Source organism: Merops nubicus, unplaced genomic scaffold (assembly GCF_000691845.1).
Source record: "Merops nubicus isolate BGI_N331 unplaced genomic scaffold, ASM69184v1 scaffold27896, whole genome shotgun sequence".
In the NCBI taxonomy this organism is placed as follows: domain Eukaryota; kingdom Metazoa; phylum Chordata; class Aves; order Coraciiformes; family Meropidae; genus Merops; species Merops nubicus.
The window spans coordinates 1-51,991 of NW_008617373.1; the positions used below are offsets into that span (position 1 = coordinate 1).

The 51,991-nt window shown below is 44.8% G+C and overlaps 2 protein-coding genes across 2 annotated transcripts; one reads left to right on the plus strand and one right to left on the minus strand.

The window, feature by feature from the left end:
* Nucleotides 1–196: 196 nt before the first annotated feature.
* LOC103775661 (chromosome unknown open reading frame, human C17orf75) lies at nucleotides 197–4,907 on the plus strand (the record flags this gene model as incomplete). The annotated part of the gene is made up of 9 exons (XM_008943132.1): nucleotides 197–311; nucleotides 890–1,015; nucleotides 1,415–1,552; nucleotides 1,748–1,805; nucleotides 2,490–2,609; nucleotides 3,144–3,208; nucleotides 3,321–3,457; nucleotides 4,006–4,109; nucleotides 4,698–4,907. Coding segments are annotated over 9 exons (1,073 nt in total), but the record flags the coding sequence as incomplete, so codon positions are not given.
* Nucleotides 4,908–14,166: 9,259 nt separating this feature from the next.
* Nucleotides 14,167–40,555, minus strand: RHBDL3 (rhomboid, veinlet-like 3 (Drosophila); the record flags this gene model as incomplete). The annotated part of the gene is made up of 7 exons (XM_008943133.1): nucleotides 14,167–14,438; nucleotides 15,150–15,210; nucleotides 18,253–18,353; nucleotides 21,050–21,162; nucleotides 25,557–25,705; nucleotides 26,402–26,626; nucleotides 40,376–40,555. Coding segments are annotated over 7 exons (1,101 nt in total), but the record flags the coding sequence as incomplete, so codon positions are not given.
* Nucleotides 40,556–51,991: the final 11,436 nt, after the last annotated feature.

Consider the following 51,991-nt stretch of genomic DNA (forward strand, 5'->3'; position numbering starts at 1 on the left):
GCGCGCTGCGGCCGCCCGCGGGCAGCCGCTCTCTGGGCCTGGTCAGGTCCCGTGCTTTATTTCACATCTCCCTACCCCCACTCCCCTCGAATAGACTTTCCTCTCATAACGTTCTGATGTCCTGCTCGTGCTTTGAAACAACCTCTGTCCGTACCGTTCCCCGCTGCGGCCCCTTTTCCCTGTGCTTTGTGTTAAGATCAACCCCAAGAACGGCTGGGCTTGACTTTCAGATCCTCGCAGCAGGGAGCGGGCAGCGGGGATGGCAGTCCCGGCGGTGCCGCGGCAGAGACACCCTCCAGCGAAGACTTCAGGTAAAGCCAGTCTGCACAACAGAGCATCGCCTCTAACAGCCCGTGTTTAAATCTTTGCCGTGGTGCTGTTTGGTGAATAGTAAGCAAGGACATGGAAGTCCTAAAGCAGACCTCTGTGAAAGGTTACTGAAATTCCCCGGGTGCTTTTTCTGGAATACCTAGAGCATGGACACAACTACAGAGCTCAATGTATTAAACAGTCATCATCTCTAAGTTTGAACTCTGTTTTTTTCTGCTACTAATACCTAATATTTCTGTATCAACTTAGGTCTTTATGGTGATAATAGATACTTAAAATGTATTAATTTTAAATGTCCGTTTTATCTTTCCACAAGCTCTGTAATGGGTTTGTTGCTCTGGGAAACGTAGGAACAAGGACAGGCAGTGACTTTTTCATAGCTGCTGAGGAGTTCAGCATCAGCTGACACCACACTTCTGGTCTAGTGGGCAAATCACAGAGCAAGTTAGCAGCTGGAGAGAGATCACAGTGGTCTAGAGGCACACAGTTCTGCACTTGTTCAGAGTAACAAAACAGCAATATTAGCTTTCTTCTAATGATTTCTTCTTGTTTCTTCAAGCCTCTCCTTGCTGGACACTAACTTACCAGCTGAAGCGGAGACTGAGCTGCGCGGTTTTATCGCTAAGCGTCTCTCTAAAGGAGCCCTGTTTGAAGGAATGGGCAATGTAGCATCAGTGGGGCTGAGGTAAATTTTAGGAATTATTTCTGAGAAACTGTAAGAAACATTGGCAGCATTGTACATCTTCCCATCTGCTGCTGCATTTAAGTTTAGTCCTGGTTCCATGTTCTCAGTCTATTGCTGCTGTTAATAACAGCTTTTTGCAATGGCACTTTTCTCTTTCTAGGTAGCTTTGAAAGTAATACTGTAGTAAATAATTTACTGAGTACCTAAAAACTGTGTGTTTATGACTATTTCCTTTTAAACTTTTCTGATCACATCACAGGGAAAAGAGACGATCTAAGAGCTCTAGATATGAACATAGGAGCCACCCATCCTAGCGGGTGAAAATTCTTTACAGAAGTCATGCATATCTGCTTTTTGATGTATGTGTAACAAAATAATTCTTTTTTTTTTTCTGTGTAGCATACCAGAGTATAAGGTTGGCTGTTATTACTGTCGTTTCCAACAAGAGAATCTAGAAATGGCAGCGCTGGAATCAGACATCAATGTTCCAGAATATGTGGTTTGTTTCTTGGGTGGCTCAGAGAAAGGTCTGGAACTATATCCTTACCTTTAACCTTTATCTGTGTGAAGAGGGAGGTGATATAAAAAACACGTTCTCATCTTGTCTCTTTCCTGCTTGAAATCAGCTCATTTGTGCACACTTCCCAGTAACTGAAAATGTCTGTAACAACCATACTGGAAGGGAGGAATGCAGGTCTTAACTGATGCATCTTATTTTCCTTAAGAAAATACTTTCAGACTTGAGCTGGACAAATACATTCAAACTCTGAAGATAAAGCTTGATTTGGAGGTAAGGCCTAAGTTACTGGTGGGTTTTTTCCAGTGGTGAAAAGTACTATTTATGCAGATAAACTACTAGGAAAATCTGGAAGATTTAGTCTATAGAGACAAAAAAAAGCTGAAGTACCAGTATGAAACCCCGTGAGAGAGATTTGATTCACTGTGGTGACAGTGAATGTCTAAAATGCTATCAACTGCAAACCAAAAAGGGAAAAAAAATAAAAGGGGAGACTTTGTGCTAGTCGTAAATCTCTTAAAGGTTACCTGCAGTTAGATCAGAGAGAAGAATGACTAATAAAAGGTAATGCTCTGCAGAAAAGCTATCCACATCCACCTGGGTTTATATCACTTCTGAATGTTAAGGAAGGATTTTTAATGTTTTTCTTGTCACAGTTTTTCCAATGGAAACTGCATTTTGAGACTGTCTCATCCTGTCTGCGGTTGCATGGTCTTTGCTCAGTAAATCCCATAATATTACAGTTCTGTCTGTTTCTTACAATGCAAAGCTCTTCATTGCTGGTGTTTCACGGAAGTGTAGCTTTAAATGTCAAACTCATTATTTTAGTTTACTGTGGCTTGAAATTAAGAAAGCTCTGACATCCAAATATCTTAAATTGAATAGATTATTAATAGGTTTCTATTTGTGTAGAAATCTAATTTGTAGTTAAAGTTTTAATACTTCAACTTGTTACAGCAAAAAACCTTGGAGACCTGTGTGAACCCCTACTTGAGGAGCTGGTTTGAGGATGCCATATGCCCTATTGAGAGAGTAGTTCAGCTCTTCCAGGAGAAACTTGCCTCTCTGTTACATGCTGTAAGTGTATTTCAAACTGGATAACTAAAAACACGTTCAGAAGGAATCTCAGTGACTACCACATGTTTAAAATGTTTCTTCCATTTGCTTTCCTAACCAGGACTAAGTAAGGAAAAACTTTTTTGTTCTTTTTTTTTTTTTCTTTTAAATTCAGGGCAAGTACTTTTTCACTGCTTTATTGCTAAGGAAGTACATAGCAATTTCTTTTAGCATTTTTTTTTTTTTATGGTTCACTAATTTTGAATTACGTAGTGGTGACCAAGCTGAAATAAAAATGAGAAGTTTAGAAACAGCATGTGAAAGCTGTCCCTGCTATAAATGCTCTGAGCCAAAAGGGATGTTGTAGTGCATGTTTCTCATGTAATTCACTGGAAACAGAAAAGAAATTAAGTCCGGTAGCTTCTACTCGTTCCCTGAAAAGAACATTTTTAAAAGTACCTTGTTATATATTTATTGCTAGTAACTACAATACAGCAACAGAAGTCATACGAAAGTTCTATCTAGCTGTCTGGGTTTTTTTTTTGTTCATTTAAGGCTTTGAGTTATACTCCTGTGGAAGTGAAAAATGCAGATGAAAGAACACAAAAAGACATTAGCAGGTAAAGATACTGTGAGACCAAGGAACCTTTGAGTAACTTGTGTATGACAGCGTCCTGTTTGTGGTGTTCAGGAGTTATAAAGAAACAAGTTCACAAGAGCTTTTTATGCCAGGTTCCTCGCAGCTGCTAGCCTCCAAGGACTTGTTCAGGAAGGCACAATGACTTCCTTGTGTATTGCCATGACTGAGGAACAGCACAAGTCCATGATTATAGACTGCAGTGGACCTCAGCCTCAGCTGCATAATGCAGGTGAGATCACTGCTGTGAATACTTGGGAATGTTACTCACTTGTATCCCTCAGCTGCTGCGAGTTGTGGATATTAGAGGTAGCTGAGGATATTCAGAAGCTCACAGGTTCATGCCTGGGAAGCTCATATTCTGGCTGGAAACAGAACACCTCCTTTTCTAGGAGGCAGTAGAGTAGTGTGCTGTACCAGACACACTGGAACTCTAGTTTGAAAACGGCTGATAAAAAAGTTCACAGTACATTTAGTTTGCAGACCATGACACTATGACTTGTACACTTCAGGGAAAGTGCAAAACTTTTAACAGACATGATGAAAAGAGATTCAACAATCAGAACAGAATTTCATGTAATCAGTGTAGCTGTTTGCTTTTCTTTTCCACATGTATTGTTTTTCTTAAGATTTATTTCCTGGCCCAGGCATACTACTGTCAGTTATGTGAGAGTGATTAAATGAGGTGGATGCAGCTAGATATCGAGGCTGATAGATAGATGCAGATAGATAGTGATTACTCTTACTCATCTCTTTTCTGTGTTCCTGGACATGTAACAGGAAGCAACAGGTTCTGTGAGGACTGGATGCAGGCTTTTGTGAATGGTGCTGAAGGGGGAAATCCATTTCTCTTCCGGCAGATTTTGGAAAACTTCAAATTGAAGGTACAGGTTCATGTATATTAAAGACCCAGAGAAGATACCAGGGCTATTGAGGGAGCAAATACTCCTTTTGCAGCAAAGGTTTTAAGTTATTTTGAAGTCTGTACGTCATTAACTGATTAACTTCGAAGTTTAAGTTGAGGACTGGTTTACTGTAGTTGACACAAGACCAGAATGTAAAGAAGTGGGAAAATTACTTCAGTGAGTACTCCAAAGGCATTTTTTCATATTTAAAATAAGCCCCATTTTTTTTTCTCTTAAAATACTGTTAATTTGAGCTGTGCGCACACAATATTATGTAGTTGGGTAACAAGGATTCAGTAATTAACACTTCATAGGTGATCTGTCATAACAGAAGAAGAGAACTCTTGCTACAATTTTGGACAGATCAGTTGTGGTGTCCACATGTTTTGCAGTTACAGTAACAACGTCAAAGACAGTACTCAATCCTTACATTACTATTGAGGAGTAATAGAAAATTCCTATTGGAAATGCTTTTCCTTCTGCTGTTCTTCCTTCACTTTTCCAGCTGATTTTATGTTTGCTTTCCATGTAGCAGGATGAGAAAATGCTCTGTTACTCTTTTCCTAGGCTATCCAAGACATTAACAACCTGAAGAGGTTTATCCGCCAGGCTGAAATGAACCACTATGCCCTGTTCAAGTGTTACATGTTTCTGAAGAACTGTGGCAGTGGAGACATCCTTCTGAAGATTGTTAAAGTAGAACATGCAGAAATGCCAGAAGCCAGAAATGTAGTGACTGTCCTTGAGGAATTCACAAAAGAAACAGCAGTGGCTTAAAATTATCTTAATTCTGTATTTATTTGAGGGTATTGTATGAATCATTCATTTCTTCTGTGCAGCTTATTTTCACTATGGCAGGATTTTTAAATGATATTTAAAATTATATTTAAAAGTATTACCCAAGTCAAACCTAAGTTGCAGTTTCATCTGTCTTTTTTTTTTTTTGTTTTTTTTATTTTTTTAGAAAAAGTCATAGGAGATTTTTTAAAAGGTAGACATTAGACCATACAAACTCATGCATAGTTTTCAGTGCTTACTAAATTCTCCAAATGACTTGCTCCTTTTCTGAGGAAATCATGGACGTTTGGGTTTTACTGTCTTTGCATGAAAAAAAAAAAAAACCAGCCCCAAATACCTTACCTGGCAAGCATTTCAGTGTTTTAAATATTTTAAATATCTTTAAAATAATTATGTCCAATCATTAACATCTAGTTACTTTTAATATGTAAAGAAACACAAATGTGGATAAATAGTAAATATAGTAAATAAACTAGTCATTTGTGTATGTAAGAGAACATAGGTAAAAAGCCTGTAGCCAGTATCCACATTGCATTTTGAATGGGCAGTTTGTTCTGCTGTTCCTTGGTGAACAACATGTTAGTTGGCAGGAGACAGAACTGCCTGAAGACTGAACTGAGCTTAGGAATCAGATTGTATGTGCTTGGACAGACATGTTTAATTCCCAGGCTGTGTGTTGAATCCCGTCCTTCACTAGTTTGCGTTGTGATCAGGACATTTGTATGCTCTTACTAGCTACTTTGCACAACTGTAAATTATTTTTCACCTGTGGAGAATTAAACCTGAAAATTTTAGAGATTAAATTTTAAGTTAATAGAAACTGCTTCAGAAATTGAAGTAAACCAAGCTCCCAAGTTAATTCTTCAGACGTTGAAGCATTTAGTTGTATTTCAGCAATGAATTCTTACCCACATCGTAGGACTTTTAGACAGTAGAATACTTGAAGAAAATCTTTGGCTACAGCTGGAATCGGAACTGACGAGGCCTCGTGAGTGACCGTGTGAACAAGGACCAGTTCTGCAACTGCATAAAGGCAAAACTCTGTTCCTGTCCTTTGCAGCAGAGGCTGTTTGCAGGTGAACAACTCTCCTGGAAGCAGTAACAGTCTGACTGAGGCAGGGAAGTGTGATCTGCCAGTGCTGTATCCTCTGGTGACGGAAGCAGAGCGCTTCCCTCTGACACCGCTCTGTTGAACCTACAATAAGCTTTACAATAAAACATTAAAAATCCTTAATAGTTTGCCTAGATTCAATTCCATGTGAGTGTTGTCTTTGGTGTCTCCTCCTTAAAACCCTTCAGTGCAGAGGAGCTGCTAGAGTAATGTGCAGGACTCTGCAAGTGTCACATTGGCAGATGAGGTGACACAAAAGTAGTTTGAAAGAAAACAAACCCCCTTATTCTCTCATTTGCAGGAGCTCTGAGAAGTAACAATGTTTTTCTTCAGAATATTTTATTCATGAGGAAGTAAATCAGTGCCACTCAATAAAACATGTCAAATTTTGTTGCTCTTTAACATTTTTAACAAGATAAGAGTGCTGATGGTGTCCACTCCCCACCCCTCAAAAAAAAACCCCAAACCTAAACCATAAGCAGCTGTGAGTGAAGAACAGGCAGCTGTGATTGGGTAGGAGTGTTAAGAAATCCTTGCATTAGTCCAGTCCTGTCCCTCGTACCTGCAGCTGGGTGGAGTTGGTCTGCAGCCTCCTGGGAACAGGAGTCCTATGTGCTGCCCTTAGTAGTTACAAAGAGTAGGTCAGTCCCAGGCACAGCAGCACTGGTGCTGACAAAGTTTTCCTGAGATGTAACCTAACCACAACTGCTTTGCCCAGTCTTTGTCCCTGGAAGCCTTCAAGGATGAACTGCCTGAAGTGCTGAACAGCCTGTGCTACCTCTTAGCAGACCCCGTCTTGTGCAGAAGGTTGGACTAGAGACCTTCCGAGGTCCCTTATAACCTGAATTATCCCATTATCTTGTGATTTGTATCACACTCATTTAAATAAGATTTTTTTCTTGCCAGGTAAATGACTATAAATCACTCTTCAAAATCCAGGTATTTTTAATCTAACTGTAAAGCTTTGCTCAGTCTTGTTGGGGCCTCTCCACGGTTGTTCACTATCGGTCCCGCTGAACTTGTACTGTTGCTTTGGACACCTTCAGTCGCAGCTTTTTATGTTACAAGTTCCTTTTCCTTTTTTCAGGTGGCTGGCAGTACAAAACCCCACAATTTCGTGCTTTCTGCAGCCTTTAACATCATCTGGCCTCTGCCAGCTTTGCAGGGACTTTGCCATCCAGCTACCCAACTGCTACACTCAAGACGCTCACAAGTACACAAGTGCACACATTGAAAGACACCCTGGTAGCTCATGAATTTACAGGTTTTACTGGCATCTCCCCCTTAAAAATTCTATTTTAAGAAACAAAACTAAAGGAAATAAAACAAAAGTACAATAAATAATGCAGAAGCAGCTGGTTTAGCTGCCGGAATGCCTGCAGAGTATTACACACAGCTTCCTCCCGCAATCAGCTATTTAGAGCTCAGGATGAAGCACAGAAAGGTCAGAAGATGCTGAGATGTGCACTTAATTTGTAAACCTGAAAGATTTTTACTGTAGTTTTAAGGGTCTGATTTAAAACTCTTTGGAAAAAAACAAACAAACAAATAAACAAGCAAACAAAGAAACAAAACCCACACCATAAACCAAACCAGCTTATAAATGAACCAAAAACACGCCACGCCACCCACCCACCCCCCTGACAAACACCCAAACCCCAGATCTCTGAGGCCAATGCCAGGAATGCAAGTGTAGATTTAACTGCTACAGACCTCTTGCAATTCGAAGGACCAGAGACTGGTTTAGTTTCTTGGGTTTCCCCCCTCTTTACTCCCAAGAGAAGTAGCATATAAACCAATTAGTATTTCTCTTTCCAACACTAATGAGCAACACTTTCTACACAGAATGTGATTGAAGCTATGGGAATAAAATGATAATGAGTTTTGTGAGTTTTTGTAATCAAGGCTGTCAGCTTTTGGCTCCTTCTCTGCAACAGATATGCTGGAATTGGCAGTGTTTCTGTTCTGCAGTTTTCTTTTCTAAGATTATTTTAGCCAGAAAAAAAAAAAAAAGCATGATGCTAGCAGACAGTAATGTATTAACTGAGACCAAAGCCACTTTACCTGCTTGCTGAAAGTCCTCAGCTAATGAATAGAGACATTTAAGTGTCTCGGAAAGCTCAGTTAAGTGCAAAAACCAAACAGCAAGAGTTGAGTCCCACAGACAGTCGCAAGAATCTGCCTCCCCATGGGAGTAACAAATATGACAGGAACTGCTGATAGTTACATATTCATTTCTTCAAGTTACACTTTAACCCAATGTTTCCAACAAAAACACAAAACACTTCTCAAAATAAGCCTCCCTCTTCCACACTGGTGGAATGATTTTGATCTTAGTTATCTCAAAATAACTAATTTAGTTGGAAGTTTGTGGCAGAACTTTCTGGGCATGTTGTCCCTGCTATGGATTCAAGAGACTACAATGTGTTTGCTCTGAGATTTTTAAGACATTCAGCACAGACTGATGCTAAAAGATTTTTTTTACTCCAATTACTCCAAGAAAAAAATTTAAACAGTCTAATGTACTTTGTCATCAGCTTCCCCACAATTCTGAGGTCAATACTGCACTGAAGTAGCACAGTAGTCAAATGGTGGGACAAGACCTGAATTCCAGAACAAGTCCCAAGCTGGTTCTGCATCATTATTGTATTTCATGGAGAAATACAGCAGCAGTTCACTCTCCCCATTATCTTTCAGACAGACACTTTTAGAGAGACATAAAAATGAGTTATCAGTGTCATTATTAAAAGATCATACTGCAGAGCTCAAAACCCATTGCTCTTTTGTTAAATAGTGTTGAAACTTTCTTTGAAAACTTTCTTTTGTTTTTTTTTTTTTTTTGCCTGGGGGGTTGAAAAGCTTGTTTTTATTAAAAAGAAAAAAAAAAAGGAACAGAAAACAAAACAAAACAAAAAAAACAAAAAAAAATTTAATGGATTCTGTGCTCAAATAATATTGTTACAACAAAAATATACAGAATGTACACAATACAAAAATACTTGGAAATGTACCACAGGCTCTTACCTTGCAAATATAATTTTGTTTCACTAGCCCTTAAGGGGAAAGTATCTTTTGTTCAGTATTTTAAGGCAGAAAATTACATTGTTTAGTGCTTTGCGTTTAACACTTGGATGTGTTGTTAGCATTTAGTAGCATAACCAAAAGAAAAGCTGTGTAAATCTAGCTTTATTTGCAAACTGAACAGACACTGGGGGGGTGTCAGGAGACAGGCAGTGACTACTGTGTCTTTTAAGCTCACTGGAACTTAAAGTACTTTTGCTACTTAAATCAGGTCTAGGGAATGTTCTGTGCTCAGTGCTGTATAGTACCCTGAAACAATCTTCTGTACTATTGCTGGCCTTACAGAAATACCTCATTAGAAAGCTTTTTCCGATTAAGAGCCACTGATTAATGATGACATTAAAAATATTTACCTTTAAACAAGCTTGGTTGCTTTCTTATGTGTGATTCTTTCTTTACAGAGCTGCAAAATGCAGTTTTCCTCTATAACCAGCTCTCAGCATTGGTGATTGCAGGAGGAATTTTTGAGCCGCCTCACGCAGCACCGTAGAGCGGCCACTACTGTAAAAGAAACAGAAGAGCAGCAATATTCAGAGGCCAAACCCCCAGAGGTGCTGGCCTTTGCTCTCTCTAGATCCCAGTTTGCCTCCAGAGGTTGCTAGTGTTGAACTGCATCCATATTCTCCATTCCACTTCAGGTAAAGCCAGTGGCTGGGGTTTCCACAGCAACTGAGCTGAGCTTGGCTCTATATAAACAGACTTTGAGCTCTTTACTCACTGAAGTATGTGTGAAAGTTCTACCCACTATCCTGTGAGAGTAAATATTGGCACAAAACAGTCAATCTCTTGTGAGGTCAAGAGATAGTTGTTATTTTAGTACCAGCTCTAAATGTGTCAGATTCCATCCTTCGTACCCCAGTTCAAATTGAAACTATCTAATCTGGGCTTTAATCATGGGCAGTACAATCCAACAGAAGGAGCAAGGTCTTAAGATACAGGATCCCTGAGCTTTATTTCTAGTCCAGCAACCTCAGGCAATGATAACTTCTCTGGCCTCCTCCCTTTCCACTGATAAAATACTTCCTACTGATAAAGGGGCAAGTAGTGAAGAATCACAATATACCACAGAAGTCCTAAGATTCCTCATCGACTGATGGGGGAAAAGTGACACAAGGTGTTGTCTTAAGAACACGCCAAAAGTAAATTTCTCAGCATTTTACCTCCTCTCCCACTGGTCCATTAAACCCCTCCCCCTCCTCCTTTCTGCATTATTACTGATGTGTGCAAAATTAATCTCTACCTACCTGCAAGCATTTAGGAACAGAAGGTGCAATTTGAAGCCCCGTGGACTTTGATCTACTTGATTCCCCTTCTCCTCCTTCTTCCCCGTGGCTAAGCCACCTCTCCTGCCTATCCTCTGGGAGGAGGGATCAGCCAGAGGCTGGGAGCTGGACCCATGGGTGCTGTCACTGTGCTGTGCTGCCAGCAGATGTCCCCGAAGGAGCTCTACAGCCAGCACCCCGGGCTCTCCCAGCCTGCACCACTACTCCCCACACCCACCCTCGCTGGACCAGGGCTGCAGTATACTCACAAAAAGGCAAGTCCAGCACAGAACAGCTTGCTTTTTTATTTTTTTTTCCCTCCCAGGTGTTGTGTTCTGACTGAAGGACACAAGTATAAAAAACCTTCCTCTGACATGCACTGTTCAGCTCTGTATGGTGGTAAGAGTCCTTGCCTTTTGCTCTAGCACTGCAGATCATAAGGTTCCACAGATTCACATTTTATCTGACTGATGTAAAATCCTGACAGCAGCTGAAATAAAACCAAAACAATCACCCAGACCAGTTCCTCAGTGGACAGCTCCTTCAGGAGCATGTTGCTGACTGTGACAAGTTGGAATCACAGGATGGAGAATATTATGTCTCTGACATAAGCCTGCTGCTTCAAGGACGTCTGGAGGTAAAAGGAAAGCCTGGCTGCTGTTAGCTCTGTGGTGCTGCAGCACTGTGGTACTCCTGGGTGCATCAGAAAATAACGAGATTTCATGATACTCTGTAAAAACATAAGTTTTCACAGTGTAACTTTAGTGATTGAAAAAAAAAAAAACTTAAATAATGAAAAAAAAAAAAAAGCTTAAGAACTTTGTACTGTTCCTGACTCCACGAGGTGATAGATACTTAGCAGACAAGAGGCTTTGTGTGCAGCCATCTCTAGGTATGGGGAAAGACTTCAGTGCTGAGGAGCAGGAAAATTCATTTTCTCACTCATAGTAACTCTAGTATTGCTTTAAAGTCTGGCCTTTCTGATCCTCAGAGTTGCTTGTAGGCTTGCTTAGACAGAGTATGGGGACACAGAATGGAAGTCAGAAAGATGAACAAGTCTAAACAAACAAGTCATAACCTCAGCCACAGAGCTGCTTGCAACCAGCTCACGTAAACTGTGTTAATCTGTGGATAAAGAGCAAAGAAGGGTGTCTGGATTACTCTGCTTGGCTCCCTTCTGCTCCCGAGCAGAGGCAAAGATACATTGGCCAGAGTCAGGCTGACGAAGAAACTGGTGGCCTTTGAACTTGTAGCTTGCTGCTTCACCCCAGAGCATGTCATTGGCAGGCACAGAAACCGTTCCTGGGGAGAAGCTCATGAGCATGAACTAGCTTTCAGTTGAGAAACCAAAAATAAGTCAATTGTTGCGTACCGTACCCTAGCAAATTATTGGCAAAATAACCTGGGGTCTGTTGCAACTGAAATTTTCTACCAAAATTTTCAGTTTTCCTAAAACTTCCAGAGGAAGTCCCATTTCTGGTCACCTCTGTTTCAAAGGCATCTGTCATCAGAAAGGCTTAGCAATAGGCAAGGAGAGGAATGTCCTGCTCCTGCATTAACCATGGCTCTGTCAGTAATCTCCTAGCTCCCCGCTCTCCTGCTTGCCTGCTGCTCCCCAAGGAGATGGTCACCACCACTACCAAACTGCCTGGGCCAGCACCTGAAACAATGCATGTAAACTCTCGTGACTGCTTTCATCTGGACCCAAAGCTCAGAGGTGAAATGGCATGGGGAACCAAACCCCTCCAAAATGAACACAGCTCTGACGCTTATCCTTTCCTCTTGTTCCTTAATTTGAGAGCCCATGAGCAATCCACTAGCCATGCAGAACAACAAAAGTTCATTTGCTCTCAGGGATCCCACTCCTGTGCACAGAGGTGACAAAACCTGTTTCTTTTGCAGGTAAGGCTTATTCCAGGCTGTAGAAACACTTATTTTCTCCCTCTTCCCTTCCCCTGAGGCAACTGGAGTTTTACTAGTGCATACTGTGGGAGCAGAACTTCACCCTTCCAGACCAAAGAGATTTTCCCCCATAAGAGGCAAAGAAGGGGGCAGCTGATAAGCACTTGTGAATGTCCCCTCTAGAAAGACAGACCCCTACTAGTTTGCAGTATCATCTGGCAGTGCCAGATACACAGCTGAGAGAATAAAGTCTGTGATAGAGACATGTCTGCCACAGAGCAAACCCAGCTGCCCCAGTGCCCATGAGATGTGCTGTGGAAGGCTCTGGTGGCTGGTGCCTGGGCACCAGTATGAAAACAGAAACAAAAGCAAGAAAGGAGCTAATGTAGAAAGACTCCTATGGCTGCTTTATGCAGGTCATCAAACCAAGTGGGTAAAGGGGACAAAAAAGGAGGGCATCCACATTCCTGGATTGTAGTTTGGCAGCTCTCTGAAGTGAGATGCAAAACATCATAAGCACCTTACAGAGAAGAGTACCTACAAGCACTGCTTGTGCTATAGATGTTCCAGTCTGCTCTCCAGGTCCATGCAGGCAACTGGATGGACTGTGCTACAGACCAGTTACAGATTCCTAAAACCTGGGCTTGAACAACATTAAAGAAAAAGGCATCATTGCAACTAACGGTTGCTTGGAGCCCCTCAACATCCATTGCCTCGGGAAGAGGCATCCTCAAAAGCTAGCAGTCACTTTAAAACCAGTTTTATCAGTTCCACAATGATCACTGGAACACAGTAACACCCTTCCAACTGCAGTGCAACAGCAGTGCTACACACAACCTGATTTAACTCCACTGACTTCAGTGGACAGATTTGGCCCCAAATGGACTGTATGGCTACAAAGGCTCCACAGTTCCCACCCTGTGCTGCTATAGGGGATCCTGGTCCCACTTTCCTACTAAGAACTTGCTGGAAGAGTTGAGGTCCTTGCTAGGAGCTCTCTGCAGGCCAGGTGTTAGATCAGCGTGGCCAGAAATAGAAAACAGCACCTGATTGTCAGCTGATAAAGACACAATTGAACACCTGCCCTCCTTTTCTCCATCCCTCAAAAAAAGAAATCCCAGTCACACCCTCTAGCCACAGCAGGCTGGGGGGTGGAGGGAATAATTAATTAAAATCAAGTGAAACATGCACAGTAAAAGTCATCTCTGGCTGGGTGCCCACAATACTCAGAGTTCCCAAGGTTTATAGTGCAATTTTGTTTGGCCTGTAGTTGAAGACCAGTCTCCATCACTTTGGGCAACCAAGTTCTGCTGATTCCTCTGAAAGGTGCGTAAGACAGGTTTCACCATAGGCTAAAATATCTTAGGAACCGTTCAAGTAATTAGACAGTGACACTGATATGGCTGAACAGTCAGACGTGTTCAGAGAAACCAAACCCAAGCTGCCTTGTGAGTACCACATGAGCCTCTACTTAGTAAATGTCTGCTCTTTTTCCCTTTTAGTGTTTGGTAACATTGAGGAGATTCATTCAACAACTGGCCACAATTCCAGCACTGAACTGGAAAATACAAATATCTCATACAAAATACTGATGTGTGCTAACAAACCAAGTGATAAGTGCCCAAGTACAAGCTGCCCAATGGAAGCCCTGGCAGTGGGGACACTGCAGGGTCCAGGCCAGCCAGTATTACAGTACCTGCTAGATTTCTGAACAAACCGAACAGCCCAGTCTTTCATGAGATCTTTAAGCATCTCCTCCAGCACACGCTTGTGTTCAAAAGAATCAGCCTCCCCTAAGTTAAATATAAAAATAGATCCTCCATCTTCATTCATCTAACACAGCTGACATGACTTCCACTCTCCAGTTTTCTGTCCCATGTGTTCAAGGAGGGGGAGGTAGCTTTAGATCCAACAGGCTGTAGGCAAAAATGTTCCAGAAGATCGCAAACAAGACAAAAATGACATAAATAGAAAGGAAGATCCACCATAAAGTCTGATCTTGGAGTCTCTGCTCATAGTTCCTCAGGACGATGACACCAAGGGTGATTCCCACCATCACCCCTCCCAGGTGAGCCATGAAGCTGGGGTGTGGGCAGGGCGGGTAAGCAGAGGGGTGGAATCGCAGCCACACGGCTCTTCCAAATTCAAAGCTCACTGGAACAATGGAGGAAAAACAAATTAATTATCTAGGTCTATCCCTTCTTAAGTCCATCTTGCAGGCAGTGCTGCATCCCTGAGGAGATGGAGAGGGAGAAGCTGCCCTGTACAGTGAGCACAGGGAAACTGGAAAGCCATGGCTAGGGAGGGGTCGCATCACACAGACGTGAAGTCTCTCCAGTGGTTAGTAAGTGGTCTGGGTTCATTGGAGTGTAGATAGGTGAGGGAATGTTCACCTTCCAAAAGTTATAACAAAACCAGAAGAAAAAGAACTAGACTTTAAAGACAATTGTCTGTGAGGAATATATGGCCTAGTTTCCCTTCTCGTGCCACCCTAGGGATATAGCTGGAAGACAATTCATTAATGTGTTGCCATTCCAAATAGGATGTGCTCTAGGAAACCAAAGTACTGTCATTATGAAAGCATGGCTTGTTTATGAATTCAAAGAAGAGACGTTTAAGTCCCAGATCTTTACAAATGCCACAACCTACAGTTGCTGGCTAACAACAAATCCTCATTTAGAAATGTTTGTGTTGAAAGCCAAAATCTGCATTTGAGAGAGATGTGGTTTCTTCAGCCAGAAGGTCCAGCTGCAAGTTCCTACCAAAACTGCTGTGAAGTCAAAACTCTCTGAATCAGCATCACCTCTTATGACAAGGACAAACAAAAGAGGCTTGCGTGTGTGCCAAGCCTTGCAGGATACTCACTACAGATCAGGGCCACAGCCATGCGCAGCAGTTTGAATTGGCACTTCATTCCTGACCAGTTCTGGAAAAGAAACAAGGAGAACAAAGTCATGCTGCATGCAGACCTGGAGGGATTTTACATTCAGAACTACACTGGAAGAGCACAAAGGATGACAACCCAACAAAACCCTTCTGTTGCCCTTGCCACCTGGCTGTGAACCTTCCACTGGCCACATCAAACACAGATCTGTCAATCCTGGGGGACATTACCGTGAGGGATATCTCATAGACATGTCCAACTTATGGATGGTCTATAACTTCTTTGCCTGGCAGTTTTATTGACTTTCCTTGCCTGAGATCCAGCTGGTGTGGCATGGTCCTTAGCTGGCCTTGCCATTCTCTGTTCTTCAAACAGGCTGATTTTTAACCTTTTAGCATGATGTTTCACCTTAAATTCTGGCTTCTGAAAATATTTTGATTTATCTTCCCTGCAAAACTCTGTTGTATTAGACCATATCAAATAAAATAATGTTAAGAAGTACCCAGTATTCAACACAAGCATCATTCTGGTTAACAACACACAACTCATCATGATTCACTTGAAGCCAAAGCACTGTGACTTGTCAAGGCCACTTCTCAGTGCACTCAAGCTCTACTGTGCTTTTCCAGTGCTACAGCCTATAGCTCAGGCTCCCTGAAATTCTGCAACTCAGATCTTCAGCAGAGCACACACAAATAATAAAGACCCAAACAAAAGCATAACAAGGAAACAGTGCTGCAAGAAAGCCTGGACCTGGTTTCCTCTGCCTTCAGGCTTGGTCATTAATCAATAGAGTGGAATAAGAATCTCTGAATGACAGAAATCCTGGGAGAAATGTTTAAAACCCTCCTTTTCCACTTGCACAAAATTTCCAAGTGGAAAAAGAGATTGTGTTCTGGAGAACTCGCATGTATGACAACACTATTATTGAGTGACTAAATGGCATCTTGCTTATTGAAAGCAGTATGAGATACCAAGCTAGCCAGGTTTCTTGTGAAAAAAAAAAAACTCCTGTTCATCACACTGAAGGCATAAAAAAAAAAAGCTTGTAAAATCTTTAGCCTAATTTTAATGACACCCAATGAGTTTTCAGTCTGCTGAAGAAATATTCTGCAATATATATTACATATATTCAGGCTCTATGTGGCATCTGTCTGTAAATCACTTCTGTGACTGCAAAAATGCAATCTCTACAAAATAAGTAACTCATTTTCTTCTTCCACAGGGACACCTAACGCAGTCAGAAGACTCTGAACTCATGCTGATTAATACTGTGTGGCTTCCTTCGGTTTTCATTTCCATGTAGCTGTTTTGAATTCCCCCCATCACTCTATTCCTTAGGGTGACATACTTTATTGCTTCCCCCTGTTGGTTATTTTATGTATCTAGTTCGTAGAATATTTATTTTTACAAAGAGGAATGTTTTAATTTCCTTTGGTTGCCAGGAGGCAGAAGGGAACAGAAGATTCAAGAGTCCCTCCCTGCACCAGTCCCTCCTCCTCTCAGCGTGCTCGAAGCCCCTGTGCAGGACTGTGGCCAGCACATCTTTCAGCATATGGGAGCCAAAAGGAGCAGGGAGAGAGAAGAGAGGGAAAGAAAAGCAAAAGAAAAACCCACCAGAATGGGAAAGGCAGTAAAAGTCATTTCAGACAAGAAAAGAGGCAGTGGATAATGGAGAAATATAGATGCTAAGGTAGCAATTGTTAAATAGATTTGGAGGAAGCCAATGAATTGTGGAATGACAGGCCACTCTGCAATGTTTTTAGGAATCTGGGAAGGTAACTGGTGAAGAATCTCCACCTACCTCTGGCAGAGCCTCTTTTAAAGCAACCCAAAATTTCCTCCAATACCTCCCTCTGACCTTGTGAATCTTGGTGTGAAGAAACCCTGTGCCTGCATTACCACCCTGTGAGACAGAGGAAACTCCTTCCTGCTCCTCTTGGCCCAGAGAACACAGATCATACTGGAAATAACTGTCTGTAAGGAGGCATTTCTCCAGTAGAAACCCTGTGATATAGGGGCAGCCCCACTCCTCCGCTCCCCGTCCCTCTGCCAGCCACTCAACTGTACTGATTTGGGCAACAGTCCCTAGCTCATTCATGCTCCAAAAAGCCTGAAGAGAGCAAAGGAGACCTGTTCTGCCCAGGAAAGCACTCATTGCCCCCACTGCCAGCTGCTACAAAGGCTGCCTGGAGCAGCACCACTGTGGGCTGCAGCCGGTGCCTGCCGACTCCGCTACGTGCAAACACCACACACCAACCAGCCTTTCTTTTAGGCTTGGCACCAGCCCCACCACACGCACGCGTTGTCCAGCACACATACAACAGACCTTCTGTCTCTGCTGCAGCTGACCTGCATTATCTTCCCACTCAGACCCAGGGGAGGACACATTACCATCATTTTTATGGTTACTCTGCTCTGACATGGCTGGCACAGGCCAGGCACGCAGCCCTGTCCCACCACACGAGTCCTCAGTCAGCTGAGGAGCCACGTGGGCAGATACGCTGGGCTTTGCCACCACCTAGCCAAGGACCTTGGATGAACTTCTATTTCCAGGTCTTAGAGGAATGATGATGCTGGGGTTTAGTGACCTTTGTAAATTATTTAATTAGGTGAAAAGGCAAAAAGTTGCATCACTAGAACACCCAGAATTCAGCTTCAGTCTGGGCTTTACAAACGGAGATATGGGACATTCTGCGCACCAAGCCACCAAACACTCCATTTCCTTAGGCACCCACTAACATCTCATGGCACCCACAGACAGACCCAGGTCTGCAACTTCTGCAGAGCCAGTCAGCTCCTCATTTTCCAAACAGTTGTCAGCCCTTGCAAGGAGAACTGATAGCCCAGAGTACACTGATAATTCTTGGATTACCAGCCAGATCTTTGGTTTCTCCTGGCAAGCTGCCAGTCATCAGGGTAACCAAGGCACCAGCTGCAGTTTAACATTTCCATTGCAGGACCACAACACTGAGACAAGAGTCTTCACTGGGGCAAGCTCTGAATGACCAACAGTTGGGTCAGGCCCTGTTTCAAATCCCTGTCTCACTTCTGAAGAGGTTAGACAATCATTCTGGTACTCACCATGACGATATTGGCCAAGTGAGCTGAGACGAGAGCGTACACGCCTCCCGAGGAGCCCACCACGGGCGCAGTCATATCAGCTACTGACACTGCCAAGGACCCTGGGAGAAAGAAAATGGGTTTGTGACAACTGCCAGCCACATAGACACGCTCTCTCTTACCCTACATTCCCACTACTGCCTGTTTTGTGCTAATTGCTTCAGGTCAGTAATGTACAGATAGAGAGAAGGGGGGGCGTGGAGAATCAATCAACTTGTGAAGCCAACTCAGTCCTGTAGTGCTGCCAAGACAGTGACTGATCGATTCTTCTGCACCTACTTTAAAAGCAGCCAAGCAAAGCAGTAACCTATCTTCAGACCTATGCTGCAAAAAGGCACTCACACCCCGATTAAAATAACAAGGAAGCAGGCGACAGAAAAACATCTGTATCTTGTTCCTCACCTGAAGATAAAAGAGAAGCAGCTCCCATGCTGGCAAGACAAATACTTGCACAGTGAGAAGGAACTGTGCAAAGCACAAAGTTACTTACAAAACTTCAGAGTAAAGTAGCTAAAAATAACCTGGATGGAGGCAGTAAACACAAGATAGTGGAATCACAGGTCAGTCAAATAAAGGCACCACTAATAACAATACATCCAAACATAGACACTGCTTCACCTTATCCTAATTGGAGGCTCAGATCTGCCCAAAGCTCCTTTAATTGCAAACTTTAAGAGTTATTTAAGAGAGAGAGAGAGAGAGAGACAAAGGCATGCTTTGTGTCACAAGGCAGAGATAATGAAGATCTTTGTGATGAGCAGGAATGAGAAAAAGACAATAGCAAATCTTGAGAGAGTTCTTGGCAGTACAGAATCTAACAAACTTCTTTGCTAATTGCTCAGCTGATTCTGGGTCAAGAAAATGCTGAGGTGCTACCAGCTGGCTCTGCTGATAGCTCCCCTCCTTCATTGTACAGCCCTGAGACTCCTCAGCTCTTAAACACTGCCACTAAGGGAAAAGTCAATGTGAAGTTAGGACAGTAATAATGAGAACTTGCAATTAAGTCCTTGGACACTGCACTCAGCATATACCTTCAGTCTCTTGATCTCAGGCTCATCATATCTTCTTAGTAAAGTCAGACAAATGAGGAAAAAACCATGGAAGTAAGGAGTGTCTATTATGGCCTCTGCCTACATTTTACTGTTTATTTCTGATTGTTCATGAGCTGTGTTACCATTATATTGCCAGATCCTCAGCATAAGTATGCCTCTTTCTCTCTCTCCTGGCACGTATCAAAGAACAAAGCATGTTTAATAATTGGCTAACAACTCAAACAGGTAAGGCCATCATGGGATGCTTCTCTGTGTGGTACCATCTAGCCACATTTGTAGTTCATCCTGCACTAAGAAGGGAAGTTTTCCCTTTCCATTTAGCAGTTTCTTTTTTATAGGTCATAAGGTGTGAAAGGCAAGTCTATGAGGATGTGGCAGCTCATCTGAGGGAAAAAAAAAAGGCATCATTTGTGTTGCAGAAACGAATCAATGATGCCAGGTGGGCTAGTGAGCCTCACTCCGGCACCGGCTATAGAAGCCTCCAGAGCTCTGGGATTCAGCCCAGCCCAACGCCCAGTAAAACCTGCCTCTGGCCCTGTGGACTGTGCCAGCAAGTCCATGGCCACAGGAATCCCAGAGGCAGCCAGCAGCTCACAGTGTTTGCAGCAGATTCAATGCTCAGTTGCTTCCCTTACCTGGCACAGATGTGCGATGTGTATTTACACATATACAGATGATGCCCCAGGGTTTAGTAGATGGATCTTTGGAGAAAAGCTTGTCTGGAAAGTTGCAGATTGGGGACCACTTTAGTGCTTATTAAAATAACAGGCAAGGGACAGTGGAGCTGGTCTGCTAACTCCTTTCACTGCATTAAATAGTGTGGTGTTTGTACCATGCCTAGTCCTGTGTCCTGGTCCAATTATTCTTTCCACAGTCTCTCTACTGGAATGCAGGATTTATAGTACCCAATGCAACCCATCTTACAAAGGCTTTATCTGCTCATTACAGAAAAAAAGTAATAATTATGTAGCTGGAAAAAAAAAAATCACCATAAATCTTGCACTAAGGCAGGCAGTCATTGTCCGAGTTCCACTGTGAAGCCCCTGGTTGTTCTCACACTCTCCCCATGTTTTAATTAGATGGTGATCTATTGTCAGCTAAATTTCATCACCTCTAAACTGCTGGATATGTCAAACATAAATAAAAGCAATATAGCACAAACGAAAAAAAATCAATCAACCCCATGGCTTCATGATTAAACACATTTCCAGATTACTGTGTACTGCTCAGAACCTACAGCCAAATACCTCTTGCTTACTCAGGCTGTAGAAAGCACACAGCACAGGACAAATGGAGGAAGAGCTGGACCAGGATCTGGAAAAAAAAATAAAATAAAAGATTCTTCATGCAGGGATGCCTGTGATGTCACTTTCCTTCTAGGCCTCTATGGGACACAAGAGGACAGGAGCAGCATGACCTCTCCACATCCAGGAAGTCCATCTAAAGCAAGGCTATTTTCAAGTAGCAGGTTGTTGATGCTTTTTTTTTCAGCAGATCTCCTAAAAACAGTGCCTACAGCTAGTTAGAAACAGATGTGAAGTTGTAGTGTATTTCCCACTACCAGCCTCCAAAAGAATTTCAACGCACAGAAGATCAGTGACCACTCTTCTACACCCAAATGTCACAAAATATTTATCCTACACAAAAGACAGCAGAGACCATTTTCAGATGCTTCTTCATCCGAGGCATCCAGAGGCGTCACCTACCTGCCACAACTCCAGCAACATACACAAAACTGATCCTCACTGCTCCATGCACCATTTCCAGGGGAACTCCAACCAAGAGCTGAAGGACAACATTGAGTCCAAGGTGTTCTATCCTGCAGCAAGGAAAAACAACAGTTGTCCTCTTTTCTAACACTTTGTCTCCCTTCTCTACCTTTGAGTCAGAGATGTCATGGAAAAGGAATCAAACAGCTGCTGCTTCACGAAAGTAGATTGTAACACTGGGAAAAACAATGGCTCCTAAAAACGCATCAGATTGAGAGCTGCAATATTTCTTCCCTCCTTGCTAATCATTTTCTTCTCCATATCCATCCGGCTCTTTTAGCAAAGACCTCATGGCGTGTTTGGTTCTTAGAGACCTTTATTGTTTGTTTGTTTGAAGAAGTTTAACGACTTGTCCAAAAAAGCAGCAAGATGGCAGCAGAGCCTGGAAGAGAAGCTTGAAACTTGACCTGCTCCTTTCTTGTCCCTTCCTAATGATGCAGCATTTTCCTGCAAGTTACACTGCCCTGATGGGGAGCAGGCATCAAGTCAAGAGCAAGGTCAGCCTGGCCATCCCAAGACAGTTGCTGTTTCCTTGTGACACACAACAATGCTTTACTGTTTGTGGTATCTGACCCTCGTCCTTTCCTACCTCAATGGGATCATGGTCAGAAAGGGAAGCAGGAGGCATTTTTATCTCTGGGTAAGTGCCCAGTGAGACATGGGTGAATTCACTGAAGCTCTCTGTTCACCTACCCTTGTTCCCATTACAGTCAGTAGCAAAACTCCTGATGAACACAATGGGAAAAGCTGGGTTGAGACTCGTCTTTAGAAAACCCCACTGTGCACATCCTACGGGACCTCTTGCAGCCTAGAGGCAGAGATGCACAGCCAAGGTGTGTGTATTTGGTAAAGACATCAGTGCAGCAGTTTTCTCCTGTGCTGAATCAGTAGTTTCAAAGCGAATTCTTTCTGGGTCTAATCAATAGTACTTAAAAAAACCTGTCTGGCTGCTTTTCAAAGCTCTGTACAAATATTTACCCATGCCTTTGCCATCTGCAGGATCTTCCAGTGAGGTAACAACACCAGGCCCCTGAACAGGGTCCTTCTGAACACTGTGCTAGTGTCTGAGATTCACCCCGGGCTCTCAGGGCTGTGACCCTGCTTACTGGCCACATCTCACTGGACCAAGGGGCATAGTTTCTGTATGAAAAGTGCCTGAGTCTGCTCACAAAGCAGGTGGACCTAAGTGACACAGTGGTACCCTTAATACAGGAGGCAGCATCTTTTGGGGGAAAGAGGGCAAAGTACCTACTGCATTGAAAAATCTACATCCTATTTTATACAGGAAAAGGATTTCTCACAGACAGCCACTAGCAATCTTTGGTTTAAGTTATACACATTTTCACTGGTTTGGTCTTTCTTCATGTTACCATAGCAATCTCCCATATACATCAGAAAAAATGCTTATGGTGAGATGCAGCAATGACAGAACAGTCTCATAAACGAGAATTCAGAGTTGGACTGGAAAAAAATGCCAGAAATGATATGCAGGAAACAGCCCTTTCCAGATATCTTAACAGGTTCATTTCCAGAATTACTCTCCCAGGATAAATTTCTCTCCTGCACTAGACACTCAGCACTACAATTTGTCATCATGGGAAACTGCTGCATGTAACTTGATTTTTTTTTTTACTACCTTGCTTTAGACTTTTGAAGCCACTGGGCACGGGCATGTTTTGGCATTCATTCTGATCCTGCATGTTCACAGAACTTAGGAACTAAATTGGGAACAACCAGCAAAGGTCAAACTGCAATCACAGGAAAGAGTCAAGCATCCAAGTGCCCTTTCACAGAGGGGAGGGAAGAAGCTTTGGCTGGCACAGCCAACGTCATGAGGCGGCACCTGACATTTCCAACAAAGCACTGGGTCTTATCTTTCAAAGGAAGCTTTTGTAAGAGCTCGGCAAAGTTTATCCTAGACTCTAAAGTGGCTGCTCTGATTCACAGCTGTTCTCTAAAAGACTTTCCAGGGCAATCCCATTCACTTGTCCTCCCCATCATGCTAAGAGCTTTGAAGGCTCCACAGTCAGTAAGCACCCATAAAATATAATTAGCCTTTGCCAGTGCTGAATGCGTCATTCTTGAAATGACAATTTCATTGATTTATTAAAGACCTTCTCCTTCCCTGGGACCAAACAAATGGGACTGAGCATCAATGCAAGTCATTAGTTATGGCAGTGGTACAAATGCGTGGGCCCCAGATAATCAACGTCTGCTTTCCATGAAAGCAGAAGGGCAGAATTTACAACTCTGCCTGCCTTTTCAGCCCTTGACAAAGCTCCCTCCATCAGGACCAACACACAGGCCATACATTTTTGGAATCTTTCTAGAGGCACAGCCAGCCAGGCTGTAGCAACTGCTGTCTTCTTGGATACCTTCTGGCTGTCACTTGCTCTTCAAAAAAACAGACCAAGTGCACTAAATGAAGGAGCAGCTCACATTTCTTTTTTAAAGTCTCAGCTTGAAGCAGGATAACAATAGATTCCATGGCATTGTGTTAGTTTCTCATTTGAAAATGAGAGGAGAATGATGGGCTTCTACTCACAAACCTTATTACCTTTCCAAGATTTATGTGTTCTCCTGATATGAAAGGAGCTTACCAGACAGAAGTTAGCAATAAATGAACATTTAGCTTAACTCCAGATACTGCAGATAAATCAGGGGTTTATTGTTCCAGTGAGACTCTTCATTGTTTAGAAGGCTATGTAGCTAAAGAACTTGGAATCCATCACAAAACCAATGAGTGTCCTGCACAGCACCTTCCCCACTGCTCGTCTCTGAGCCAGCCACAGATGTGAAGAACCTCAGGCATTTTTGAGCCAGTAGGTGTGAAGAAAGGCAGAGTACTGCCTGCTGCAGGAGCGGCTGGCCTCGCACAGGCTAGGAGAGCATGCCACATTTCAGTGCTGCAAAAGCTGTCCTCCTGCAGGTGCTTCTCCTCCAATGTATCCCAAAGCAATCTGTGGTTACCTGAGTGATATAGTAGAATACCACCACCACCAGAAAAAGAACCCAAATACAAATTAACTAACATCAGCTAAAAATGAAGTATTTCTTCCTTTCACAAGCCCAGTTTTCCCCACATCCTCTGTGGTGAAAATTTCCAGTTCTCATCTTACACAACCAGCCTCACATCTCAGCTAATAGTCTCCACTTGCAGATTGAAGCCTACATACAATGGACTTTTTAGAGTGATTTAGTATGCTGAGTACAGATGTTGCCATGTTCCAAAGTTTCATGTATACATTTTTTTCTACTCTCCCTTTGGGTGGAGTCTGTTCCATCCTATGATTTTTATCCAGAGATCTGGGGAACATCTTGTGCTCAAGGGCAATTGCACACCGAAGCAATTATTCCATGGCAGAGAAGAGACATCAGCATGTCTCCCATCAGAGATATGGAAGAAGGAAAAGAGCAGCTTGATCTTTCTGGCCTTTCATAGGCTGATGGGAATATAGGCTTTCTTCCTAAGAACAAAGGGTCTTTATCTGGTTTCAAACTATAGACTACTGCTGAAAAGCTTGTTGCTGTGATTTTTCAATGAGAGTATTAGAGAAAATTGCAATTATCTGCCAGGAATGTGTAGAGATAATGATCTGAGAAACTACTCGGAGGGGGTAGAGTGTTTTGTACAGGAATGAACTTTCCTGTGACACTCACTCATCACCATGGCATCACAAAAATCACACAACCAAGGCTCTTTGAGTCTTGGGAGGACTAGCACAGTTGAGAAGCACAGAGTTAGAATCTCCATGCCTTGCATTCCCTTCCCAAGTCTGCTAAATACCTCCCATGGGATGAAGGAGGGTTCATTTTACTGTGCACCTTCATTTAGCACTGTGCATCAGATGGAACATTCTCTGTCCATCTGGTCAGTCGAGATTGTCAGCTCTCCAGGAACACTGGTGTTTGTACAGTGTGTACAAAACAGGAGTTCAACCTTGACTCAGGCTTTTAGGCATTATCTCAGTCCCTATGGAAGGGACAACGTTACTAAGTGATGACATACCATAGGCACAGGGAATTTAACTGACTTTTCCAACCTCAACTAGGAAGTCTAGCAAGAATACACCGTTTAGTTTTTAAATACCAGTCCAGCATCTTTGTAGATTTGTTCTACCACTTGCACAGCTTCCCTAGAGGGACACTGGGCTTCAGTCTGGTGAGTTTTAGGAAGCACACACTGGGGAAGAACACACAGTAAGAGAAAGCTGTGGTCACAACACTGCTGGGAAAGAGCAGCATCTGTTAAGCACCTTATGTTGCCTCTTCCCTTCAGAGAGCTGTGAAAGTTTGCCCAACACGCCACAACAGCTTCAGGGTTTTATATGCAATCCAGAATGGATTTTTTAAAATTTATTTCTGAGCTGATTGTGTCCCTTCCTCCTCCCTCTCTCTGGGGAACCTGAACTGTGGGGAATCTCTGCAGCTTGTAAGTACTCACCCTGCATGCATGAATATGTAGGTTAGGTACCTCCAAGCCTGAGCACGGAGCTGAGGATGGTAAAGTAATGCGTTCTTCAGGTATAAGGGATGGCTGACTTGCAGCACAAATCTGTCTAATACCACTCCGTTGTAAAGAAAAAAGGCAACCTAGAAGGGCAGGGAGATTCTTTGGTTAGCAAATCCCTTCTCTTAAAATCATGGAGAAAAAAAAGTCAAATGTACAATTATTTTTCTGCCATTTGACAGCTTCACACAGCATGAAAGTTCCCTGTTTTGAGGAACCTGCAACACATTAGTATAACTCTATACCTGGTTTTGTGTAACACGCCAGCCACTGAGTCAGAGGAACTCAGTGCCCTACTGATCAGTGCCATGTTATAACCTTCTCTGTGCTTATTCAAGCACCTTACTCAGCAAGTGTGCAAAGATCTCATTTGGGCAACAGGTCAGCAAGTCAGAATATTTAGTCCAGTTTCTCTTCCCTTCTCTTTCTCTCCATTCAGAGGGAGCCATACAGGAATTTCTCTCCTAATCCCATTATCTGAATTACCAGTTTCCCTAGGACTGTCCAGATTTTCTCTCCTCAAAAAGTTTTGCTACGGTTTCCCCAAATTCTGCAGTTTCATATACAAATTGTTTCAATGTTTAATAACCACGCTTGGAGACAGATAGGACCACAGTCTCCACTTACACACACTCACACAGGGAAGCCAAAAAGGCTACCAGCTCCATGCTTGTCCTCGTCTGGGTCTAAGCGGGTCCCACTCTAGCCCCCGTGCCTGTTCCAGCAAAGCCTTTGGCAGCGTGGGGTGGGTTCCCAGGAGAAGGCAGCAGGGTACTTGCCTCTACAATGGTGATGGTGATCATGAACCAGGGGGGAGGGCAGCAGGTGTAGCTGTCGTAGTACCACTTGCGGTCTATCTCCCGCGGCAGCGTCTCGTAGGCCACGTGGCGGATGAGCCGCTGCGCCAGGCTCAGCCCCGTCTCCTCCAGCAGCGCCTTGCTGCACAGCCGCCTGTTCCCCTGCAGGATGGCCTGACGGAAGCTATTCGACCGCTTGTTGCTCATCTGGGCGAAAAGAGAAGGAAGAAACCATGAGGACACAGCAAGGTCTGGCACAGCCATACGGGGAGAGCAGTGCCAGTTTGGCAGCACCAGATCCGGGCAGGCAGGAGAACCACCAGCAGGGTGGAGCCTTAGGAACCAAGTCTCAGGATGCTCACAAGATAACTTACATAGGGTGCAAGGAAAACCAGTAGCAGGGTCTGCTGTTAGGATGCCAACACATGAGGTCAGGGCAGAATGCTGGCAAGGCAGAGCAGAAGCCGCTGAGGTACTTGACTGAGTCCTCTGGCCCATTCTCCAGCCTTTTGTCCACCGTTTTCATGGCTGGTTATCATGATCCACATTCCTGTGTCCTCCTTCCTTCATCTCCCCTTGCTCTATCACACTTCCCTATACTTGCCATCTCTTGGGGCAGAACATTTCTTGAACGTAGCAGCAGGTGCATTCAGAGCATCTAAACCTTGTGTTCTGATCCTTGTTGGCAGGAGTTAGCTCCGGGCAAAGAAAATTATCCCTTTGTGTAAAACAAAACTGCATCATCAGGGTGGAACAAACCAACAAACCAAATGGATGTACAGGCTGTCTTAGCTGCTCTAAACGTGCAAGAGGAAAGGACTTCTTCTTTTAAAACAGTTATCTTCAGAGGGGACAGGTTTTGAGATGGTGCAGGATTTGGAGGACACAGCTAATCTGTATATGTGTTATCATCTTACATGCATAGAATTAGCTGCCTATCTTTTTGAGCACACACTTTCCCAATTTGGATGCATAATTAAAGCAATTGCATCTACAAATTAGGCAGATGGAATTTTGTGCCTAGCCTGCTTGGGAGGCGGAAAACCAGAAAAAAAATAAACAGGTCTGAAAGAGCTTGCACCAAAATTTGGATAATTGCTAATTAGCTCTTATGTCAAACAAACCTGCTGCACTGGAGTCACTGTCTGTACTGGCTGAATCTTTGGCAGGAAGGTTTAAAAGGCTAATTGTGCATAGAGACCACTCTGTGGGGACCTTTTCCAGCAAAAGGCAGCAAAGCAAACGTGACAGCCTGGTCCTCTGTCTGAAAGAACTGCCAGCTGATCTCAGAAACCACCAGCACCTTCAGCCTCCCAGAACCCAGTAAGAGAGGATGCTCAACACCATTGCCTTCCAGTTGTCTTGGGTCACACTGGTTTCGGCTAATATCCCAAAGCCAGCAGAGCCCAGAGCTTGTGCTCCCAGTGCCCAGGCAGCCGGGTAATTGTTCCAAGCTGGACCAAGCTGCTTAAAACGCAGTAATCACTGCGGGAAGCCACCTCCTGTTAATCACTGGAGGGAGGCAAAGGGGCCATCTGAGGTGATGGCACTGCCAGCCGTTCTCCCAGCAGCCTCCCATCCCTTCTTAGCCTTCCATCTGCAGCCTGTCCCTCCAATGCAGAAATCCACCAATGTGAGCAACACTGAGAGGCAACTGATCTATTTTAATCTTTTTATTAAGTATTTTAAATCTGGGGAAAAAATTTGTTTCTGCTGTTCTTTTTCAGTTGCTTTAGTGAGAAAAAGATTTAACCTAAAAACTCTTTGTCCTTTTTTGGTATTTCTCCTTTGCTCCCTTTTTCCTTTTTCCATTCATAAAACACTTGTAAAAGAATACTTCTGGCAAAAGAAGCAAAAAAGGCAAGGAAGGAAAAAAGTCTGTCCACAAAAATCTTTCCTCAAGTCTTCTCAGGTCTGTCATCAAAAAGGTTTTCTCTAAAACTAGGGAAGATGAAGGAAAAAAAAAGTTGGTGATCTTCGGTTACATTAAGAAAGCTCATTTGTATTGGAAGACAACGTTTTCACAGAGAAGCATCCCCCAGCTGTAAGGCTGATCCTTAGCATTTGGGAGATGCTTTTTGGTAGGTGACAGATGTACCTCTGTTTCAGGAAGTACCTTTAGCCACCTGAAGACCTCACTGTCTCCACAGAAGAAAGCTGTGCTCTGGGTTAGCTCAGAGCAGCCTGTGGCAGAGGTGCGTGCGTGCTCCCTGGCAGAGCTCGCTCTGTTCCCCCTGGCTTCGCTCCGCTTGGGGACCAGGGTCAATTCAGACTGAAACTCTAACTTTGCCTCCTACAGATGAAGACGCAGACAGCTGACCAAAGCTGCTGATGTGCTTATTCTGATTACAGTGATATGTGTGATTTACCTGCCTGTGAGAAAAGGGTCAGTGCTTTCCTCTGCTGCAGCACTTCAGGGGAAAATATAAGTGCTCCTAGAGTCCACCAGAGTCAGTCATCATTGCAGTTCAGCAGCAAGATATGCTGCCCACCCTCAGGAGACGATCACCTCATCACTGCTGAGAGAGATGGGCAGGAGACTCCAAAGGCTGCTGACACTCATGCCTGTGCTAGGCTCGGAACAGGAATTTCTCTGCATCTGTTGAGCAGAGGATTCTAACGCAGGCACCGCTGAACCCCACTGTTACTGCTGAGCATGGCAAGGAGGGACCTGCTCAGTTCAGCTGCCTGAATTCAGCCCAGCCCCTCAGTCCAGTGTCCTGCTCTGCATCACTGCCCAGAGCCCAGGTAACAGCCAGGGCAGAGCAAATGCATCAGCATGATGCTTCTGAAAGTGCTTCTCAACATACTGAAAACAGAAGGAAACAGTCTTCTTAGTTTTGTTAAGAGCAGGGTACTGCAGGATCACTGTGAAAGCTGTACCTCAGGTGAACAAACCCTCGGGCTCTCCTGGGGAGGTGAGAAGCTGGACCTCACAACACTAAGTGACTTGCCCAAGGCCATACCTTAGAGACAGAAGAACCCAAGTTGCACAACTTCTCTGATCACTATGCTGCACCACTTTCAAGCCTTTCTGCTCAGCAGAAAGCTCTGCCTTCCTCCTCTAAGAGAGGAAAATAAACCACAGGATTTGCCACACCCCACATAGAAGCTAGAATGGAAGCTTGTGACAATGTGATTTCCTCCAAGGAATGATGAAAGAGTCATAGCTTTGTTCTCTCAACTACCTGTTCTCACACCCCATTATTTTTACAAGGTGTTCCATATTGGTTATTTCTGGCCACATCTGGATGATAAAATACCAAGAGTTATTTAAACTGGTAATGATAGGAAAGCAGTAAATGTTGATATTACAAGAGCAAGGAAAGCCCTTGGGCAAGATGCTGACAGCTCTCTGGAGCACACGTGACTGCTGGAGAAAGGTGTTGTATGCCTCAACACACACAACAAGGTTATTTCTCTACACTATGAGGTATTGCCCCTTGGTAGCTTCTCTGAACAACAGGTATGGATCCATCACATCAACTGCACTTGTAAGTAACAGCCACAGCCTCTTCCTCCGTGTTGATTTTTGGTAGACCTCCCCAGATACTGTGAAATAGGCCCAGAAAAATGTATAAAGGGATTAAGAGTTGCTAGGGTTTGTCAATACAAACGAAAGTAGATGCCTGAGAAATCATTTATGGTTAACTCAGATATCAGGCCATGGGATCAAAGTGTTCAGAGATGGAAAATACCTTTGAACTCAACTTCTTAGGTGACTGGAATCCTGTCCCAGGAGAGAGGATCTTCTGGGTACTCAAGTTATTCAGCCCTTAGCAAAGAAGCAACAAGAAAACTGCCTGCAAATGAAATGCAGCAAACTGCTGCAGTCTTGCAGAACATAAAGAGATATCCAGCACCAAGTGCATTCTTCCTGAATTGTGACACACTAGCAGACCCATTGGAAGGAATGTGACCGGCAAGGAGCAAGACACTACCTGCATCCAACAACAACAGTAGGTGCTGTGTCAGTGGGAGCCAGATTCCAATTTACTCAGAAAATTAAAAGCCTTTGGTATCCATAACTACAACTCAACTCTTCAGAGCTCTGAGCACCAGCTAAACCTCCTGCCACCTCATAAAAATATGTGAGGCCTCCTTTAGAGCAGAGGACATGGAAAGAAGGTCCAGGTTCCCTTTAAATGCTGTAGTCTTGGTGTGGTTTTCACACCTGAATGAGGCAGGGACACAGTGTCAGAGGCACACCATCTGTGCTGAAAAGCCCCCACAACCCACCAAGATGTGGGTGACTGGCTGAACTGAGCACCTGTTAAAAGCAGGCCTCTCAGTAAGAAGACATCCTGCTGGTCCCCACCTGCCATCATTGCCCATCACATCAATGAGGAAATGATCTCCAAAGAGGCAGCACAACTGACTGCCAGGGCTCAGGCAAACACAACAGTCCTGGGCCAACTCAAGTAACCCCAGAGGCCTTTGGATCACGTTGCCAATCACAGACTAGGAGGCAATGGGCATCCAGGATTGAGTTACTACTACTGCTCTCACCAGCTCTTGGTGAAAAGCCTCGTTTGCTCCTCAGGCTGACTTTGGAAGACTCAAATCTTCCCAAACAGAGAGTCTTGCATATGGTCACAGTTTGCTGACTTGAATTCAGAATTACATAAAATTGGTATTTATGAGCCAAGTATTTAATCATCAGCTGAAAGAACACTAGGCCCATTGTCAGTGTACATGTTATTATGGCTCCAGAAGCTCAGGGCAGCCCATCCCACTTCTCTTCATGCAGTCAATCTGGGACTTCTTTAATGAGCATGATATTAAAGCTGTGGGCAGATGGGTACAGCAAACAGTCCAGAAAGTGAAGGTAGCAGTTGGGAACAACACATTCCCTTAGTCCTTCATGTCTGAAAAGTTCATATGCAGAGAGAGACATTTCCCTGGTAGAACAGCCAAGCTGACACGACTGGTAGCCACGCACTGCCACTTCTGCCCTTGGGTATTACCACACCAAACCAAACTGAGGCTTAGTGCTACAGCTCTGCTCAAAGGCTGGCTTTGATACATCTGCCAGAAAGGAAAAATTTTCATACTTAGCTCTGAACCTGTCTTCAACATTGAAAATACCAGAATTTAGGATGCACTTTTACTTTGCTAAAGTACAAAGCCCTGCTTTTGTCCAGCACACAGGCCAGTCTAGAACCAGTCTGGGATAACCTGCAGCTTGCAATGGAAACTGTCCATTCCCATTGGCAGACCAATTTCTCTGTGTTTCTTGGCTATCTGTACTACTTTGCTGCCTCAGATAATCAATAGCCAAGTCCTGTAGCTTTTCCCCATCTCCAGTTTCATGGCTTGTGTGGGGTACAGTACTCTTCTAATGGTTTTTATTCAGCCTCACTCAGGAGGTTTTGGAAAACATGGATATCTGCCCATTACATATTGGCATCTTCGAGACTGGTCTTCAGCTATTTTTAAACACATACAGCACTGTGACAGGCAATGTATTCAGCTCTCCAGCTCTGATCCTCCAAGACACAGAACACTAAATCAGAAGTTAGCACAAGCTTTTTAAAAGCCTCTGTCAGCCTCAGTTTTATAACCCACTTTACTTACAAATGCAGCCTCTCCAATCAATTTTGCTTTCAAGATTCGCATTTATTTCCTTCCTTCAGTCCACACTTCTACAAAATGCTAATGTGGGTAAAGACAGCTTCTCCCAAAACACACAGCTCAGCATGAAGTTCATCTGTCACAGATGTTCACATCCTCTGAGCCAACCTGGTAGCACTTTTCCAAAGTGTATCAAATGAAAAAAAGCTAATACCAGCATCCTGATTTTCTCTGACCAAGCAGTGGTTTACTCTGGGGATTCAGAAGTTGGAGGCAGGAGAGACCAAGTAAATTATCCTGGTCATTGCAGGAATATTCCCTGCTCAAGGTTTTGTCTGGAATTCTGACAAATATGCCAGGCTTAGACTTCTCAGCAGTTCCATCAGAAGAGGTAAATCACATTCAGATTTCAAGGTTAATTGCAAGAACGCTGCTTCCAAGACAAGACTAACATTGTGGTTCAAATAACATTGTGTCAAAACACAGCAAGTTGGAAACTTTAAATCCCCCAACACCTCTTCCATTTTTCCTTGGTACTGGGAAAGATTCTGCAACTGAGATGAATCCAGATTTAATTTTCCTGAAGAATTTTTTTTTAAAAATCTTTATAACATTTCCCACTCACGTGTATGTTTTAGATACATATGCAACTGAAACAACTGTTCAAGTTGACATCATGCTTCTCAGGTTTCAACTGTACATGACTGAAAGCAGTGAGGAATCATGGTAAAGGATGGAAATTTCTATGCTAAGTTCCACTTTAATTGGCATAATGATTATTTGTGAGACTAGTTCACTTGGAAGGAAGTTCTGTCCTCTGCTGCTACATGTAGCCAATACCTGATGGACTCAGATCAATATACAAGGTGAACGCACTCCAAAAACAGCTCTTGAATCCCCATTATTAGACCTCAGGATACTCACCTGGCCCTCTGACAGCTTCTCTGCCCCCCTCAGAAGATGCACTTGGCTCTTGGTTTTCTCCAAAATGGGAAGAAAACCAATATGAAGGCAGTGTGAGGTACATTTGTCAGGAGGGGTATCCAGCTTCTGGAAATGCTCCCTGGAGTAAGAACTTTGCACCTGAACAAGGGCTTTAACACACTAAGAGGTAAGAGGTGGGTAAGGACACCATCACATGACTGCTTTAATCTATCTCTTGAGAAAACTTCCTCCTTACTCATAATAGTCTAATACGAGATGAAGTACTGAAGGAAGAGATTTCCAAACCTTTTAAAATTAAATATTTATTATTATACCTCTGAATAAAGGCCAGGAAGAGAGCTCAGGAATCCTGTACTTTCAGCCAAGACAGCGAATCAAGGACAAAGGAAGTGTCCCATTGGAAGCTGAAAGACATCCTGGAGGACTCCAGATGGGAATTCTCTTGATGTTTGGCAGAGGATCTGCCCTGGTACAACAGCACAGCTAATTGGAAGCACAGAGGGGAAGAAATGGAGCTATAAAACCTGCAGCTTTGCCTGCAACAAACCTTTCCAGATTAGCAACAGTGAGAACAAAATGACAAACACCAGACAAAACCACTAGAACTGAGGTCCTGGGTTATTCTGCAGCAGCCTTTTAGAGTTTAAAATAGCTACTAGAAAGTGAACAACGATTTGGCAGGAAGAGGAGATACTCATTTGGGCAAACTTTTGTCTTGCCTTGGGATTCCCCTGAGAATTGGAGATTTAGGCTTTATTGCTTATCTTCCCAGTGGTTCAGGTAATAAAGAATTATCTACAGTTCCTGCAAAGCCTTGCTCACCTAAGCATTCTATGCAGGCTGTCAGCTGGCTCAGTAAAGGACTTGCAAAGACAGTGGAAGGGGAATTTACAGCTACTTTATGACTATGCTATGAAGTACTTCTAAGTACCATTAAAAAAAATAAAGCTCAAGCAAGCCATGGTTTAAAGGACTTTACTCACCTGCCCCCCTGCCCAAGAATGTGGTATGTAACTTCTGAAAAGCTCACCTCCACAAAGACAATGGAGCCCTCCTGCTGCTGTCACATACACACTCACAAAGCCAAAAAATAAAATTTAATGTTTTCTCTTAAAAGAAGTTATCCCTTTTCCTAGCTATAGCTCCTCTTTCACTGCTTCTCTTAAATCTCAGTTTAAGCCGGGCTGGAGGAAGCATCCCAAGTAAAAGTGTTACCATTGCAAGCCCTGGAACAGCAAAGGCAAGTGTTACCTTCCAAAGCAGAAAGGATGGCCATGAAAAAATCCACAGGCACACTCAGTGTTCCCACAAGGGACAGAACAAAGCCTTGCCATCATTGCTGAAGTGGCTAATAAGAACAAATGGCTTCCAGCCACGCTTTATTGAAAAATGTCTCAAGGAAAATATAAGCAGCTAGTTGTGAAGCCTTGGAAAGCAATGGAGAAGCAAGCTAGATTTAAAGCAAGAGGGACTAGGGAGCTAAGGGAACAGCAGGAGGGGTTCAGCACCTTGCAGAACTGGTCCTTCTGACATGGCTGGGCTACAAAATCCTGTGCCCAGCTGGGGATATGTCCCACCTCTGCTCTGTTAAGATGAAACAACACATTGAGAGTTTGGAGAAAAGTCGTTTCACAGACCCAAACAATGTGAACTTTTCATCTGGTGACTGCTGATGGGGAGGCTGTGCCACTGTCTCTGAGATCTCTGCAAAAGGAGAGCTCATAACTTGAAGAAGGTGCTTTAATGCCCCCTTTTAGTGGCTTAGGTAGCCAGCAGAAGGTCTGCAGAACAATTGCAAAACACATATGACTCTAGGGGGGAAAAAAAAGATAAAGAAAAACTCTCTCACAGATGGAAGAGCTTTGCAGCCTCTAAAGCAACATGTATCTTAATGGCCACCAGACTACATGCTGTGCCTTGCACAAAGCAAAGGGAAAAGCACTGTGGAATCCAGAGAGAAAACTGCCACTGCCCTGCAGAACACGGCTGCTCATTCCAGGTTGCACAGGTCAGTTTAAAGATCTCATCAAACTCCATTGGCTCTTTAAAGAAAAAGACCAAAAAAACCTCATCCCCCACTTACTGTTATCACTGAAAAGCTGAAACAGACCCAAGACAGCCCCATTTATTGACACCATCAACAGCATTTTAGAGGTTTTATCCTGACCAAATTTCAAACAAGTTGTCTAGAAGGGAATGTTCCCAACACAACTTCATTAAATCCAGGCACATGAATTCCACACCCATAGGTGGAATCAGCACAGGGCTGTGCAGTCATTAGCTTGTTCTAAGCACATGTTTGAGTTTAATAGTCCTTAAATCAAAGGCATCTTTAAGTATCTTTCTATATGGCATTACAGATTTTTAAAAATCTATGGAAGTGTTAAAACTAGAGTGGAAATTCATTATTTTGCTGTATTTTTTTCATTAAGATAAGCCACACAGTACATTTCTATAGACTGATGAAGCTGTAAAGTGCAAGTCAAAACCTCCACTGAACCAGTTCGTTTCCCACTTATTAGATTTCAGGACCTGCTCTGGACTCTCAGTTTTTGTTTGTGGATTATAACACAATCCCAAAGTACTTTATCCCTCCAGCCAGTCCTGCTGTCTCTTCAACCACCTACACAGATCACTGGGGCTAGGACAGGAAAGCTAGCACTCAGTCCTAACCTTTGTGTTTCTACAGCACCTACCAGCACAGACAGACCATAAGACTCTGGGTGGTCACTTCAACCCCTTCGCCTCCCAGATTTTAATGACTCCAGCAATATTTTGATGTAATAACTTCCCCTTTGAACTTCCAGGTCGACAGCGTATAGCACAAGACAGTCTTCCACTAATGGATAATCATGTCCCAGCCTCTTCCATGAAGTAAAAAACTACTGCAAAAATATCTTCCTCTCACCTTCTCCTATGGCCAGTACACCTGTGTATCTCTCACTTGTGAGAAGGAAGAGCAGAGGCTGCAGATTTCTTGGCCTTCATCTGCAGTTTCGTTTCTCTCCTTGAAGAGCCAGGATTTGCAGCTTGGCAGCACACTGAGCAAGCCACAGAGGAAATCACAAAAATTAAAGGAGGTCTTTCTCTGGAGGGGAAAGTGTGCTGGCACCAGCAAAATTTGGATTAGGATGACCTGATTATCATTACATAGTGCTTAAAAAAATGTGTGTTGTTCACTGAAAATTAGGTAGAATTAGCCTGTCCCTAGAAGCCAGCGAGGCCTGGGAAAAGAAGGCAGGTATTAATTCTTGATCTGGAAAACAAAGGATGTGCATTTAATGACTTAATATGTTTTGCTCAGTACTGAGATATTACCTCAGCTTCAAGTTACTACAAAACTACAGCTAAACATTTATGTTGGAAGCAGCAATATTTTGTTTTTCCCAAGTCATGTGAGCTCTGGCTCAGAGCTTACTAATGCCTCCCAAACATGCTGAGATACCGTTGCCTTCAGGGAACAGCATTAGCTCTCAGCTCTTCTAGACCCAACACAGCTCCTCAAGCAAGTGCTCACCAGAGAGCTGGTTCCCTAGCACCTGGCTCTTCTTCCACTGGAGAACTGACTTTGCTAAAACTGTGAACCCCAAATGATATCGACTCTCACCTCCTCCCATCTGCTGGAGAAACAGTGCTGGAATGGGGGATAGCCACATTCCCTTCCTCTCAAGTCCTCCTGCCCCATGCCAGCAGGTCCAATCTAGACCACAGGAATTGAGGTCAGCTTTCACAACACATTTGGTTCAAAAGTGGTCTGTATAGTTGAACCAGCAAATCTCCTGGGCTGCAGAACAGATTTTGTGTCAGTCTCGGTATAACCTGTGATTTACCTTTCTAGCAAAAGCTGCTTTATTAAACAGGAGGTTCTGTAAAACTTTTCCTATAACTCCTTTCTGGGAGTTGCCTACCTGATTTTCACAGCAAGAGGATATAAACTGCCAGCACAGCCTGAACTGGCTCCACATTGCCCTCTGTCAAGCACAGGTCTCAGAAGCTCCACTGCACCCCCCTGCCCCTGCTCACATAACTGAAGAGGAATGAATCAAGAAGGTGAGGAGGTGGCAAAGCCACAATCACGCCTGTCCAAAGCAGCAATTCACATTCCAAGGCTGAGAAGACATGGAAGGTTTATCAAAAGAATAAGAGTCTGAGTCTCTCCAGGGCCTCACTGCTCTGCCCTTTAGCTCTGTTACAGTTCACAGCGTATTATAAGAAGTAAGCCAGGACTGCCAGCAACAACTCCTGTTCAGCAAGGATCCCAGCAAATGACATCTCAACTACAATTACTTCCTGGCTTGTCTCCTCTCTAGAAGTAGCACAGTTAGTGAAACAGCTTTGTTCATGATCCTCCTGTGGCCCATGCTGTTCACAGCCAGAATTTTCACTGTGCATTTTTAGCATCTCTCTTCACAATGCAGAAAAGTAACCAGACAACAGAAACACGTGAGACATCTCCACTTTCAGAGGAAACACTTGTGTTACTCTGCACTGTCTCGGACAGACGATAAGAAAACCCATCTGCAGCTGCCTTCTGCTGTTCTTGCAAGCCCTGGTGTATAAATGGAAGAGGATACGATTGCAGCACTGAGTTTTACAACTTCATGAGATGAATCTCATATACACAGAGGAGGAATAAACCCCAATGTGTTGCATATCTGATTTTTTTTCATCCCGTTCTCTTTACAGATCACACCAGAAGTTTTCAGGTTCCCTGAATTTATTCATTACCCAAATTATTTATAGTTTGTGTGGGTCTCATTATTAAGGCGAGAAGTCCTAGAATTAAATTTTTGGTACATCTAGAAGTTCATGACACAAAGTTGAAAAAAGGGAAGACCACCCCGTATTGATTTTTATCAAGCTGAGAGGAAAGAGAGAGAGCATATCATATCCCAAGAACTGATCATTAAAGACAGAGTTCTCTTGATGCCCAGTGGTTAAACCCTACCTTCTCCTGGATTCTGTTAGACACACATGTTTCTGTTGGTTTTGGCTGAGGTAGAGTTAATTTATTTCATAGTAGCTGCAGCAGGCAGCTCATCAGCTCCTTCCATCCCCATGCTTGGAAAGAAACCAAGAAAGCTGCTTGTGACACACACAGATGCACACACAGAGGAGTCTCCTTCCTTCCACACCTCTGCTTTGACAACTGCCCTGGAATGCATCTTTGACACTCAGCCCCGCTCCTCCCCTCAAGGCCTCTCCAGTAGCCAGAGCTTCATTTATGCAATTTTATCTCTTGCCCAAAGTTTCAGTACCTTGGACACACTTGGGAGGCCAGGAGATTCTCTGATGATATTAGAGTTCAGGAATATTGATGGAGAAAAGGAAAACCACACACAGAGAGCTGTGCTTATAAAACCTCTGTGGATCTAGCAGAAGGTTGGCCTTGCCCTTCCCTTCCCCACATCCAGCACCATCATTTTTGGGAGTAGATCAGTTCTTGGTAAGCTACTGAAACAGACAACCTGAGCAAAAAGCAGAGATAGCTGATGATCATCAAGTGCAAGTGTGCACTGAAACACCACAACACACTGTTTCCAGGACTGACAGCTATAAAGTGAAGGAAATCACTAATTTCACAGTGATTCTGTGCTAGCTGTGCTGCCCCTGTTCAAAAGGCAGGTTTGGGAGCAGGAAACTAGGGAAAAGAGAAGGCCCCCTAAAAAGACTGGATGTTGGAAATCAATAGCAACTAGAGGAGAGTGAGAAGAGAGATGCCATTTGTAAGTAGTATAATGTTTTGGCATTTGCATTGCCTATTGATGAGAAAGTGCAAAAAATGCAGCTGAGGATAGAAGGAGTGATGACAGAAAAAATCAATGGCTCCTTCACTGGAACCATTGAATAGCAGTGCAGGAAATTTGCCATTTTGCAGAAATCACATTGGGTGGGTGTGAGCTGGCACGATCTCCTAGTCCCCAGAGGAGGAGGATGTCCAAGCCTTCCACCTCCCACCTGCCTCTCATTAGTCTGTGCTGCTCCAGAGCTCAGTGGAGTGAGGAAAGATGAAAAAGCCCAGTTCTACTCCTGAGCCCATTGCCAGCGTGTTGGTTGGCCCCAGGCCATCATTTCTGTAAAAGAAAGTAGTGACACCTCTTCCTGCTACCTAAGTGTTGTGCAGCCCAGTTAGTGAATGCTCACATGGTACCTCCAATGTACTAAACTGTAGAGCAAGCAGCTGTTACTATAAAACCACTGCTGGTCACAGAGTACCATCAACCACCCTGCGTATCAAGCTGGGGCTGAGGAAAACCCTCACTCACTGTGATCTCTTTAACAGACCTACATTCTACATACATGCAAGGGGCTAACAAGACAGGTTGATGACGTACACAGATCTATGTCATTGCATCCCAGTAATCTCACCTTCACTCTGCCCACGGCCTGAGTGAGGATGTGACCCGGGTCCTTGACAGCTGTGCCCTGTTATACTTTTCTGATTCATGTGAAGACAGGACATACAGAAGACACTTTCTAAGCCACAAACACATGCACCAGTGACCATGACAAACGGAGGGATCAAATCCCCACGTTGACTGCAGGAACACCCAGAGTTACAAATTATTATACTCTGCATCAAGAACACATCCAGCTTTCCAGTGAAACCTCAGAGAGGTCACTGACTTTCACTGCTCATTGACTTGGTTACACGGTTTCACCTACTGCTGCACTGCATCTGCTGGGACTCAGGTGGGGAATGACAAAGCAAGAACAGAGCAGAGCCCCTGGATGGCCACTCTTCAAGATACCTGTCTTGCAAATAACATTTCTAGGCCATCCTGGGCATCTAGCACCACATGCCTACACCCATATTGACTCATCAAACTGCCTTCACAAGAAACAGCAGGATTCCTTCACCAATTGACTCATTAGTAGAGATAAAGAGGCATACAGACCATGACTCATGCAGTTTGAGACATCTCACCTGGAATAACATGAATGTGACCTAGAAACACTTTATCCCTGTTGCTGTTGATGCCTACAAAAGCACAATGACTCCACCCAGCAAGTCACCACAACATTATCTATATATTTTGTCTGAAAGTGGTGAAATCTCTAGATAAAATAGGAGACATCCAGACTGACAGACCTCTGCTTGCAAACAAATGGCTCCGTACAACAGTTACCAACTGATATTCAGAGCAAAAGCCTCTGAACTAAGCAGCAGCCACTGTTTCATGCTCCTCTTACAACAGCTCCCACAGTTTCTTCCCATGCAAACTTGTTTCACCTGGAAAAATCAGCAGCAATTTGACTCTTGGCTTGAGAGTTCAGCCACTACTGAATGCTTCAGCTAGCCTATGCAGATAGTCATGCAGGGTCACAGCAAACAGCTGTGCTCGTAAGGGAAAAAGAGAGAGAGAGATGGCACCTAACAGCCAGTGTTTTAAGCAAACCCAAGGACTCACAGGCCCTGCCAGCCAGAGCACTCACCAGGTTGACGAAGTCCTGGTAGCAGATCCTCCCCTCAGAGTTGCTGTCTGCCAGGGCCAGCAGGACCTCCAGCTTGTGGGGGTCCAGCTCCGAGCCGTGTCTCTGGAGAAGGGAGCGAAACTTCTCGGTGCTGATGTAGCCGGTGTTGTCGGGATCGAACTGGGACAGGAGGGGAAAGTGCTAGAATTAACCACTCCATGTTGCACACAACTCTGCCCTCCTATGCATTCATCACCTGCAGCAGCCCCACAGGGACCCCAGGGGCTGCTCTAGGCTTTGGTGACACATTGCTCTGCAATCACCCTGTCTCCAGCTTCCTTCTGCTGCTCAGGGACTGCAAAGCACCCTGCTGCAGAGAGGGGTGAACCCAGGCATCATCATCACCCACACCATCACCCTGTCTCCCCTCAAGCTTCAACTAAGTCAGCTCCCACCACTTTCCTTCCCTTTGCATCATCATTTCTCTTGGCTATTTTTTATATCACCTCTATCTGGACTATCAAGCAAACCAGAGATGCACTCTGAGAGATAAAACGTACTGAAAACAGTTTTACCCCTGTATTTCCTAACACAATTGCAACTCAGGAATATGCCATCCCTCCTCAAGCCCTTTCCCTGCTGTGATTCCAACAGTTACCTTTCCAGACCACCTCTACAGATGCCTTCCAAAATGGTAAGTGCTTTCACTGCTGAAGAGCTTTTTAATTTAATACGGATTAGAAGGAAAGTCTTTGGACAGGAAGCAAAGCAGGTGAACATTATGTCCAACTAAAAGGGACAAGACAGCCATGTGTCATTTTCAGAATGTAGACCAAAGTCACTAGAAGGAAAGTCCCAGATGAGATGTGGAGTGATTCCCATTCTGACCAAACCCATCACCGTTTTCCTTCAGACTAGGTGGTTAATCTCCCAAAAATGCCACTGACCAAAAGAGACAAGAGCTTGGCGAGGCTGTTCAAAGTTAGGACTGGTTCCAGCAGCCTGGGGAGGGGCTGCCTGCCCGCGGGCAGTGCACCCCCAGCCCCCGTGCCAGCGCTGGCTCCGCGCCGAGCACGTTCCTTGTGTGCAAGCTGCCAGAGCAGCCCGCGCTGGCGCCGGTGCAGGCCCATCTTTGCCAGCTCTCTGTTGCTGGGAGATTTGCCTTTGATTTCCCAAACTTGGCTGTTTGGAACCTGGTGCTCGCTGGCCTCCTTTTGTAGATAATGATATCAAGCTTGTTGGCTGGACTGAATGGCTGTCAGGGGCAGGGTGGCCAGGAGAGAGTCTTTTCAGGGAAACATTTGGGACATAAAAGGCCTTGGCAGAGCCAAAAAGGTCCTGACAATCCTCGCTCCTTCCTAACAGAGAACAAAAGCTGAACGGGCGCCGGGCCTTCAGTCTGGCACGGCGGAGTAAGGGCTGGCTCGGCAGGGAGGAGGCGAGACGGGGCCGTGGCAGGGGGGCAGCCTGCCAGCAGCAGGGCTGGCACGGCTCCACAGCGAGCAGGGCAGCTGTGGGACAGGCCGGCCTCAGGCCCGGGCAGCTGCCTTACGGGACGCGGTGCCCACGCGCGAGGATCTGGCTCCAGCTCCTGGGGCAGGAGCACCTTTGTCCCGCTGCTCCCGGGGACGCTGCTGTCCCTGGCTGCTTTGGTGGGGAGGAGCTGTCTAACCTGAGGAGGGGAGATCACAGGCCTTGCTGGAGCAGGGCTGCTCTGCTGGTTTAGCAAAGCAGCAGCCCCTCTGTGAGGAAGCTGCTGGGGCAAGCGGACTACACACGACAGAACCAAGCGACGGTAGGTGGTGAGAGCTGGGCACCCTCCCCCGCCCTCTGCCAAGGGCTGCTCTGTCCTCATGAGGTGGCCTGGATGGACCTCTCTGACTGCTGGCACTCAGACACAAAGGTGGATTTCATCATCTGTTTACTGTCAAATAAGGGCTTAATTTTAATCCCTGGAAAAGTCTAACTCCTCTACTCCAGCCCACTCTCATGATTTGAGTTAATACATCAGATTCTAAAACCAACCCCAGAATCAGGGCTTCTGCCCTCAGGCTCAGCTCTAAGACTTTTTGGCTCTTATTGGGACTCCCAAGCCAGCCTAAGTTTGCTGTGAAATTTACCCAGGAAATAAAGTATTATTAGCATAATACCTGAGATGACCTTTCTCAAGGGGAATTTGGAGAAGCTGGGAGATGAGTCATTCAGTGAAAGGATCTAACACCTGCAATCCCATAGATACTGCTGTGTTCATCCTTGTTTTCTGAAAACATTTGACCTAACCAACAACTTACTTAACTGCACCACTTTAACTGTATCTTGACATTTAAGTTGTCAGAACCTATCTTGTCTAGGACAAAACCATTTGTTATCTGAAGGGTTGAATGCCTCCTTACTGTCAGGGCCAGGGTCAGAGACAGAAGCGTGGGACTTTCCCCACGCTGTGTGCTCATTCTTTGACTCTGTAGGAAAGATCAACAGGGAACAGGGCTATTCCATCAAAGGGCAGAAGAGATACAGAGCTGAGGCACACAGACTCCCAGAGCACAAAAGAGCTGCTCATATCACAAACCACTTTCCCAGACTTTCTTCCACTTTAAAGCGTTCAAAAAAGAAACATTTTGTAACCAAGAACAAAAATTACACAACCAATTCAGAGCTTCAAACCAGCCCACAGGAGAATATACTGACTCCGGACTCACTAGTGGGAGAGCAGATACGACCCTGTCGCTCAGAGCAGTACTGTCCATACCTGTTTGTTACTGGCTGCTGCCTTCCCACACGGACATACGGCCAAGGCCTGTCTGCCTGAAGGTGGTTACAAAATGAGCCTCTGCTCTGAAGATGCTTCTTTCTCACACCAACAGGCACCAGCATTCCTCCTTCAGCTCACTGTCTTGCTGCTTGTTGCGCTGAAGTCCAAGCAGTGCAGAAGGCAGCTAGTGTTTTCAGTACTAGGAACCTGCTCAGGAACCTTTCTCTTTCCTGTTACTATGTATAATTTTTCTTTTTTGGTACTAAGTTAATAATACTAATTAGAAACAGGTTTGAATTAAAATGGTGAATCTGAACAGCATGAAGGTGTAAGAAGTGAACAATGAACAACTGGCATCTGAGCTAAAAAGGCCTGCTTCAGAGCAGGACTAGACCACTGCTTCCACAACCTGGAGCAGAATGTTTTACTGTAAACTCCAGCTGTAAGGGAGTTCTCTTATTTATGTTTAAACATTTTTTTTTTCAGCATATAAAAATCTCATCTGTCATCATAGCTCTCGAAATCCACCCCAATACTTGAAACTGCCTCAAACTCTGTTTCTCATATCACAGCTAGCCACAAAACCCAAGGCGTTCAGCTGGTCCTGTGTCCCCCCACATGGCAAAACCAGCATGTGACGGCACACTCAAAACACTTGGCTCCATCAGTTATAAAGAGACAACTGACCTTTGCTAGACGCTTCATGTATTTATCCATGCTGATCTCACTAAGGGCTGGTTGTCCCACCGGCCCAGGCGAGCACCTTTGTCTCGGGAGAGGGCAGGCGATGGGCAGCCAGCAGCACGGCTGCGTGGAGCCCCAGCTCCAGCCCCACGGGGAACTCTGCCAGGCAAAGCCTCCAGCAGCTAGGCCAGCACAGCAGCTTCCTTCAGCAGGGTTCCTTCTGCCTCTGCCCATCTACTTGGGCAAACAAGTGCAACACAAGCGGTGCAGGGATCAGGAAGACCATTTGTCCCCCCCTCTCCCCCCACAAACAATAGGACACTAACGGCAATTTCATGCAAGGTTTCCTCCCCATTTCAATGACAATCATCCTTAACTCCCTTGATCCTCAACCAGGCTCTTAAGCAAAAATGTAAATATGTTAATGACCATAGCAGCCATCTGACCCGGGATCTTAATTCCCTGGCCCACAACAAGCTATGTTTTCCTATTTCTTCCTCATTTTAGAACAGACACTCCATAAACTACAGGACCCACAGCGAAACTACAAGACCAAAATACGGAGAGGGAGCCCTGCAAATTCTGATGAAAGTGGAAAATATAGTCGAGAGAAGAAAACGAAATCTCAGATTGTTCCTCCTCTTTAATTAAAGACACATCAGCCACGGCTGAGTGAGCAAGTAGGGTGGAGGCTGGTGCTGCAGACAGACAATGGCTATCTTGGGAAAACGCAGACGTTCCACATCGTGCAGCCAGCTGCTCCTCTCCCCATGGCAAACAGCCCTCAGGGGCAGCAGAGCAGCTGGAGAGTCAACAGCTGAACTGGGCACAACGTGAGGATCCTTGGCTGGCTTTAGGATTGCAGATCTGTTGCAGGACCAGAGAATTTGCTGCCTCCTGTGGCTTCCCCATTGAATGGCTTCGTCTTGGTGTCACCCAAGTCATAAATTCTTTGCGATGGGCAAGGCTCCAGGCAGCTTCATCTAATTTGAAAGTTGGACTTGAGTTGGATCAGTCCCTTCAAATCTGAATCATTCTATGGTCTGCTGGTATCTTCACTTCTGGGAGAGACTGGCCTGGCAGTCAGGCCTCCTGGCACTGATCCCAGCCCTGCCTCAGACTAGGAGGCAGATTCTAGAATAAATTGCCCTGAACTTTAGCGTCTGCTCCTGTTACATAGAAATGACAACTGCAGCATTATTTCCCACCAGAAAGGAGCTATCAACAGTGGGCCTGCTTCTTGTCCACATGTTGATTCCCAAATTCTGGTGGGAAAGGACCTATGATGTGCAAAATCTGTTCAAATCCAAGGGTTTCAGAAACCACTCTGAGCTTTGATGGATTTGAACTCAGACTGTTAGATGGCATAGTGTCCACAACCTTAGGATGCTAACAAGCCAGGCCATCTCCAGCCTCAAAGGCCATGCTGTAGTTAAATCAAAAGTCTCCAAGTCAATACATGGAGCTGACAGACTCCAAGTTGAAGCTGTGAAAAGACATTTAAGACAGACGTTGACACTCTCCTCAAGATAGTCCTCAGACATTTTCCCAGAGCCCATTCTCTACCTTTCCACAGTCTCTGGAATCATGCTGCAGCTGGTGAGAGGGTTGGTTGGTTTGTTTTAAAATAACCCCAAACACCAATGTGGCAACAGTATACGTAGTACTTGCTGCTTTGATGAAGATGAAAGGAATGACAAGGCAGAAGATGAAAGTTCTCCTTATAATCCAGACGAGAAGGCAAAAAGCAGGGGCTGTTTTAACAGGAGTTTCATCACTGCCTGGTGGTGACGATCTTCTGAGCACTTTACTGATTCTGCTCTCTCCTCCAATAGTGAGAGATGCACTTGACAGGAGAAAACCTGATCCAGAGGAAGGCCAGTAAAAGATAAATACATACCCTCCACATTGAAATCCAGCTTCTCGTCATTAAAAGTCATCTAAGAGATTGTCTGAACTTGATGTAAAACATTAGTGGGGGCTCCAGTCAGGCAGCTCCTTTCCCCTGTAAATAATAAATGCACCCCCCTGCCCAGCCAATACACAGTGACTAAGGGCTGCCCAGCAGCCCTTTCAGTGTTTCAGTAAATCGTTGGACTGCTTTGACCTGAAGTGAACCCGAGGGCTGGAAACACCACCCGGCTCTCAAAAGCCAGGCTGCATTAAAGCACGGAGGGCAAACCCTCAGTAACTCCTGCAGCAGGGAGAGCACAGAGCTCAGCGCTCCCCTCGCAGGGAGGTGCCTGCAGGGCAGACAGCCCCTCACCTGCACTCGGGTAGGCAAGAGTCTCTGCAGGCAGCACATGGCAAAGTGGAAGTGGAGGGAGCTGGTATAAGATTCCCATTCTCCTGAAGAGCAGAGCAGCCTGAAGGAGCAGGGTTGTCAGCTAGCAGGCCAATCTGTAGAAGCATTTCTGCTCCTACTTATTTCTTCTGCTGTCTTAGGCACAAAGACAAGGAAGGGACCTACATTACTACCATCTGTTGGTACCTTCTGCAAAAGCACTTCATCTAAACAGACACTGAAAGCACAGACTCAACATGAACAGGAGAATAAAAAGATTGAGGAGTGCACCACAGCTCAGTTAGGCAGACAGACTTCAGATCAGGTTTGACTCTTGGTATTGCCAAGATTTCTGGAGTGAGCCTAGCTGCCTCTTGTAGAGCCTAGACTTCCCCATCTACAAGGCACAAGCAACACACCTGTGCCTGCAGGGTCCAGCACAGGGAGGGCTGCAGAGCACTTGCAGAGTATGACTGGATGACCACCGCATGGCAAAGGGCAATTAACAAGCAAGCAGCACAGGGAGAATCCAAACAGAGCTGGCCTTCTGCCAAGGTTTCAGGTATAGAAACATATCAGACTTCCCAAAGCCAATGTCAGCTGGACACCACATGGAACTCCTTGACTCCACAAAGGTTCAGATCCTTGGTCCAAGCCACCATCGGCCAACCCAATCCTGCCTTCAGAGACCCCAGGGATTTCTGAGCCACCGCTTTCTGTGGAAGCCTATCACGCTCAGCCAGGCACCCGAAGCCTCCTGTCTGCCTACAGCTTTTTAATGCAGCTCTCCCCCCATCCTTCCTCTGCCTGCGGTTTCATGCTGCAAGTCCTTGTTAAGCCACTAAGAGAGGACAGAGCCAGGATGCACTCACAGGACCTGCTGAGCTAGCTTTCAGCCCTCTGCCGTCTTGACCCACCCCTCTGAGCGATCCCATTGCCTCCCTCCGACCAGTCTGCTTGCAGAACACTCACAGGAATCAGCCTCCAGTTTCAGCTGGGGAATTACACACAGTGTTCAAGCCACCCGGAACTAAATTATTCAAAATATGCCACTGTGCTGGCTTTGAACCTAAAGCCGCTCCCCAGAAAGAAGCCAGGGTAAATAGAAGCTCCATTATCAGCAGCACTGACAAGGAAGGAGATGCAGCACTGAAAGTGAGGGAGATAATTACATGATTAATGAGACCTCATGGATGGCAGGAGATGCCCCCCGTTATGCCACGAGGCTTAATGCAAAGAGACACATTTATAGACTGAGCCTTCTCCAGTTCTGCTTCTTCCTGGTTTATTATTTATGTAAGTGCATTACGCCTAACGGAAAGAAGCTGAGGCACTCTAAAACGTGGTGGGTTTTTTTAGGTGGAAATATAATTTTCAGTCTTGATCCAGCACTGGGCACACTTCACTGGATAGGTGTCCCCAGCTGCAGCAACAGGCTGGGCAGGTTGCAGCCCAGCCTGGCGAGTCACGTACCTTGAGGCACCAGCCCAGCTCTGGAGCTGACTACCTGTACACTGCTGAGACTGTGGACAAGGTGAAGCCTACAAGAGATCACCTCGTGAGTGCCATGACCAAACTCACCCTAACAGTTAAAAACATTTCTTAAATCCCTAGGCAAGAGGTTTAAGGCTCTTTCCAGATTTCCTTGTCAGCACTGGCCCAGACATTGTTATATGTACAATACCCAATCTTTTGCTCTCCCTTTTGAACGCCTCTAGTTTTTCAGGGCTCCACCATCTCCTGAGGCCATGAATTCTGCAATCTAATTAAAACAAAAACCATTTTTCATCTGGATGGTGTAGGACGTTAAGTATCAAAACCCAAAAACAGCAATATCCATACTAACATGACACAAAATATTCTCATTTATCACCACATAATTATTCTTTATGTCTTACTGGAGAATTTAAAAATCCTGCATCGATATTAATTACACCTTCTACATTGTGAGGGGACATAATGGACTCCATTCTGAGCTGAAATGCAACGCGCTCTGGGTGGGATGCTGCATTTATTTGAACTACTAACATGCAGAGTCAACCTCACAGCCAGCAGACAGACAGGCTGTAATCACTATCGCTGGGAGGAAAATTAAAAACAAACAAACAAACCCCAACACACAAGAGTCAGAATAGCTGTTCAGCTAGGGCTGTATTCCGGGCCAAGTTCCTGCAGTCACATCCCTGCTTACACCCAGGTTAACTAAACACGCACAAGCTTTTCTGTAAAATTCACTGCTATTGATGGTGTCTCCTGACACAGCAGCAGCTCTGCAGGTAGAGATGAGGTAGATGTGTCTTCTCATTCAAAACAGGGGTTTGGTCTGATATTATCTGGGAAAAGTGGCATAGGTGATACCAGTGCACAAGAGGAGCAGCCAAAATGTTTCTGTTCCGTGTATGGACATTAGGCCAACGAATTATCCCTATCGTGTGACACTGATACACTCTCCCAGCAGTAACTCTGCAGAATGTTACACAGCAGCTGCTGAAGTTAGGTAGTTTTGAATCAGCAGGTCAAGGTAACTTTCATCCAAAAAGATTTTTAAAAGCCAGTACTGATACTGATTTGCTGGAGCTCTGAGAACACTGGAGGAACATCAAGATCTGATTTTTAACCTTCTTCCAGCTTTGAATCAGCAATGCAGCCCTTCCAACCACGGCTCCAAAACTCCTGTCCAAACAAGGTGATGGTCACCCACACTCCTCCCAAAAGTGCAGGGCTGTGACAAGAATTTAATGAGATTTGTTGGCCTAATAGTGACCCACAGCAAATGAACAAATAACTGAGTAATGCATAATTGAATGAGGACTGGTGTAATATCAGTCAAAACAGGCTAAGAAAACAGATAATGTTCAGCTGATATTATCTGAATGAGAACACAAACTTGGTGTGGACCATAAGAAAGCACTGCTGGTATCACTGATGTCTGCAGGGCATCTGACATCACCAGACAACCCTGTGTTTGAGGGTTTATTGTGAGACAAACTCAGGCTGTCACACACTCAACATGCTAAAGTCTGTCTATTTGACAGGTCTCAAAAATAAAACTAAGCTAGAGAGCTGCTACTATCACATGGAGATGCCACTAATGGAGTCCCATGAGAATTAGCCCTTGCCCCTACAGAATCACCATGAGTGCCTTAGGAGGAAGCCTAAGCTAGGTCTGCATCACGCTCCCAGATGAGCTAAGGCAGCAAGTTACTGAGCATGAGCTGGGTCTTTCAAGCTGAGTGCTTGCAAACAACACATATTACAGTAAAACAAAATAGAAAGCCACATGGCCAGGAGCCAAGGATGCCAGCCTGCTTACAGGAGGGGCAATGCCATCTTCAGATGCAGCCACTCCAGGGAAAAAACATTTTGAAAAAGCCTTGCTTGTTACACTGAGTGCTCTCAAGGTAACACCCTTCAAAAAGGGAAACGTGACCTGCAGGTTTATAAATGAGGTGACATTACCTCTTCTTTTGGCACTTTGTTACTGGTATAGCCTGACTGGCTCTACTGACAGGCTCAATTCCTTAACTTATGAAAGGGAAGATTAAGCAATGACTCCATCATTGTCCAGAAGAGGAACAGAAATTTGGCAGTAGAGGATCCTCCACTATGACAAAGGTATAATCACATCTAGGGGCTAGAGGTCAATGCTGGGGAGCTTTAGATTAGAGTAAGTTGATTATTTTTACTATTAACAAGTGAAATGTCTCACTAATGTCACCAGAAGTTTTACAATCAAATTGCAAGTTTTCCTAGGAGATGAAGTATGGCTGAGTCAAGAAGAAGACCACTCAGAAAATCCCCTGGCCTTCATTATGAGAAACTAGATGATCCCAACAATTCTCTTCTGACCTGACTGCAAGTTATTAGGGCTCAGAAAAACTTAAGCCAAACAGATGCATTTCAAGCCCCAGGTAATAACTACCCTAATGCACATATAACCAGGATGATCCACCTACACTGGAATTCAAACCACGATCTGGGTGAGAACAACCACCACAGAGCAAAGCCCCTACTAAACAGACTGGGAACCACATTTAACTCATGCCGATTTTACATCTGGTTTTGCTCAGTCACGGTGACTAGCAGCTACCACAGAACCTCCTCTGCTTTCCAGGCTAGACTGGAGGAGAAGACGATGCCAGTGTTGTGAAGGGGAGCCAGAGGCATCCTCTGATTCCCTGCAGTGCCTTGTAGGCACCTGGTGTTATGCTGCAATGACATAACCATCTCAAAAGGGCTCCAGACAGGTGGGTTCCAAACGGAGCCTGGAGCTAGGAGTATTAATTATTACTCTAACTTCTATGATTTAAACACTTGAGAGTAAGCAATCCTGGCTTACATCTTTCCAGGGTGATCACAGGGGTTACAACTGTAGTAAGGAGCCAGATTGCTGGAAGCTGTGGTGGTTCCCATTGTTTTTTAGGAGATATATCCAAATCAGTCCTGGATGATACCCAGACTGCAGGTTCACTGCATGGAGAACTGCAGGGTAAGGTCTGTAGTGTTTGCACTTTCCCCAGTGTCTGCTATGTCAAATATACTTTGGCTTAGAAGTAGCAGAGATTTGTCCAAGTGACAAAGTTGTACAACCACAAGTCAGAAAAATTAAGCTGTATTTTTGGCTTCTTATAGGCCCTTACTGGATACAAGGGGCAAAGGCAAGGCAAGGCACAGTGCTTCTAGAGTTCTTTGCCAGAGTTTTCAAACAGACACAAAAAGTGTCTGAACTTTTAAAGCAAATCATGACTTAATGCTCCACAACAGGAAGGCAATTAACTTCAGAGAAGTGGTGTCTTGGGTTCCCAGCCCAAGCCTTGCAGCTGGAGCAGAGCAGCTCTCCCTGCAGGTGACAAAACACAGGCTGGCCTGGGACTAGCCATGCCCTGCAAGGTGCAATGTCTCTGTGGGCTCACACACAGACAACAGGGAATCCCTTTCACATACCCATCAGCCCGACAACAAACAGTCCACAGTGTGGTTTGAAATCCCTCTTTTAGACAGTTACCAGGGGAAAGGCTCCTGCCTCCAGCAGCGACAGGTCCTCGCAGAGCCTGGCCCTGCCTGAGCCCTATGAGGGGCTCCTCACTGCCCCAGGAGACAGCAGCAGGTACTCCCCTCACAGCCTGCCACAGACTGAGTGCTCGTCCTGTCAGTCACACCCGCGGTCACTCCCAGAGCCCCTCTCCTTGGCTGCCTCCTCCTCATTTCTGCCTCCTTTACCGAACTCACCTGACTTCTCCAGTGTACAGGGCTCACACGTGCTTTATAGCGCCCCTGCTTCCTCCGACACGCCTGTGCACTCTTCCCAAGCCCCAACATCCCCCTTTTACTTGAACGGACTGGCTTGGATGGAGTTTAGCCATTCAAAGCTGAAGCCCCCCCATGGGCACCCACAGGCAAGCAGACCTCCCACTTGGTTCTCCTGCCACCCTGCAGCCAAGGGACCTTCTCCTTCAAGAGGACGGGGCAGTGTCTGCATGCTGCCAGCACAGGTTCGAGCTGCACAGCAGGCTGGGGGACCTTTGGCAGAGGCCTGTGGTCCATACTGGTCTGCATCACAACCACAGGGTCGTGGCTGCCTTGAGACTTAGAAACAACAAACACTGGCTACTGCAAGCCACGAGCTCTATTCGCTGGGTAACACTCAAAATGCACATGCAAGTGCAGAGATGGCTTTCCAAAAACTGATATGCCCCCAGTGCAGATGATTAGAAGAAGGAAGCAGAGAAGGCACAGGCAATAACCATAATGAGAGAGCCAGTATAATTAAGACAATGCATCTTACACTCCTCAGGAATGACAAAATGAAAACAATCTCCCAAAGAGTCACCTAAGGCTGTAAACACAGGGAATCGAGCCAGGAGGGAGAGGCAGAAAAGACCAGACTGAAAAGGAAGGTCAGGAAATGGCAACGCTC